The following is a 72089-nucleotide window of genomic DNA, read 5'->3' as shown; positions in this document are numbered from 1 at the left end:
TTCTGCAAACTCAATGCAGAAGGAGTAGTTCCGAGTTTTCATCCAGTGCTACATGCTGGGATCAATCGAGTCATTCAAAGTTGGATGTCCGAAGCCTGTATACTCGTAGCCCAATGGCAGGGCGTTGAGACGGTAACCCAAAGGTTGCAGGTTCGTTTCCGGCCCGGGCAGAAAACTGGATAACAACGGGGTTGTCGCCTGGTACACCGAAGGGATCAATTGCGACAGTGTAATTTCACTTCCTCGGTACCACTCTGCCCTCAGGACGATGCTTCACTCCTTGGCTTAAGGAAGAAGCGGAAACTTGATTGGTCAGCATTTGGCTCGACGTGAAGTAGCTCTTTATTCAACATATATCGTTATCGTCGTAATCAAAATAAGATAGTTGAGCTACATTTTGACCCAAAAAGCAGGTATTTAATGGTATCTCTCGCGTTGATTGAATCGTTTGTAAATTGGTCAATAATATAAATTACAGTAATTTTAAACAATATATTTTACATGGGACGTTATCGGGGGGTCGGAATAATGTAGAAGGGAATTTGGTGAATATAGCTGAAAGCCTTCACACCATGTGCGCCAAATTTTACGTGTTATACAAAAGATAAAGTTCCGAAATATACAAGAAATGTCAATAAGAAAAAAAAACCGTACAACAGAAAATTCAATCGACATAGGTTCTCACACAGGGTTAGAGTTATGGACGAATGGCCTTTCGCAGAATGTCACAAGTGGCCTCAATCACACCGTGGGACCCGGCGTGGATCCCCGTTAGTACGCCAACCAATGTTTCGGGAAGACCCTTCTGACGTAAGGTAAACCTGACTAGGCTCCGAGCACCTGCATTGGAAGGGCAGTCAAAAAGGATATGGGAGGCATCCTCACGCGCGCCACACCGAATACAGGAGTCGGTGGGGCTCAGCCGAAAACGATGTAAGGAAGCCCTGGTAGGAAGTCTGCCGCAGCTGAGCCTCGCTAGCAAGGTGTCATCCGGTCGCGAGATTTGGGACTGAGCTTCGCATCGCGAAGAGGCCAGGGATCCGCCAGAGACAGCCAGTGCAGTGTCTATGCCGAGGTAATAGCCCGTCCACATGCACTCTTTAACTCCGTGAGAGTAGAGGGAAGGAGGAAGTCAATCCGCCCAGGGCGTGGGGTTTTAGTAATCGCTGCAAGACTGTCCGCCAATTCGTTTCGCGGTATTCTGACATGTGCCGGACACCACAACATAGTTACGCGACTAGAGTACTCGTCACAAAGGGCATGAATTATTTGAACCACTGGATCAGGAGAGCGCGTAAAAAGTTGATTAAGGGCGCTTTTTGAATCCGGGCAGATTACTAGCGGCTCGTGGAGATGAGACGACGCGTAGGAAAGAGCCATTTGGATAGCGAACAACTCAATCCTATTGATGGGGTGCCCGGAATCCAAGAACGATTTCGCACCGATTTTCAGAGCAGGAATCGCGAAAGCCGCACCTTCCACTCCCGAGTCTGGCGCGTGTGAGCCGTCAGTGTATATCTGGGCATAAGGTTCGAGAGTCGCGAAGAAAAGCTGGCGGAGTGCGTTCGAACTTGGATCCTCTTTGGGAGCTGTGAGCCACCGTGGCACAATCGTCGCTGTTGGAGGTTCCCATGGCGGGGTTGACTTGAGGGTAATGTGCCGTCTGGTGGAGTGGAATAGCCAGGTTAGATTGTCAACCTGAGCCAATCGCCACGACCGGAGAAGAAAGGGGAGCCTGCCCAGAGGAAAGGGGTGCTCCAAGATCTCCAGGAAAGCTAGTGTCTTCCTCATGAGAGCTGGATAAAAATCCGGAGTATCAACAGCTCCGCTCGGAGCCAAAGTAAGTAAGTCCAATAGGTCTCTCCTAGAACTCAGCGGTTGAATAGCTGCCTCGGCTTCTATCAACCTGGTAGGCGTAGATGGCGGAACTCCTAAAATAACTCGAAGAGCCGCATTTTGGACCTTATCCAACGTGGCGAGCAGGGTTGCCGACGCTGACGCATAGAGAGTGCTGGAATAGTCTAATCGAGAGCGGGTTAGGTGGGTGTATAGAAGCCGTAGAACGACACGGCCCGACCCCCAAGTAGTCGCTGAGACTGCCCGCAAGAGGTGTAAACGCTTCACCGAAGATGAAATGAGGAACTCGATATGTGGTTTCCAGGAAAGGCCCTCATCAATTACTACTCTTAAGTACCTGTAGGAAGGCACGCGTGTCAGGAGGGTGATTCCTAGGTTGAGAGTGAGACCTAGTGGGATCTGTTTCACTTTGGAGATGGCCATGTACTGGCATTTGAGTGGCTGGAAGTTGAGGCCCCATGTGACTCCGTTAGCTGAAATATTATCCAGTCTCGTACAGAATGCGAAGACTCCGACCACTAATCCATGCTGCGATATCATCCGCGTGTTCCCCTTGGCAAATTGCTCGAGGACAAAGCCGGGGGATCCCGTCCAGCATGACACTAAAGAGAATTCGACTGTTAAGAGCTTCCCTGGGGAACGCCTCTCGTAACAGTAAAAGGCACCGGTAGCTCTCCATTAACTCTAACTTGGGACGTCCGGTTCTCCAGGAAACTTGCCCCCAACGGAGGAGATTGCCCTCGAGGCCGTAGCTTTGGAGTTTATATAAAAGCGCTTTGTGATGGACGCTACCGAAAGCGTCCTTAAGGTCTAGGAAAACTGCAAGAAAATGCTGACCTGTGGCCTTGGCGCATTGGGCCGCCGTAACAAGCCTGATTGCGTTGTCTGTTGCTCGACTGCCACTCCGGAAGCCGGATTGTTCTTGTGGAAGAACGTGGTTAGTCTCCAAGAACCAAACCAGCCGGGCAAGAACCAGTTTTCCCAAGGTTCGGAAGCAGAGAGGTTGCATCGGTTGGAGACTTTCCCGGTTTCAATATTGGGTGCAAGATGGCTTGTTTCCACCTCGAGGGCATGATTCCCGCTTCCCAAAAATCGTTGTAAAGAGCCAAGAGTGCCCTACGGAAAGCAGGAGTGGTGTTTTTGATTATTAAATTCGACACGTTGTCCACTCCCGGAGAAGTGTTATGTAATCCTGAGATGACGCCATAGAGTTCAAATCAAATCAAAGGACCGGTTGGGGATGGATATCGGCGCCGGCTGAAATAGCCAGACACTCCGCAACCTGCTGCTGATCCGAAGGCCTGTGAGTTTCGGAAACAGGGAGGGGCGGGGGGTTTCGGGTCGTTCCGATTTAAAAGTCCCGTGGCGCTCTCGGCGTACGTTAGTTCCGTGGCCTTTATGCATTAGCCATTGGATACAGGCGGGATACAGGGGGTTTAAAGGGGTACAGGGGGGTTTGGTACGACTGCGAGTTTGAGTTATTTTTGCGGGGAAAGGGGTACCACGGTAATTATCACATGGGAAAAGCGGAGAGGGGGTACCACGGTAATTATCACATGGGCAAAAGGGGGAGGGTTACCCCGGTAATTATCACATGGAGAATAGAGGGAGGAAGGGCCTTACTGGGGTGGTTCTACTATGGGGAAAAGGGTACCACGGTAATTATCACATGGGAAAAAGGGGGAGGTGGGTACCACGGTAATTATAACATGAGAAAAAAGGGGAGGACCGGTACCACGGTAAATATAACATGAGAAAAAAGGGGAGGACCGGTAATTATCAAATGGGAAAAATGGGGAGTACCCCGGTAATTATCACATGGGCAAAAAGGGGAGGAAGGGCCTTACTGGGGTGGTTCTACTTTGGGGAAAAGGGTACCATGGAAATTATCGCATGGGAAAAGGGGGAGGGGGCCTTAGGGGGGAGGTTGACTATGGGGTTAAGGGTACCATGGAAATTATCGCATGGAAAAAAAGAGAGGGGCCTAACTGCGGTGGTTCGACTATGGGGAAAAGAGTGCCACGGAAATTCTCGCATGGTTAAAAGTGGTTGGGGGGCGTACTGGGGTGGAGTGCCTCGAAACACACAACTAGCTGAGGGCCCGCCTGTAAGGCTAGTCCCTAATAACAGGGGCCTTTTCATAATAGACTGCTTTCGTCTGATACCTTTTTGAATACTTGAACGTCACAGCTATAGTGTTACTAGTGGCCGCCATGACAGTTACCGTTTCTTATCAATAGGCGAATTATATTGGTGACGTCATGAGTTTCGAATTGAAAGCACTCTAAACAGGTGACAATGATAGATAATTTATAAATTTTTTAAATGAAGGGCTTGCCACCACCCTCCTACGCATTGTAACCCGGCCACCTGTAATTTTACGAAAGTTTCGTCTTTTTTAATCTGAAAATTCAACCAAAACACCGAAGTATATCTTTCCATCGTAAACGCAGGAAACAAATTTCCCTGGAGTTAATTCTGTGAGTGCGGATGGTTCCATTTCTTTTTTACTTCCCACGGACACTTTGAAATTTTCTATATCCCCGGAAAGCCTTGAAATATTCATATGAAGAGTATCTATCGGCACTAATTAATGGTGACTTCTGGTGGCCTGCACTGTTCTGGCGCCCTGAAGCCGTGTTTCCAAGAGTTTAGAATAAGCGTCTATTTCTTTCGTTTCAACGAAGTGAAATGACATTCCTTTAATGTTGTCAAATGCATAATTGAAAAGGTCCTTTGGAGTTCAAATATGGTTGGCCAATGGATTTTGTAGACTTTTCCTTGCTGCGAGCCTCTTAACGGTGCCTCCAGCGCCATCACACGCGCTTTTACCATGGCCAGGCCAGGCTAGTTGTAAAAATGTTCCACCTAGCATCAACTCCGAAGTCAGACTTATGATAGCAAAGGTTAACAAATTTGTTGTAGTTCTTATATTGGGAAGCTGCCCCATCACTGAAATAATGAATAGTTTTCAAATCTGGCATGAGCGGTCTCACATGTTTTACCATAATAGATTGGAAAAAAATTACAGCAACAACATAATGCGAAATCGAGCAGAACAATAGCTTCTTCCCCGACAGTTAGGGTATCTTTGAGTTCTTTTAAATACCGTGATTGATGTTTAGCAATGTAATGATGAGTAAGAAGAATCTCAGTTTTATCAACCAAGTCTTCTAAGAATTCGTGAAACGTCGTTTGGTGAGTGGTTAAGGTCGTTCTATCTGTTGATACCCACTGTTTGTAAGAAATAGTATCTGCGACCTTTAGTTTATCTAAAATACTATTTACGAAGTTTGACCGGCCTGGGCAGTCACTACAGCTGTGAAGCATTCAGTCTTTTGAATCAGTTGAACAAACAAACCATGCCAGCGTTTCCATATAGTTATTTATACCGATAGTGGATAACATCAATTTCACAGACACAAATTGAGTGAGAACCTTTGCTAGAAACAGTTACGCAGTTCTTAGGTCAAAGTTCAGCAAATTTCGAAATGCCAACTTTCATTCCTGTTTCAGTTTTGAATATGTTATGAAGTTCTTTGATGTTAGCCAACAATAAACGCTTCTGTTCGCCCTCCTTCAACAGAGAAACGTAGTCTTTTTTCCCAGGACACATTCGACTAACATCATCGCTTTGATAAAATTCAATTACTGCCTTTGAAACATCAATGGACAACGATTTTCCCTTCTTCAATTGTCGTACAGCTAAAATTCCCATGGACGTTTTAAGTTATCTACCTTTTTTAACCATATACTGACTGACACCAAACTCGAAGGCTGTTTTAGCAAAAGACCAACTTTCTGGAGCTAATGTTAATATTTGAAGTTTCTCTCTTCGTGTGGATATTTTTAGTTTTTCTTTTAAATTATGTACCAATACATCTAAATCGGAGCATTTTTGACACCCTTCTTGTTGGAGAGCTTCCGGTTGATGGGCAATTGCAACAGCCAACTTGTTTGCTACTACACTCTGCAATGTTTCAAATGTACGTTTGCCATACGCGAGTTTTTGACTTAGTGGTAGTTTTGTGGCTTTGACTGGAGAAAATCCCAATAAATTTGCACTTGCATTTAATTTGTCTTCGTCGACGTATTGCTGAATGGACGGAGACGCAATTGACTTTTGAGAGCTTTGTTGAGAGGTAGACGCTGACGAGAAACATTCTCCCGAGAAATTGGTCAATGTTGGGCTTTCTGGAGAAGGTTCATATGTCATGCAAGTAGGGCATATCTTCCAACCTGGTAAGACGCGTTTTTTTTTATTCGATTGTAACGTGTGGGACAATTCAGTCCTCTCGTCCATCTGATTAATTAGGGCAAGATATGTGTAACGGCCACGCCAACGGGGGGATACGTGGGGACAGGGGTGGGGACACCCGTGGCGGAAGTATTCCGACCACCCGTTGGGGGATTGGTGGTCGTCCTCACACGGCCATCCACAAACTCTGCTTCCCGGACGCCTGGGATTACAGGAGGGAGCCACTACTCCCGGCGGTAAGACGCGTTTTCTCGATTTTTCTGACAATTTTTTAGCTTTTTCAATTGATAGATTTCTTAAATCATATTTGATCGGCTGTTTATGAAAATTATAAGGGTCACAACAAGTTTGATGAAAAAGTGAAAATTTTGAAAACAAATGTTCATGTTAACTTCATCTAACAAAAGGTTAGTTCTCATTGTCAATAATTCTTTATATTCGGATGAAAGAGTAGATACTGGGATTAATCCAATCTGAGAGTTATGTGTTGTCACGTTAGACGGAACTTTGTCATATAGCGCCCCTGTACCATCTGTAATGTATTGGATTTAATAATAAACCACTCACTCTTCCTTTGGCACTCGTTGTTGTTACATGGTGTCAGACGTGGCCGCGAGTTTACGCGCCCGCCGGATAAAACTTATGCGAGGTTATCGATTAGTCACGTCGAGTTGATAATAAGCTGAATAAAAAAATATATAGGATTATGCCTAACAACGCGAAGCTTGCGAGTGAAGATATGTCGGGAATCTCGGATCTACGTCCCCCGAAACCCCTCGATATTTCATCGAGTAATAATATGTCTACTACGTGGAAGGTTTGGAAACAGCGGTTTTCATGGTACGCTACAGCACAGAATCTGTCCAGGAAAACGCCGGAAATACATGTCGCAACGTTGATGACAACTTTTGGGGAAGACGCCGTTACCATTTATAACTCGTTTGGATTGACCGAAGCTCAAAGCAAAGATCTTGAGTATATTTTGACTAAATTTGAAGATAGTTTTACGCCCAAGGCGAACCTAGCGTTTGAACAGTTTAAATTTAACGGAATATTTCAAAAACCTGGGGAAACGTTTACGGAATTTCTTACCGAGGCCCGTATTCAATGTATGAAATGCGAATATCAAGGCTTAGAAGACGAATTATTCAGAGATAAATTAATAATAGGCATAAATAATGACAAGATAAGGGAAACCTTTTTAAGTAACCCGGAATTACGCTGCAAAAAGTCGTAGATGCTTGTAAAGCCAGCGAGCAAGCCGTATACGCAATTAAAAACGGTCGGAGGCGAGGCGAAGGCTGTAGATCAGATAACCAAACCTAATAGGGCAAAAGGGGCGGTGGGAGACAATACGCCACAGGACAGAAAAAATAGCCGTAGAAATCTGCAGCCCGGAAATAAGTTGAATAGGCCCGAAGAAGATAATAAAGAATGTGGTAAATGCGGATATAAGCATGATTGGGGAAAATGTCCAGCATACAATAAAAAATGTTCAAATTGTCGGAAAATAGGTCATTTTGTGAAGAAATGTAGATTTCATAAAAATCAAAATCAAGGCCGACACAGTAATGTAAATGAAACTCGTAGGTCTATTGATACAAACGAAACTGCCGAATAGTTTCGTATACAAGAGACACGGCAACAGTAGTAGGGGAGCTACGCGTAACTTGCCAAATTGAGAATAATCGGCAAGATACAACATTTCTAGTAATACGCGGGAACGTTACGCCTATTTTGGGAAGGTCATCGTGTACCGGTATAGGCTTAGTTCAAAGAGTCTTTTCGGCCGATACGCAAAACGCAACCGAAAATAACAAGATATTTGAAGGGCTGGGATGTTTAAGAAACTATGAATACGAGATCGACCTAAAACCAAGCCCTACGTATTCAATTAAAGCTCCGAGAAGAATTCCGTACGGGTTACGCGACGAAGTAAAGAAGGAACTCGATAAAATGGAAAGTATGGACGTTATAGTTAGTCAACGAGCCTACACCTTGCGTAAGTAACTAGTAGTAGTTAGGCAGAAAGGAAAACTTGGAGTTTGTATGGACCCAGTAGAGTTGAATAAAAATATTCTAAGAAGACACCACCCACTTAAAACCTTAAATGAAATAGCAGCTAAGCTAACACGAGATGGCCGCAAAGTCGACCCAGAGAAAGTTACGTCCATTGAGAAGCTCAAAGAATCGTCTAATAAAGACGAGCTAAGGCGCTGGATAGGCATTACTACCTACTTGGGAAAATGTGTTCCTAATTTTTTTAAGAAGGTTGAACCATTACGAGAACTACTTAAATTGCAGGTGGAATGGTCATGGGGTGAACATCAGCGAGAAGCAATACAAGGAATCAAATCAGCCTTGACCACGGCACCGGTATTACAGTACTACGATGTAAATTTGCCAGTCAAGTTGTCGATGGACGCCAGCTCAAGGTCACTTGGGGCTGCTCTCATGCAGAATGAGCGGCCGGTGGCGTTTGCGTCGGCCGCACTAACAGCGTGTCAACCAAATTATCCGCAAATCGCCAAAGAAGCACTAGCGGCTCGATTTGTATGTGATAGGTTTCACCCGTATATATATATATATATGGCAAAGAGCTAGTGATCGAAACTGACCACAAGCCATTAGAAACGCTTAGTCTCAAACCACTTTTGGCAGCGCCACCTTGACCACAACGAATCCTCTTTGACATACAACAATACGCGCCTAAAGTTGTATACCGCAAGGGGGCAGAACTTTACCTCGCAGATGCACTTAGCAGAGACGTTCGGACGTCGGAAAGGTCCCAGGAAGACATGACCGTGTGTCTGGTTTTGCCGATGTCCAACTCAAGGTTTCAAGAACTCCGAGAGACGACCACCAATGATTCTGTACTCACTTAAGTCATTGAGTATCATTCCAACGGTTGGCCAAAGGAGGGTTCAAAGATTGGCGAACAAGTTTAAGCCATATTGGTCCTTCAGAGATGAAATATCAGTTCACGATGACGTGGTCCTTAAAGGTGAACACATCCATGAAGGGCATCTTGGCATTCAAAGTTGCACGAGGCGTGCAAGAGACGTACTCTACTGGCCTGGAATGACCAACGACATCAAGTGTATGGTCGAGAGTTGTGCAACTTGCGAGACCAACCAAAGAGCACCAGCTAATGAACCGCTATTACTGAAACCTGTTCCAGAGTATCCCGGGCAAATCATAGCAGCTGACATAATGTACCACAAGAGAGATTTACTATTACTGATGGACAGCTATTCGGGATACCTTGATATTTGGGAACTACCACGAAGCAATACGGCGACCGTTATTCGATGCCTGAAGCGCTGGTTGGCTTACTTTGGGATACCCGAGGTATTAGAGTCCAACAATTTAACCCAATTTGATTCATTCGAAATGAAGCGATTCGCTAGTTCTTGGAATTTTGACATTCGTACTTCCTACCTATCCGAGGTCAAATGGTCTTGCTGAGAGGGCCGTACAAATCGCTAAGAACTTGGTCTAATTGCCTATAGAAATACGCCAAGAAGCGCGGACTTAGGATCTCCGGCACAGCGATTCTTGTCTAGAAGGCTACGGTCTACACTTCCAAGCACTCAGGCAAAACTAATGCCTAAGGTCGAACAGGACGTAACGCAACAGCTTAGTCAAGCTAGACGTCAACAGAAATTGTATGCGGACAGAGGGGCACGAAACGCTCCTACAATGCAACCTGGGGATAAAGTTCAACTACGAATTGGACACAGGCATTGGATACCTGGCCACATTACTTCCGCTTCCGGAGCTCTTCGCTCTTGGAACGTACAGACGTCACGAGGCAAATATCGTCGGAACCAAAGCGTCATTCGTCCGACCCGAGCCTAAGACTGGAGAGAAAGAGTCACACCTTTGGCGCCGTTGCCAGTATCCCGTTCCCTAGAGGCGTCGCCAGCGTCCTGCTCCACTACCAAGTCTCCCTGCCAGAGTAATCTGGAAGATAGTCAACCAGTTCCTGAATCACTTAGAGCCCGGAGTCCAATGCTAGAGCTACCATCGGCACCGCTATCGCCGGGTTCCAACAAACCGTTGTCAGCAGGTTGCTCACTTGAGGTTCCAGTAACGCCGTCAAAGTCTGCAGTCACGCGGTTTGGTAGAGTGGTGAAGCCACCGGTTTGTTTTGGTTAAAACTAGTAATTTCAATGTTAATAGTTCGTTTAACGTTATTGTTGTTTTTAAAATTGTTCATTAGAATAGTTCGTTTAAATTATGTTAAGGAAAAAAACTAAACAATAAAAGAGATGTCACGTTAGACGGCGCTTTGTCAAATAGCGCCCCCTGTACCATCTGTAATGTATTGGATTTAATAATAAACCACTCACTCTTCCTTTGGCACTCGTTGTTGTTACAATGTGTGTACGCTGTTTTATGACAATCGTTTTCAACCCTCGTTAGACAACCAATAGTACAAGTATCAAGAATTGAAGACGTCGAAGCCATCTCAAGTGGATCTTCCGACATAGTAATATCAATAGAGCCTCCTGATATATGATATTACTATAAATATTTGCAAAGACTAGTTTTTTAATATACTAGGACAACAAATTGCACGCTTTCTAAACGCGTCGCTAAATAAGATCCAAAAATGGCTCTTGATCAAGAGTCGTCTGCTAGACAGTAGCCCCGCCAGGATTTTTTCGCGAGTAGGCACTGCGTGATTAAGAGGCCCCCATAAAAAACTCCTTTGTAATTTTTGTTGTTCTTTAACTAGCCAAATCGTATATAATTATTTAAAAAATTTATTATTATTAAATCAATAAAATTTTTATTATTATTAAATTAATAAAAATTTTATTATTATTAAATTAATAAAAATGTTATTATTATTAAATTAATAAAAGTTTTATTATTATTAAATTAATAAATTTTTTATTATTAAGTATATTATTTACAAATAAATATTACCAACTTTACTTTTAATCGAAGAATTCCACCCTACGATTACCTCTTTACCCAAATTCATCAACTACTTATTTAGGCTTGTCTCCCCCATTGTTAAGGGGGAAGACTACAGTGGCCATTGTCTAGTTTCGCGCTATTTCAAGCTGAACTGTTTTATTGTTGTGTTTTAACTTATTAAATTAATATTGATGTGTAAAACAGCCTCTTGTTTAGTGCTTAAAATAATTTTGACAATTTTAAATTTCAAAGTAATCTAATTATTACGTTTTAATTTGGACCCCCGGAGCTAAACACGTTGGGCAAGCGCCCAAACTACCCTATAGTAGTTGACCTCTTGAACAATAATTTTTCTCACTAAACTTGCTTTTAAATCATGACATTTTTTTTAAATATCTAATATTGCAAGAAAGTTTCCCCTATTCCCAATATTGTCGGCGGATGTGTAAGTGTTCCTCTGAAGTGCTAAATCTTGTTGGGCACATAAAATAATCACTTCCACGTGTGTAGATAGGACCTCTCTGTTTCTAATAACGTCTAGTCTATGGTGGTCGTTAACCGGGCAAACTATTGATCCACGGGATTTGGATTCCATGTAGTCTAAGTACATTTTGTAGGCTAGTTGGTGAGAAGATTTGTTGGAAGTGAAGTGTTCTTCGAATTGTGTCCCCATGTTTTTCCAATCCGAAAATCCCTTTAGAAATGCAGTTCTTCTACTGCCTAAAAATGACGGCAACAAAAACAATACACTGCATCCTTTGCAACTGAATATTCAATCATTTGATATTTGTCATACCAAAAAGAATTGAAACCTCGATTTTTACCGCCAATTAATCTTTAAGGAAAAGGATTTAGTTTTGGTTTAACTGGAAGGCAATCTTTATCTAGACTAATATCCAAGTTATTCAACGCGTGTAAGCCCATTTATTTTGAATTGGACACGTTGTTTGATGTATTTTGTGCATGGTTAGAGTTGGGGTTTGCAATTACTTCTGCAATTTCTCCTTCATGAGTCAGTTCCATTTCCATATCAGTACTGACGTTTGGAAGAACTTCAGCAGTATTACTAAAACAGTGACTGTTATCAGTCTCCAAGGATTTTAAACCCTTTCCCAATTCTTTGACTAGGTTTTTCTCAGAACTATAGGTATGGCTTTGCGCCGACGATTTCAAAAAACGTGCCATTGCACCTTTCTGATTACTAACGAAACTATCTTCCCTTTTCCATTTTTCTCATTTTTGTGACCCAGAAAATATTTTCTGGTACTCATATTTGAAAATGCTACTATTATATAGTAATAGCGAAATAACCTTAAAGAGGTTTAAGAAAATAAAGCTTAGTTAAAGCTATGTAGTCTTCAAACAGACTTTTTAATAATACCAGCTATATCAAAGCCCTTAAAAAGCGGTTTGAATATTTTTTCTAGAATAGCTAATTAGCCTTGAAAAAGGCTTTTTGAATAATTTAGCTAGAATAGCTAATTAGCCTTGAAAAGGGCTTTTTGAATAATTTAGCTAGAATAGCTAATTAGCCTTGAAAAAGGCTGTTTAAAAATTAGCTTAAAACAGCTAAATAGCCTTTAAAAAGGCTGTATTGGCAAAGTTAGTCTCGGAAGAGACTTAGAAAAAATTTGACTGGGAGAGAATCGAAATTGAGAACTACCTGTTTGTTCAGGAGCAGAAAACGAAATGAAACGCGCGTTATCTGGGACAAGTCCGACCACCGAAGGTCTATGTCCTTTCTCTACGATCAGTGGTCACGGATATCACGTGATTTCACAAAAGGGACAAGGAGTAAAAAAGAAAAAACCCTAATCCCCAGGACGCTCTCTATTCCAAGTAGTGACTGGTACGATGCTTTACGCTTCGACTTCAGCTCCGCTGGGATTTCCCTTCGTTTAAGCGTTGCAACGGTTTAAGTCGTATTAAAGAAATAAAGTTTCTCACTTTATGCCCCCTTTTGTAGAATTCCTAGAAACTAAGCTTATGTTTATTGTGTTGGTTGGAGCTAAGTTATCACTGAGGCGAACAGGTGGTTTTTTTTGCTGCTTTCCTTGCACGACAGACTTCCCCATCCCGGTCCAGTCTTTTGTCATATACTCTATATCAATGTTAACAGAGTACACTACCAAAAGCAGAAACCACAGAGTTCGCTGCCTTTGTTTGTGTACTCAAGTAATATTGATTTCGAGTATAGGTGGTTCAAAAGGGAACGTTTTGTTAGGGCCATTTAGGACTCTTGGAAATTGGAATTGAATGGGAGTTCTTTTTTTAGGGGGCTAGATGACCAATTTTTAAAAATAAATAAAATTTAAAAATCACATTTGGAGGCCCCAGAGGCAATTTTTTTAAACTTTTAGAGGCCCCTAAAATAGGCCTAAAATTTTTGAACATAGGCACGTGCCTACTTGTGCCTACTGCTGGCGGGGGCACTGGCTATTAGCCGGGACTTGTTAACGCTAAGGTGTTTTTGGTTTTTTCTATTACAATTTTCATTACCGTGGGTATGTGGCTTCATGGATAGTAGATTTTAGAGGATCGGTAAAAAGCCCCCATAAACCAATCACACTAAGGGAGTCGGCTAAGGTTAAGAGTGGACGATACTGTTCGAAAAATGAAAAAAGATAAACACGAAGTACATTTTTACGCCAAAAGGTATTTTTTCACGTTTTCATAGATTAAATATGATATAGTACATTTCCTTTATAGTTTTGGTTTTCGCTTTAACTTTTGTTTTCCATATAAATTTGATTTTTTAAGACCTATAATGCAATGGGTTGGTTTTTGTCTATAAAATAGTTTCTCGCATGTATATTTTACGTTTCGTGAGCGTTCTAACAATTTTAAATTTTGTATTTTATATTTCTCATTTTGTTGCTTCGTTAATTTAATAACGTTGGTTTTTGGTTCTATTGATATTGGAAATTTGATTAAGGCAATAATATTTGTAATATTTATTATAATGATAATAAAAATATTCTACTGGTTGGGATAGAATGGTGATTGGGTTTTAATGGAGGACGCGTTGAATATGGCGCAATATCGTTGAGTGCCGTGTCCAGTAATTAATTTCCCCAAGGGCAAATTCTTCCGAGGAGAGGTATATTTTGGCAAGCTTGCCAACTTGTTAAGTCTATAAAAATAAACAGAAATTAAATTATTTTAGCTTTAAAATAATTCCTCATTGATGAAATTTATAATTTGAAGCCTGATGGACCAAAAATATAAAACTTTCAGAAAATTTCAAGGTGGAGTACAAGTCTTTTGAACCCCCAAATAGCAAAATTATTTCGTTACGTGTATTTTTTTACCATTATAATAATTATTTTTTCTGCTTTAAAATAATTTATCATTGATGCCATTTATAATTTAAAGTAACTAGCCTGTTGGGCCAAAAATTTTGAAGGTGGAGTACAAGTCGAAATCTGGGAGTCTATTGGACCCCTCAAGTAGTCAATTATTTCGTTTCGTAATATTTTAGCGAAATTTTACTCCGATATTCGGATTCAGCACTAAATTTATACTTAATTTGCATATTATCTTTGGTATATGTCTATTAGATAACAAAATATTCGTGAAAAACTCATTTTAAAGATTTAAAATCGAAAATAACCCAAAATTTAAAAAAAATTATAACTTTGCAAATAATTTAATTACAACTTTGGGAAACTAGTTTTATTAAGCTACTATACTCGTAGAAAAAATATTATTAAAATGATAAATTAGGCAAATTTTCCGCTAGTCGAATTGACATGGAATGACCCACTGTACACATTTTGGTGAACAACCGAACAAACTGCCCACAACGTTCTCCGGTTAGCAAAGGGCCGGCACGAGCTTGGAAATGGAGGCCGCTAGAGAAACTACCGTTGTAATATTCCTCCACACTCGGTTTTACTGGATGTTTATATACATGTGGTGATTGGTGACCCGCTACTTTTTTTTTATTGAGATACACAAACATCGGTGTCGACCCGAGGCCTTAGACACAGCACACACACAATAACTGATTAATCAGGGTGAGATATGTGTACCGGCCACGCCAACGGGGGGATACGTGGGGACAGGGGTGGGGACACCCGTGGCGGAAGTATCCCGACCACCCGTTGGGGGATTGGTAGTCGTCCTCACACGGCCTTCCACAAACTCTGCCTCCCGGACGCCTGGGATTACAGGAGTGAGCCACTACTCCCGGCTGACCCGCTACTTTCTTCTGCCAATTCAATTCCGCATGTTGGTCAACGTAAACACTCCATTGCGCCTCGGACTGCGCTTTAATTCGTTGAGTATCAAGACCATACGCTCGTACAAGGACAGCAGTGCGTCGTTTAAAACGATAATTAAAATGGCTCAAATTGCCCTTGACCACGGGCACCTTCTTCGCTATCCTCTGAGGATCCAAGAACTTCAAACGTCCCAGGTACTTGAATGAATGAATGAATGAATTTATTCGGTTCGTGTTATACAACGCGCCCTTTTAAAACAGGGCGGCTCCGCTTTGGGGAGCACAACCAGCAATTATTTTGAGGAGCAAAATTTAAAAAATACAATACGTAACAATTGATAAAAAGAAAAAAATATATTTAGAGGCTTCATCCGCTACTCTCAACGAGATCTCTTGCCGACTTCTTTTGCCAGAACCATTTAGTGAGGAGATGTTTTAATAATGGCGGATTCCACTCGCTATCCGTAAACCCCATGATGTTTTCCAAGGGCAGATAAAAGGACCCCTCTCTCCAGTCTTCGATCTCCGGAAAAATTGCCAGAGCCGGGCATTCCAGAAAATGGTTCAACGTTCGTTTAATAACATGATTGTTCGTGTCCAAGCTTGCATCGCAACCAATTTTATAAATTTTGTTTTGTATTTAGTTAAGTTTTGTACGTATTTGGTTAAATAAAATGTTTTCAAGTCGGGACAGTTATAACAATTTAAGGTCGGCGTTTGGACTATAAATAGTAGTCAAGATAGGACTAATTGAGTCGGCTTCTATAGTCGTTGAACGAAAATCGAACTTTTGAACCGAAGAGTCGGTATCTCGACACTAAATATTTCTTACAACGTGCATTCTTTTTTTTTGCCTCTAAAATTTTAGGCCTTTTTGAAGTCGTTTTTCGGTCTTGGACCTGAAAATGACTATTCGATCACTATCCCACCATAAAACGACACCCTTGTGCTACAGGGGTGAGCTTGTCTGAGGAAAGGGTACGATTCTAGCGCGCACCCCAAAACCTAGCTGCTTAATGTTGGTCTGAAATTTTTAACTAATCAACAGATTTAGTATTGTGGCTTGGTGCATTGTTTTATCTCGAACAAAATCTAGAAAAAAAGAGTGTATGTTCACATTGTCATAAATAAAAAGAAAAAAGTTGACAAGCCAAAATATACCTCTCCTCGGAAGAATTGTCCCTAGTGGTATTAATTTCTCGAGATGACCCTTGAGTTTTCATTAACGAACTTAACTAAAATGTTTTTAGTAAAAACTGAAACAGCAACCAATATTTAAGGCGAACCGAAGTGGCGTGGGGAAACTAAGTGGCAGAATCTGCTCAAACGGCATTGTTCACCGGCGGAAGGGGGGAAATGTGACACGATCTAATTCAAAGAATCAAAGTAAGTCCACCTGTAGTGCTGCCCTAAGTACTATATTGAGTATCACTGTGCAGTCTGGGCAGGTTCTCCAGCCAGTGGCGCCGATCGCTTTTTTTCCCAATGGGGGCCGAAGCTATAAACTTGGAATGAGGCTGCTGGCAACACTTTCTTGCTACGGATGCTTAAAAGGAAACGGCCTTTAACATCGGCGGTTTTCCCAATGGGGGCTTCAGCCCCGCCGACCCCATGGGATCGGTGCCACTGTCTCCAACGAAGTTCTAACCACGCTACTTTTGTTACCCTTATCTTTGGAAGAGTATCACAAATAAGCCTTTATTTTATTGGTTATTTTAACATTGCGATCTTCGGTGGTTTTCTAAAGTATGTATACAAAACATTTAAATCCCCACGGCAAGTCTTATTAAAAATTACGAAGCCCGAAAGAAACTCGCATAAATCCTTTAAATAGGCGCTTAAATAAATCGCCGATAAGTAATATTTCCTAGAGCCAGGACCTGCAAGCTAGGAGGAACAAACACAGCACCCCACCCGTTAAAATTCGTGCATTTTCTTGTGTACAGTTTTCATTGGTTAGACTATTACGCACCTGCTGTCGTCGGAAGGGCAAAATTCGGAAATTGTCTTCCCTGATTCCCTCTTTCCGTAAAACGTTCAGCGTAAAGGCTTGTCCAATGAAATTTGTACACAACACAGCGTTAGGGTGCTTAAAGGGTAGCTGCGTTCTCCTTGTGTTTGGGGCTCCTAGCTGCAAGTGACTTCTTTATTTGGTGCTTGGTATAAATTTTTACTTTTCACTTGTACGGTAAGCAGCAAACGTTTCCTTTTAACCATGTAGTTTTTTTTTGGGCATATTAAAGCTTAGCAATAACACGACGTTCTGTTTATAGTTGAAAAGTTTCCATTATTTCAACAAGCACTATATTAACATTAACTTGCGGGTCCTGGCTCTCGGATATATTATTTCTATGCGTTTTAATTGAAGGATGTTTTATTTAAGCGCCTATTTTAGAATAAAATAGATTTTATGGAATACTTAAAAACGAGGGTGCTCTTTATGCAATGGTTAAATATCGTACCAAGGCATACATAATACACGAGCCGTTCAACATGCTCTAGCCTACGCTCTCTTTACGTCTAAGGATAGTAGGTAGCTTAGCTTCGTACGTGTTGCAAACAGTGGGTGGAATAAATATGGTACGTGTTTTTGGCGAGAGACATTGTGGTTTGAATTAAAAAAAATATTATAATGGTGTACCTCTTCACTTTTCCGCGGTGTTATTTGCACCATGTATTAAAAAATGTAAATTGTTATTCAATTAGATGGTTCTTAATTTTTCAATTAACTAATTTTCATAGTATATTTATTTTAATTATTTTATAGTATATTTATTTTAATTATTATATAGTACATTTATTTTGATTATTTTATAGTATATTTATTTTAATTATTTTATAGTATATTTATTTTAATTATTTCATAGAACATTTATTTTAATTATTTTATAGTAATTTGTTTTATAGTAATTTATTTTATAGAAATTTATTTTATAATAATTTAATTTTGTAATTTATTTTAATTATTTCATAGAACATTTATTTTAATTATTTTATAGTAATTTGTTTTATAGTAATTTATTTTATAGAAATTTATTTTATAATAATTTGTTTTTGTAATTTATTTTATAATTTGTTTTTGTAATTTATTTTATAATAATTTGTTTTTGTAATTTATTTTATAACAATTTGTTTTGTAATTTATTTTATAATAATTTGTTTTTGTAATTTATTTTAAAATAATTTATTTTAAAATAATTTATTTAATATTTATTTACTATAAATTATAGAGGTGTGCACATACCATTTTTGTTGATCGAATGAAATATCAAATGTTTTTTTTAGCCATATCAAATATCAAATAGAATACTTAAAACGTCAAATAGTTTGATCGAATATTTCAAAAGGAAAAATTGGGCCAGTTAACCGATCAAATACCAAATAGTATTTCGAACACCAAATAATTTGACGTATTTGCTTTTCTAATATCGGTTAGGCCTATATATAGTTTGATTCAAGTATATAAGGACGTCAAAAAAACATAAGATAAATACAAATTCAAAATTACTTTAAAAAATTTATATAAAATAATTAAAATAAATTACAATAAAGTAATTAAAATAAATATACAATAAAACAATTAAAATAAATATACAATATACAATAAAATAATAAAAATAAATTTACTAAAAAATAATAAAAAAATATATACTATAAAATAAAATAAAATAAATAAATATACTATAAATTTTAAATAGTTAAAAAATTACAATAAAATAATTAAAATAATTATACAATAAAATAATTATACAATAAAATAATTAAAATAAATATAATATAATATAAAGTAATTAAAATAAATATACAATAAAATAATAAAAATAAATATACTATTAATTAATAAAAATAAAAATTAAAATAAATATACTATAAAATAATAAAAATAAATATACTATAAAATAATAAAAATAAAAATACTATAAAATAATAAAAATAAATATGCTATAAAATAATAAAATAAATATGCTATAAAATAATAAAAATAAAAATAAATATACTATTAAATAATAAAAATAAATAAATATGCTATAAAATAATGAAAATAAATATACTATAAAATAATAAAAATAAATATGCTATAAAATAATTAAAATAAATATACTATAAAATTATTAAAATAAATATACTAGGTACTTTTAACAAAATTAACATTTTTTAATATACGGCGTAAATAACACAGCGGAAAAGAGGTACACCATTTTAATCCAAACAACAATGTTTCCTCGCCAAAAATACCTACAATAACTATTCCACCCGCTGTTTTCAACACGTGCGAATCTAAGCTTCCAATATCAGTATGACTTAGACGTAAGGAGAGCGTAGGTTTGAGCATGCTGAAACTAGGGTGAAAAAGAACATAAAGGCACGCCTCCCGCTAATACGTGCTTTGCCATATAGTCCAAGAGCCCATGACAAAATAAGCATGTGATAAGGTACACGATGGGTCAAGATATTTTTTTAATTAGGTTAGTGATTTGTAATAAAGAACTGTTTGTCTTACGGGTCAAAGTGGGGGATTTCCGGAAATACGAACCACGTGACGTCACTTCCGGTGACCTTGAAAATTGATATGACCCGATATTGGTATCGTTCGATTGGTCTCAACGTGCTCTTACCAAATATTGCTAAATTAACCTTCAAATCTGAACCAAACGGCGTATAAGACTAAAAAACTAATTTTGTCTTATACAAAATTAATTAATTAATTTAGCAATATTTAGTAAGAGCACGTTGAGACCAATCGAATGATACCAATATCGGGTCATATCAATTTTCAAGGTCACCGGAAGTGACGTCACGTGGTTCGTATTTCCGGAAAGCCCCCACTTTGACCCGTAAGACAAACAGTTCTTTGTTACAAATCACTAACCTAATTAAAAAATATCTTGACCCATCGTGTACCTTATCACATGCTTATTTTGTCATGGGCTCTTTGACTAATAGAACGAGACGAATCCGGAGTCGTCAAGGAATTATCATAATACAATAAATAAATTATATACGTATATCTTTAAATCTCTATGGAACCACGTGTTAGAATTAGAGGAAATAAAATAACATTATATTTGGCATTATCCATGACGAAAGCTTTGGAAAAATATTTGTCTAGGTGGCGTAAAGGCGCTAGCTTCTCCGAGGTAGCGGCTATGATCTAGCGTTTGCTACAGACAAATTAAAAGATCATAAACTTATCATAATATAAGCAAACGATGCAAAGTTATATTAAAATGCAAATATAATTACACAGGATGTTATAGAGTAGTCGGGCACAAATTTACAGGTTTGTTCTGTGGTAAAAAAGGAGTGAAAAAGGTCCTAAGAAACGTTTTCCTAAATCGAACCGTATCCGAGTAATTGGCCGTAAAGAATCGGCCTCCAAAACGTCGAAAAACGCGAAAATGTGCAGTTTCAGTTATTCCTTGGACCCAATTGTTTCTTTTTACTAAACATTGATTTAATGATTTCATCTCTTTTTCGATAAAAAACAAAACTAGTATCAAAAGTGCGTTATTAAAATGAAAGAAGTCATCTACGCCTATTAAAAAAGGGAATTATTGTATGTATTTTTTTCAAAGAGAAACAAGAAGAAAACAGTGTAACTTTACGGAGAAGGCGTCGCCATCTAGTTATCATAACTAAAATTTGTTATAAATAGTTCTATAGATAGTTCATAATAGTTAATAACCACCTTAGGCCTAAGTCATCAATCGACTTTTAAAGCCATTAATTCAGGTGGCCGGGTTACAATGCGTAGGAGAGTGGTGGCAAACCCTGCATGCCACGCGAGCCAACAGCTCCCTACACTAACTATTACCGTTAACCTCAACTATTAAAATTTCGAAATTCTACAGATCGTTCGCTTTTCACGCTGTTATTCCTCCTAGCGTAGTGGATTAGTGCGCCAGTGGAAGGAAGATGAATCGTCCCAAGAAGCGTCAGCTAAACTTGGGAAAAACTCTTGTAAAGAGTACAGATTTGGTGGAATGTGAAATGAGTTTTTGAAATGAAAATGCAATTTGATTATTTTGAACAGTGAACCACGCTTATTTATTGATCTGTTGAACGTTTTGGATCAATTTCAGTGCCATGATAAGTCGATAATATTGTTCCATAAGTTTGTCACTTTATTGAGGAATATTTTACTGAGAGCTAGTAACGGAGTGACGTCATCACATGAAGAAAATCTGCCCCTAGCGAGGCCAGGCCCTGACAGCTGGTTGGCTTATAATAAACATTTCCTAAAGGTCCTTTAGACGCGTTTGACGTATAAGCTAATACACTTTCGATCTCGTTGGGAATTTAATCAATACATATATTAATTTATCGGTAGAACAGAACCAACGACATGATAATTAAGGGAGAAAGTTCCAGACTCCGGTATATTTGAAGCACTTGTTTGATGCGAAACTAGTCACAATTATCAATTTAAAATGTAGTGTAGTTGAAAGAGATTTTTAGTTATTTAATTGACTTTCGCAGAAATAGTCTCTTACTCTTATAAAGTATTTTATTAAGAATTCAGTAGAAGATAATTTCAGGTACTATTAGGTGACAGTTGCTGTTACTTTATATTTTATAGAGTTCGTAACTATCAACACTAAACCCAAATTGGAGAAACCGATAGAAAAGTAAGTTTAAATTTGTGATTTTGTAACATGATTACCGTTTGTTATATTTTAATACCAGTTGGCAATCCAAAATATGCCTCTCCTCGGAGGAATTGTCCCTAGTGGTATTCATTTCTCGAGATGACCCTTAAAGATATCTCCGCAATTCAGAGTTATTTACTAAAAACGTAATCCCGGTTCAATCCCGCCCGGTATAAAATTTTAATTTTAATTAAAATAATTGAGACGAAACAACCGAGTTTAATTTATTCAGAATAATATAAATTAAGTAGTTACAACAGCGAGTTAGACGTACTAAAACAATGCACAATTGAATTTAACCCTATTTACAGAACAAGTTTATCATTTAAATATACTACGAAGCAAATTTTAATGGAAGAAATATCTACAGAGGGTATTTGTATTTTTCTCGCTTACGAAATACTTGCCGCATCTTTTACGCTCATTTTATTTCAACACTCGCCCTTGATGTAGATACCGTAGAATAGCTATATTCGACATCTGGTAGAGGACGACTCGTAGACTTCCTGTTGACGTTGTGACACATGTCGCATGAAAAATACCAATACCGACCAATTTCCAATATCATATAATGACTCGCACACCCAGGAAATCAATGACTGCATTAGGAATCGTAGATGTCCAAATATCCACACCAGGGTCATTCCATGTGAAATCGACCAACGTCCCCACGGCACCATCTCCGATTTTATTGAAACTCCATACACAATTAAAATGAACATATTTAGGAAGAAATCCAAAGTTTTAGGTCCAAACTCTTATAACCTTTGGAGAAATGGTCTTTTGAAATTTGTTAGTGCACGTAACTTTTTTTTGCGCCGTTTTAAAGTGCGATGTTTGAGCCTTTATAATTAATTAATATAAAGGAGTACATTTTTGAAAAAAATTGTAACATTTAAAGACTTGTTGGAAATTCGCTTAAAAATATTAGTTTTGTAGTGTGGGATATATAATTTTTAAAAAAATGTCAAAGTCGGCGTAATTTTCACCGAAACTGCAAAATGAGATAAGCTAAAAGGTCAAGATTTTCAAATTTTTTCTTTACGGTTACTATAAAACTTTGAATATTTTTGCTAAAGGATGCCTTTCACCGGAAAATACATTAATATTCAGGATCTCAGTAAAACTTTTCCAATTTAACCTCCTTCAATATAGACGTTTTTACCAAAAACGTGAAAACATGGTAATACGTTTAGTGTTGGGAAACTAAAAATCACATAAAATCTTATACCAATAAAAAGGCAAGATTTCTATCTACAACATGTAAAAATAAAAATGTTGACCATTAAGGTTTTTCTGGTCCAAATTTAAACGTCAACTTTGACCGTTTCTCAGATATTTATTTGTTGCTTTTGTACAAAGATACTATTTTGTCATAGTCTAATTTTTTTAAAACGTATTTTTTACAGTCTGAAGTCGTTTGCGGAGCAAGAATTGCTAATATGTTCTGTGACGGTATCCAACATACATCCATTCTGCGTGGAAAGCCCTTTCTGTTTCATGCAGTTTACCGAGACATCTTTCTGCTCTTCTGATCGTTCGATAACGTTTCCTACGTAACGTACCACTCTTCATCATAGGTACAAGCAATGAAAACCCCTGGTATGCAATCTTCCCATGATGTTAGTTGAAAGACGACTGGACGAAATAATACAAATTTTGTACAAAAATTATCGGCAGATACTCTTTTGATATTAATCTCGTTCTCAGACTGTGTTATAAAAGCGTTATGTGATCGCGTTAAATAATAATAATAATAATAATAATAAATAATCAGCTAGGCTAATACCCAAGGCACCACCTTAGGCCTAAGTCATCGAGCGACTTTTAAAGCCTTTTTTAATTTAGGTGGCCGGGTTACAATGCGTAGGAGGGTGGTGGCAAGCCCTGCAAGCCACGCGGAATAGACTTAATACCAATGTGGAAAGGTACCCAAAATCAATGATTTTTATGTTCAAACAACACCAAAGGAACATATCTTCACGTGTTTGAATTTGAGACTTGTTTAACACCGCTCGTAAACTGGCTTTAGCTATTAATCGTTTTACTGTACCACCGATACCGTCACAAGGGCTTTTACCGTGTGAGGTGGCGAAGAACTCTGATACGAGGCTTTTGAATCATTTCAATTTGTGTATAATATCTAACTGCTTGACACACGATGCTAATACCGTTCACGTATTTTTGGGGGAAATGTTAGAAAAGGTTCAAATTAAGTTTCCGAATATCACGAAAATATTTTACTTCAGTGATGGCGCCGCGATCCAGTATAGGAATTATAAGAACTTAGCTAATTTAAGCGCTCACGAAAATGACTTCAATATAAAGGCAGAGTGTCATTTCTTCGCCACCTCACACGGTAAAAGCCCTTGTGACGGTATCGATGGTACAGTAAAACGATTAGTAGTTAAAGCCAGTTTACGACCGGTGTTAAACAAGTCTCAATTTCAAACACGTAAAGAAATGTTCCTTTGGTGTTGTTTGAACATAAAAATCATTGATTTTGGGTACCTTTCCAAGGTAGACGTTGCCAACCATGTGACAGAGGTCTGCCTCAACGAGAGGCACATTGGTATTAAGTCTATTTCGGGAACGCGATCACATCACGCTTTTATACCAGAGTCTGAGAACGAGGTTAATATCAAAAGAATATCTGCCGTTAATTTTAGTACAAAATTTGTATTATTTCGTCCAGTTGTCTTTCAACTAACATCATGGGAAGATTGCATACCAGTAGTTTTCATTGCTTGTACCTATGATGAAGAGTGGTACGTACAGTGATGGGCATTCACCTCTCACCGTGAGATCAGGGAGAGCAATTGGGAGGAGCTGAGATGCTCTAAGCAATTCTTGCTCCGCAAACGACTTCAGACTGTAAAAAATACGTTTTAAAAAAATTAGACTATGACAAAATAGTATCTTTGTACAAAAGCAACAAATAAATATCTGAGAAACGGTCAAAGTTGACGTTTAAATTTGGACCAGAAAAACCTTAATGGTCAACATTTTTATTTTTACATGTTGTAGATAGAAATCTTGCCTTTTTATTGGTATAAGATTTTATGTGATTTTTAGTTTCCCAACACTAAACGTATTACCATGTTTTCACGTTTTTGGTAAAAACGTCTATATTGAAGGAGGTTAAATTGGAAAAGTTTTACTGAGATCCTGAATATTAATGTATTTTCCGGTGAAAGGCATCCTTTAGCAAAAATATTCAAAGTTTTATAGTAACCGTAAAGAAAAAATTTGAAAATCTTGACCTTTTAGCTTATCTCATTTTGCAGTTTCGGTGAAAATTACGCCGACTTTGACATTTTTTTAAAAATTATATATCCCACACTACAAAACTAATATTTTTAAGCGAATTTCCAACAAGTCTTTAAATGTTACAATTTTTTTCAAAAATGTACTCCTTTATATTAATTAATTATAAAGGCTCAAACATCGCACTTTAAAACGGCGCAAAAAAAGTTACGTGCACTAACAAATTTCAAAAGACCATTTCTCCAAAAGTTATAAGAGTTTGGACCTAAAACTTTGGATTTCTTCCTAAATATGTTCATTTTAATTGTGTATGGAGTTTCAATAAAATCGGAGATGGTGCCGTGGGGACGTTGGTCGATTTCACATGGAATGACCCACCAATAAAAATGAATTAACAAAAAGTGAAAAACTTACCATTCACAAAGCACAGAAAGCCCCTTGACTAAACGACAGCTCGTATATCAATAAATGACCGTAGACGGAATAGTTAGGGCTCTTTATAAATAAAACAAACGAACCCAATTGATGAACTGCATTAAACATCTTAATCACCCGAGAAAACGTTTAAAATAAATTACGAAGTAATGACGACCCAGTTAAAAACCCAGACCACTATGTAAACAACTCGATATTTTCTTCATAAATGAACTTTTACCCTTGAAAACTAATACGCTAAACACACACGCAATAGATAAAAAAGGACTGAAAAAACGAAATAAATTACAAAAAACCAACGGGTTCTACCCTTTAACCATTTTATCTGCTGACTGCGCTAAAACAAGATTTGACCTTTAAATTTTCATACGTAAAATATGTAGACTTTAACAAGTTCACAAAAATTAAAAAACAAAGATATTGTATTCATCCGTTTAGTAAAAAACCCGCCTTATCATAATGGTTCCTTTACTTTAATATTTTCCCTAAGGAAGTCAATGGCTCGGCGGTGAACTATCACATTGTAACAATGCGACCCGAGTTCAATTCTTGATCACGATCAAATTTTACATTAAAATACTTAAATATTTAATTAAATATAAGAATTATATAATTTAAAAATATTTAATTAAATATAAGATTAATATAATTTAAAAATATTTAATTAAATATAAGATTAATATAATTTAAAAATATTTAATTAAATATAAGATTAATATAATTTAAAAATATTTAATTAAATATAAGATTAATATAATTTAAAAATATTTAATTAAATATAAGATTAATATAATTTAAAAAATATTTAATTAAATATAAGATTAATATAATTTAAAAATATTTAATTAAATATAAGATTAATATAATTTAAAAATATTTAATTAAATATAAGATTAATATAATTTATAAATATTTAATTAAATATAAGATTAATATAATTTATAAATATTTAATTAAATATAAGATTAATATAATTTATAAATATTTAATTAAATATAAGATTAATATAATTTATAAATATTTAATTAAATATAAGATTAATATAATTTATAAATATTTAATTAAATATAAGATTAATATAATTTATAAATATTTAAAATGATGTAGAATAAATTATAGTACCTAACGTTATAACTTCATAAAGGACATTCGCCAAAGCTGTTTTTTAGAAAAACACCGTATCTTAACAAGCGTTGGTGGCTGAGTGGTAAATCAGCCTTTAAAACCCCCACATAAATTAATTCTTCCCGAAAATGCAGAATTAGATAACCAACAAAAAGAGGAGTTAATAGAATTACTTGAATCTTTCCCCGAGGTAGTAATGGCCAATAAACCAGGTAGAAAAACCCATCTTTTGAAACATGTCATGAGGCCAAATTAAACGAATTGCATAAGGATCCCGATTTAACCGTTAACCACCCTCCCTTTGTTAAATTAAATGGTTTAATTTATTTAAAACCCACTCAGGAAGACTTCCTACCTCGATTTGTTGTCCCGCCTTTAGCCCGCGAAAATGTGTTAGCCACCTATCACGATGCCAGGTTTAGTGGCCATATGGGAATGGAGGAAACATCAAAAAATTAAAGCAAAATTCTTTTGGGATGGAATGAAACCACAAATAGAGGCTTATGTGAGAACGTGCGTTGTCTGTCAGCGTACAAGAATTGATCGCCGGAAAAAAGGGGGATTAATGATGAGAACGATTAACCAGGGCCCATGGCACCTAGTTGGATTAGATTTGATGGGACCCTTCCCCAATCCCCCCATGGAAATACGACCCTCTTGGTAATGGTCGATTGTTTTACAAAAACAGTAGAATTAGTAGCCCTCAAACAAGCCACAGCGGTAAATACCGCCCTCGCCTTCATAGATAACATTATATGTCGCTACGGCGCGGCGCCCCAGTTCGGATTATCTCCGATAATGGCCCTAAATTAATTTCCGATATTTTTGCGGAAGTAAATAACCTATTAGGTATTCATCACAACTTCACGAGCGTTTATCAATGCCGGAACAAAACCAAGAGACAGAGCCCCAAAGAGACAGAACTCGACAGAAGTCTGCTTTTGACAGAACTGGACAGAACTCTGGAGAACTCGAGAGAACTCAACTTGTACCAGGAAGAAAGGAAGTCCACCTTCATTACCCGGAGAACTCTGCTTCTCGGGCAAGAGAAGAACCATGTCGAAATAAATATAAAATAATGTGCGATGAAGTCGCGCTTCGATATTAATTACCCTCAATTCAACCCTCATGATCGGAACAATCCTCACTGATTACCTAGATGACCCACAGCCAGGACATTCCGACCGTAAGAGCATAATCCAAGCAGTAATAAGTCTGGGAAGCGTAATGCCCTCAACACCCTCGAATCACCCGTTGATCACCCAATATCTAGCCGTACCGAGAGAAGAAAGAAAGATGACCGAGACCGATTCCCTAGCCTAGCCGGACATTTCAGACCGAAACCCGAAGTACCTACGCCTCCGTCAGCTTGTGAAGTAAAAGAATATAGGAAGAAACCCGCAATCCGGCCGCCAAACCGTAGACGAGTAAATAAAGAGAATTAGAGAAAAGTGTGAATAAAGAAACGCGTAGTTGAATTTGCAAGTCTTCTAATGGTGACCCTTTTAATGGCTATCAAATCAGTTAGCAGAAAATGTAATAAAGTCTTAATTTCAAAACTTTACAAATTAAACTTTCTCAACCGATATTCCGTAGCGTTAGTTCAATTGTACAGCACCAAAGATATTTCATAATAAATTAATTACAAATCGAGAGTTACATGTATATGTCACGTGATATATAGATCGCTCAAGATATTGTGTTATTATTAACTCATCTAAAACTCAACATTATATATTAAATTTTAATCAGTCAAACGACAGGTTAATGACACAAATACTCAAAATGCGCTAGAAGCAAATTCATGAATCGAACGAACTTTCGATTTGAGATGACCAGATAATACTTAAGCGACATAGTTCATGTACAAAGTCTTGGTCGGTTGCTAATTTGGAAAAACGTTTCAATAAATCCATGAAACTGTTAGAGTAATGAAATTTCTCTTCAAGTGTCTTAAGGATATCTTCCCAATCTTGGTTCCTCGGATACTTGTCAGAGATAAAATAATCAAACGGTATTTCGTGGTTGACGTATTTCGACGTTTCGGCATCTTCCTCTCGGATGATCGATACAAAGCTATCCTTCGCTCCTAATACCGTATAAATCGCTGCAAATGGACCACCCAGCCCACCGTAAACCAAGGCATGATACGGGTATAACTGAAAAAGGTAATTGTATTTCAAAATGGCTAAAGGTCGTTAATTTTCTGAAAAAATTCACATATTACATTTGAACTCATTCATTCGCATATCATTGGCGTGATTGAAACATGTACCTGAATATTCTAGATAAGGTCACGGGGGAAGTACGTGAAGTGTTTCAAGGCATTCTTTAAGAGAGGTTAAGCCCGTAATAGAAAACACGTAGAAGCAAAACCAATTCGCACCAAAGTTAAGTCTACTCTCCTATATGTATGTAAATGTTTCAAGTTTTCAACACGGGCTTGACTTTTCTAATGTCTTGGTAATGGGCATCTTAACACCTACTGAGGTCCATACGTCCTTGGTTCCATAAATAAATGGCATATCAGATTTTTTTCAAAGTGAGTTTTAGTTTGCAACCCTAATCTCCCTTATTGGGCGGTCTAAAGGGCAACGAAACTGGCATTGAGAAAAATAAGTCGCAGAATCTGCTCAAACTGCACCGTGATAAAAAACTTATACTTTTACAGTAACACGCCAGTGCCAGTAGATCCAACCCTCCAGAGGTTAGCAATAGGGCGACCACTTTCCACATCGCACACAGCCGTAGGAGTAAGGATGGCTTATGTACCATCACCGACAAACACCAAGCCCGCAAGAGGGGTGGGGTAGGGCCAAGTGACCAGAACGCCACCCTTAAAAATATTAGTTCTTGTTTTAAAAGGCCCTTTAAAAATATTAGTTCCTGTTCTCAAAGATCCTTTAAAAATATTTGTTCCTTTTCTTAAAGACCCTTTAAAAATATTAGTTCCTGTTCTAAAAGACCCTTTAAAAATATTAGTTCCTGTTCTAAAAGACCCTTTAAAAATATTAGTTCCTGTTCTAAAAGACCCTTTAAAAATATTGGTTCCTGTTCTAAAAGACCCTTTAAAAATACTAGTTCCTTTTTTAAAAGACCCTTTAAAAATATTAGTTCCTGTTCTAAAAGACCGTTTAAAAATATTAGTTCCTTTTCTAAAAGACCCTTTAAAAATATTAGTTCCTGTTCTAAAAGATCCTTTAAAAATATTTGTTGCTTTTCTAAAAGACCCTTTAAAAATATTAGTTCCTGTTCTAAAAGACCCTTTAAAAATATTAGTTCCTGTTCTAAAAGACCCTTTAAAAATATTAGTTCCTGTTCTAAAAGATCCTTTAAAAATATTAGTTTCTGTTCTAAAAGACCCTTTAAAAATATTAGTTCCTGTTCTAAAAGACCCTTTAAAAATATTAGTTCCTGTTCTAAAAGACCCTTTAAAAATATTAGTTCCTGTTCTAAAAGATCCTTTAAAAATATTAGTTCCTGTTCTAAAAGACCCTTTAAAAATATTAGTTCCTGTTCTAAAAGATCCTTTAAAAATATTAGTTCCTGTTCTAAAAGACCCTTTAAAAATATTAGTTCCTGTTCTAAAAGATCCTTTAAAAATATTAGTTCCTGTTCTAAAAGATCCTTTAAAAATATTAGTTCCTGTTCTAAAAGATCCTTTAAAAATATTAGTTCCTGTTCTAAAAGATCCTTTAAAAATATTAGTTCCTGTTCTAAAAGACCCTTTAAAAATATTAGTTCCTGTTCTAAAAGACCCTTTAAAAATATTAGTTCCTGTTCTAAAAGACCCTTTAAAAATATTAGTTCCTGTTCTAAAAGATCCTTTAAAAATATTAGTTCCTGTTCTAAAAGATCCTTTAAAAATATTAGTTCCTGTTCTAAAAGATCCTTTAAAAATATTAGTTCCTGTTCTAAAAGATCCTTTAAAAATATTAGTTCCTGTTCTAAAAGATCCTTTAAAAATATTAGTTCCTGTTCTAAAAGATCCTTAAAAATATTAGTTCCTGTTCTAAAAGATCCTTTAAAAATATTAGTTCCTGTTCTAAAAGATCCTTTAAAAATATTAGTTCCTGTTCTAAAAGATCCTTTAAAAATATTAGTTCCTGTTCTAAAAGACCCTTTAAAAATATTAGTTCCTGTTCTAAAAGACCCTTTAAAAATATTAGTTCCTGTTCTAAAAGACCCTTTAAAAATATTAGTTCCTGTTCTAAAAGATCCTTTAAAAATATTAGTTCCTGTTCTAAAAGATCCTTTAAAAATATTAGTTCCTGTTCTAAAAGATCCTTTAAAAATATTAGTTCCTGTTCTAAAAGATCCTTTAAAAATATTAGTTCCTGTTCTAAAAGATCCTTTAAAAATATTAGTTCCTGTTCTAAAAGATCCTTTAAAAATATTAGTTCCTGTTCTAAAAGATCCTTTAAAAATATTAGTTCCTTTTCTAAAAGATCCTTTAAAAATATTAGTTCCTGTTCTAAAAGATCCTTTAAAAATATTAGTTCCTGTTCTAAAAGACCCTTTAAAAATATTTGAGTCGAGGAGAGAAAAAACCCCAAAAAACCGGGTCGGGTCGGGGTTTTTTGGAATATTTATTTTTAAGCATTTTCTAACTACAAAAGTGACAAAACTCATTCAAAAGTGTCACATCTATTTAAAAGTAAAACGAAAAACGAAATCAAAACAACGGCGAACGAGAGGAAAGCCTGGCACGACTTTTGTACCTTCGAACCTGAGAAATGGCTGAGATAATAGGTGTTTTCATAAAATCCCATCAAACAACTGCCTAGGAGGTGATATACTCTAGGAAGGGACTGTTTGTAGTCTTTGGTTTTTATTGATTTTTCGGGAAACATTTTGGCCAGCTTATTGACGTACATTCATGCGAGTCGCGCCGACGGTTTTAGAACCGGAACGTACTGAACTGAACTCCCATCAAAGACTGAGGGGGCCATTTTTGTCGGGGAGGGGGGAAACAACATAGCCGGATTTTATGAAAACACCTATAGGCTGGCTCCTTCCCCGTTTCGGTTGTAGCTAAGCGCTCGCTCGGGGATTTTTTCGGTTTTTTTTTTTGGATTTGGAAAATCCGACTAAAAAATAAAGCCCGACCAAAAATTTAACAACCCGACCCGAGTCGGGTCAGTGTTGAAAACCCGGAGATCCCCGACTTACCGGGTCGGGGTCGGGGTCCCCGTACGATCACTATCCTGTTTTAAAAGACCCTTTAAAATATTAGTTCCCGTTTTATGACGTGCTGTACGCGCAACAGCGCGTCATCAAAGTTGGCCGTGATAGGACTATGGCAGCGACCGATGGAGGCCGATTTTTCCGAGGTCACGTGCCGAAGTGGGTGGTGGAAAGACCTTAATGCCACGCGAGCCAACAGATCCCTACACTTACTATTACGTTAACCTGGGCCAGTTTTTACGGAAAGGGGTAACCGAAAAGCTCGGAGTGTAAACCCCTCTAACCAGCAGGAAAATAACTAACAAAATCAACGCAGAAAAAGAATCAGGCTCTTGGACACGCTACAGTTTATGCAGACTTTGCTAACTAGTTCTCTCCTGTTTTTGGTCGCCTTTAATGAACCTTTAAAATAAAAATTATTTACCTGGTTTCGTTTTTCTATTTGAAGAATATTCAGAAGTTTTTTCCCAACATAAAACCAATGATGTACTACTGGAGCTTTGCCACTCGTAGAACCGGACCAGTCGCTTTTTGACATCCAATAAACATAATTTTCATTGAAATATTTGAACTCGTAACTTTTAACTCCGCCTTTGCTTGAGAATTCAAATCTTCCAGTATGTGGTGCTTTCGCGTCTTCCATGACCACAACTGGAAAATCAATCATATATCCCGGTTCCATTATACAATATCCACGTCGTTTGCCACTCTCAAGGGTGAATTTCAAGACCAGGCTAGAATGATCCTTCAATCCACCAGTATCTGCTGCGGGAATATTATGGTACCTATTGGATAATATTTGATAGTAGATCAAAATTATCTTCTATGGCGTATTATATTTTTTATTTTTTTATAAGTATAGAATATTTGTCTTGGAGAGTAATATTTACTTCCTTATTCTGCTAATGTTGTTAGCTTGAAACATACTCCTTGGCAGGCTTAAAGCAAGTGACGGCTCGACGTGAAGTAGCTCTTTTTTCAATAAATGTCGCTAGTATTGAAATCAAAAAGGCGGCACTCATAGGTGCCCTCGCGTTGATTGGATCGTTTGTAAATTGGTCAAAAACATAAATTACAGCAATTATAAACAATATCTTTACATGAGATATATAATTTAGGTTAAATTCCACAAACTAGAGTATAAGTTGTCTAACTATAATACTCTACAATGGCTCTCTGAAGACGTTATAATTTGGCTATTTTGAAATTTAGCTTCCTTTGCCATAAATAGATGGCACCACGCTCTCCAGTTAAGTTGCGAGGTGGCAATGATAGAGCCGCCACTTGCTTTGAGTTAATTTGCCCATGAAAAAATAATGAGGGGGAAAAAACCGAGGGGCTAACCACTCTTAGAAAGTCTGTACACCGGATTACGCTTAGATTAGCACTGCCAAAGGTAGGGACTTCAAAGATTACGCGTAATCCCATTAGTACAGTCAAAGGTACGGCTCTGTACACCGATTACGCGGAGTGATCAGCCCCTCGGAAAAAACTTACATAATAAAATGATTTTCTCGCCTCTGCCTGTTTCATTTTGAAGGCCAAGATTTCTCGTAAGAGTTAAATAAACTTCTGTTACCTTTTTGGAATATCGGGGCTCTTGTAAATATTGGATGACACGCAGAATATGTAATTCCCCAGTTCGGGGTATTCGGTCTTCAGGTGCTTCAGAAGCTTTCTTCTCAAGTATAGTGCTCGCCCAGCGCAATTCTGGCTGTCCTTCTCAATCGACCCCTGATGCACCGTTTCGTAGAACTCCAGAAGAGGTAAGGTCTGCTTTTTGAATTGCTCGTAAAATCGAACCAGCGACGTGATGGAGTTGTAAGGATGAGTGCTGTGGTACTTAAGCATTATTCTCGTGACATCCGACAGGAATTTCTGAAAGTGCGAGCGAAATGGAAAGTGCAGAATCTCAATGGCGTCGTCACTCCAGATTTCGTCGCTCCCAAGCACTCTCTTGCCCATGATATCTTCTTGCATCATAAGTGGATTTCTTAAATGATTTCAAAGGAAAGCGTTTTAAAAAGGGACGATTTTGATTGAAATGGCATTAGAATTTGTAAAACAGTGTAGATCGAGGTAAGTTAATTGGTTAAAACTGAAATATTTTCCAAGGCACCAACTTAGGCAAAAGTCATCTAGCGACTTATAATGCCTTAAACAAGTGGCCGGGTTACAATGCGTAGGAGGATGGTGGCAAGCCCTATACGCCAAGTTAGCCAACAGCTCCCTACACTAACTAGTACCGTTAACCTCTACAAGTTTTTGTATATATTTTGTATCTTAAACTTCTTTAAAAAATTGGCTAACGATTCAATAAATATATTTTTCCTCTAAAACAATCTCAATAGGCGAATCTATAAAGTTATTTTGGGTCTTGTCAAACCTGTTATAATGGGAAAGAAAAGTGCGTGAGATCGCTACTACACTGCATAGAGAAGCTCGAGCATTTTCACACTCACTCCATGAAAGAAAAAATGTGTACGCGATGAAACTATATTCAGTTGCAGGTTAATGAAACTATATTCAGTTGCAGGTTAATGAAACTATATTCAGTTGCAGGTTAATGAAACTATATTCAGTTGCAGGTTAATGAAACTATATTCAGTTGCAGGTTAATGAAACTATATTCAGTTGCAGGTTAATGAAACTATATTCAGTTGCAGGTTAATGAAACTATATTCAGTTGCAGGTTAATGAAACTATATTCAGTTGCAGGTTAATGAAACTATATTCAGTTGCAGGTTAATGAAACTATATTCAGTTGCAGGTTAATGAAACTATATTCAGTTGCAGGTTAATGAAACTATATTCAGTTGCAGGTTAATGAAACTATATTCAGTTGCAGGTTAATGAAACTATATTCAGTTGCAGGTTAATGAAACTATATTAAGTTGCAGGTTAATGTAACTATATTCACAAGGAGGCATCCCGAAGTGTAACCCACCGATTTTGTTCATGAAAAATCCTAAAGGGAATTTATTCAATGGGCAACCGTTTTGCCATGGTAACGAAACCGTTAACCTCGACAAGTTTTTATGGAAGGGGAAACCGAAGGGCTCGGGGGAAAACCCCTTTAACAAGTGGGGAGAGACATAGCAAACTCACCGCAGAAGGAGTTCCGAGTTTTCACCCAGTGCCACAAGCAACGTGGTAATCTTGGCATTACCGGTTCTATAGGCTTCGAGCTTAGGAAATATAGCGCCCTCTGCCTTAATATCTGTGAACTAAATATGTGATGAAATAGCAGACGACTTTTGAATTTCAATGTTTATCGGTTGAAACTTTCAGCTGTATTGAGAGAATTTTGAACGAGCAGACAGCTTTCATATATTCCATTTAAAACTCGGTCGGTAGGCGGCGATACTTGTTACTAAAATTTAATCTACTCACGAAGCTTATACTTACCCTGGACTCGACAAACGAAATGGTTTTAGGTATGCCTCATTTTTAGTACTTAAAATAAATGATTACAACTGTTTTTAAATCTTCTCCATGTTAATTAATTAATCATCACTTTGAAATATAACGCAATAGACGCTATTTTCCAAAATTATATCCAACCGTAAACAGGCCAAATTCGAAATTCCCTCCGTCGATTTGCAGGAAATCAATTTCGAACTTTTTAATTATATTTTTACTTATATTTTATATTTTTAGCATTTTCCAAAATTTAAATTGGTCAGATTCCCATGTTATTTTCAATGGGAAAATTTCCATTTTGTGTTGTCAAAAACATTTTTGTTTGCCATGGAGACATTTCCCTTTAGGGTTTTTCAAGTAACATGAAGGTCTACCAAACCCCCGAGTTTGAACAAAATCGTTGTCTTACTTCTCGAGTCGTCTCCTTGTGAGTATATCATATTTACCGTATTTTATAAAAAGAGCAATTCACGAGTTAACGACGTCAATTAGTAACTTGAGTCACATTTTCCCGTTCCCCGTCGACTTTAAAGTTTCGCCTATTCGCGACCGAAAGTTTTTACCTCTCCGAGGGGACAAAGTCCCCTAGGAGGGGTTATACAACGACCGTGTCTGTCTGTGGGTGGGTCTGTGGGTGTGTCTGTCTGTCAGGACTGCGAACGCGTTCGCATTTTCGGTGCAAAGTGTAATCACTGCGTACGCAGTTTCTCAAAGGGTTGGCAAAACCACCGTGTGACGGTGAGCGTTAACGGATGCATTTGCGGTTTGGTTTGGATGGTGTTTTTCACTCACCGTCGTGACGGTTTGGTGTATAACGTTTTTGTAATGTTTATGCGTAGGTTGTGAGTGTTGAGTTTGTTGTGTTTGTGTTCTGATGGATGTGCATGTTGAGTCTGTTGTGTTTATATGGGCGTTTTCTCTCCAACTTCTTCTTAATGACTTTGGAACGGACCGAGTGCTGAGTATAATGCTACCTCTCAACGTCCAATGGCAGGGTTTCCACCAGTTGTACACGGTATTCGTCTTAGTATCAATTTGCGATCGCATCGGGCGGGATTTGAACCCGAGACCTCCTGATTGACAGGCGGACGTTCTACCACAGAACCACCGACACTTGTTACGCCTTATTGAAAATTAGACCTTCAGCTTTATCGGAAGCGTATTTAATAGAGTACGAAATTTTGGTTTAATTGAAATAGAATTGAAATTGAAATTATTGCATCGAAGAAATTCTAATTTAGCGTTTCTCTATTGATTAAAAACAAATGCGCCACCCAAGTTTCGAACCCAGACCATTCGGCTTGGCAGTCGAGCGCTCTACCACAGAACCACCGATAGCTGCTTAGATTCACTGAAATTAAGACAGGCATCGTAAGCATAATAGGTAATAAAGTCTTTTTTATTAATGAATTTATGAAGGCCTAATCTGGTATTTTTTAAAGGTTAAATCTTGTTTTAGCGCAGTCAGCCGAGATTAGAGGGTTAAAGGGTAGACCCTGTGGGTGGTCCACTTTCTTAACGACCTATATATAGTTCTGTTAATTCAAAGGAGATAATTTAACGTTAATTGCTTTAAGAGGTGGCAGTTAGTCAAGTGGCTCTCTGTGCTTTGTTGATGGTAAGGTTTTTGCTTCTTGTAAATACATTTGGTGTGGATATTTGGATATCTACGATTTCTAACGCAGTCAATGATTTCTTGGGTGTGCGAGTCATTATATGATATTGGAAATTGGACGGCATTGGTCTTTTTCATGTGGTATGCGTCACAACGTCAACAGGAAGTGAACGAGTCGTCCACTACCAGATATCTACGGTATCTTCATCAAGGGCGAGTGTTGAAATAAAATGAGCGTTAAAGATGCGGCAAGTATTTCGTAAGCGAGTAATTCCAAAAAGCCTCTGTAGATATTTCTTTCATTAAAATTTGCTTCGTATTATATTTAACTGATAAACTTGTTCTGTAAAAGGGTTTAATTCAATTGTGCATTGTTATAGTACGTCTAACTTACTGTTGTAACTACTTAACTTATGATATTCTGAATAAATTAAAATTGGTCGTTTCGTCTCAATTATTTTAATTATAATTAAAATTTTATACCGGGCGGGATAGAAATGGGTTAATATTTTTAACAAATAACTCTAAATTGCGGAGATATATCTTTAAGGGTTATCTCGAGAAATTAATACCACTAGGGACAATTCTACCGAGGAGAGGTATATTTTGGCTTGCCAACTTGTTTGGGTTGACATCGATGATCGATATCTAGATGAGTAGCGTATTAACAGCCAGTAGCGTAAATACATTTAACGGTACACAATTACGCGTATTAGAGGAGCATGATGGATGAAATAGACGGTTATATAAATGGATTGGAATTGTTATCCCTTTCAGCTACTTAAAAACTGGAAGCCAACTAGGTTGGCAGGAACGGTCACGTTCGATGGCCTGCGAGGTCTCCGGACCTAACTCCGATGGACATTTTCTTGTGGGGGTTCATCAATACACAAGTTTGAGAACATCGAAGATTTGCGTCACCGAATCATTGCAACCTTCGAACTTATCGTTTCAAAACAGGCTTCATCGTTTCAAAACAGGCTTCATCCTGCCCAAACATGTATCGCGGCAAACGGAGGTATCATAGAACTCACTTATAAAATTCTTATGTTTATTCGAATAAAATGTTCAATGAAATCTTTCAGACATTTCTTTCATTTACGTACAAAAATGCGAAGGCTATTGGCCCCTATGGACAGCTTGTTTTTTAACAGCTCATATCTTCGTGAAAAAGTGTTATTTTCCAATGAAACCAATTTCTTTGAACATTTTCTTCAGCACTCTACAACTTTCTCATTTAAAAGTGTTTTCTAGCACCTACCGGTGAAAAAATATTTTTTCCAAAAACCCGAAATTATTTCCGATTTTTCTGAAATTTAGGATTTAAAGCGATTCCACATTAGAAATAATACCCTGAAAATTTTGCAACTCTACCTCTTGCAGTTTCTGAAAAAAATGCCCAGTCAGAGCAATTAAAACACCCTGTATATAATGTGGAACTAAAAATGAAATGAATTTAAAAGGCAATCGGATCCAAAATTATAAGCTTGCGTAAATCAACGCCCAAAATCAGAAAAGGAGGGCTGTTGCGCCCCTGTTTACCTGACAGAGCTGAAACGTGCGCACAGTGTAGAGATATAGCAGTTATAAAGATTAAAAATGAAACGGAATTTAAAAGTCAATCGGATCCAAAATTATAAGCTTGCGTAAATCAACGCCCAAAATCAGAAAAGGAGGGCTGTTGCGCCCCTGTTTACCTGCCAGAGCTGAAACGTGCGCACAGTGTAGAGATATAGCAGTTATAAAGATTAAAAATGAAACGGAATTTAAAAGTCAATCGGATCCAAAATTATAAGCTTGCGTAAATCAACGCCCAAAATCAGAAAAGGAGGGCTGTTGCACCCCTGTTTACCTGACAGAGCTGAAACGTGCACACAGTGTAGAGATATAGCAGTTATAAAGATTAAAAATGAAACGGAATTTAAAAGGCAATCGGATCCAAAATTATAAGCTTGCGTAAATCAACGCCCAAAATCAGAAAAGGAGGGCTGTTGCGCCCCTGTTTACCTGACAGAGCTGAAACGTGCACACAGTGTAGAGATATAGCAGTTATAAAGATTAAAAATGAAACGGAATTTAAAAGTCAATCGGATCCAAAATTATAAGACTGCGTAATTGTTTTTAAAAAGTGTCTAAGGGGGGTCGGATGAAAGGGGCTGACAAATCGCCGCTAACTAATTTTAACCAGCGAAACTTAGTTTCATTTGGTAGAGGAAACCCTAGTAAATATATCTAAAAAAATGGTATTGATATATTTACTGGATAAAAAGATATGGAAAGTGTTGCAAATGGGGACGACAACAACCACAACCACAACAACACTCCACATCTATCTGACGAACAATAGTTCCATTATATATTTTGATAGGTTTATTTAAGAAAAAACGTTCTTATCATTATCACGATAGATCATAGGCGCAACCTCAGAGAAGCTAGCGCCGTTACGCTACCTACACTCTTTTCGGTCGCGAATTAAACCAGCTGATTATTATTATTATGATTATCATTACCATTTATTTTAATTTTGTATGTCACTATCAGTCATTTCCGGTCACGAGGGAATTAATTTCGAGCAATGGAAATATATGGAACCGAATGGAACAATAAAAAAATTGTAGCTCTTGACAGCTTAGAGAACGTGCTTTAAATATTATAGCGTTTTCCATGTGATTGCTCTCAATCCGTCTCTCACTCTGGGTGAGAGCAGGGATCACTAAACCCCTGGAGAGGTCCTGTGGGGTAGAAGCTACCGGCCAGCATAGTACTCTAATTCCCCCCAAATTCCTTTCCCCCTCCTAGTTTACGGGAACGGAGGTGGATACTGCGCATGCGCCGCAGAATTGTTAAATCGGTTCACGGAAATCTTTTTAAATGGTGGCAAGTTTAAAATGGTTTTTCATAGGAATGTGAAAGCAATGCTAGATACGAGAGTGAACGTTTCATGAGTAGTATTCAATTTGTGCCTTTTCCTAAACCGAAAAGAAATCTACAAAAGGGTCAGAAATGGATTTTTGCAAGTGGTCGAGATGATTTAGACCCCCAAATTATTAATAAAAGGCATTATGTATGTAGTGTCCATTTTTTGGACGAAAATTTGGAACCTGAGCTGTGGTCTCGAAAATATAATAAGAGAAATATATTGGTAAGAACATATATTTATGAAATCATTTTTTTCAATTATTTTTGCCTAATATTTATGTTTACCGCCTTCACTAAATAGGATCCGCTTGAAATCCCTTTGGATTTATCCAAATGCAAAGAAAAGCTAATCAATGAAAAGGAAATAAATAGCAATAAAATTAAGTACCAAATTTATGGAGCTAAAAATTATAATGGCAATGGCAAGTATAGATTTTTAGAAGAATTTACTTATGTAATTATTGTAAATAGGGTTTTTTGTTGTTAGACTTCAACAATGAATTCTTTCGAAAGTTTGAGGCTGAACTGATCCAAAGAACATCGATGGAAATGAAAACTTGTCTATTAGATGATGATGACGAATTATCGGTTGTTATAAATAATATTGCTGAGAATCCTTTCGAGGTCATCCTGACTAACGAAGTTATTAATCACCTAAGTACCTTATGTGGGAAGAATATAAAAGAAAAAGCTTCGTACATCATTCACACCCGGCATTTAAGAACAGACTGCGATTTTAAAGATTCAATCAAGAATATTTTAATGAAAATAAACGGTTATTCGCAACTGCAAAATGAAAAAAATATACTATCGTTAATATGTGGATTAGACGGTTTTTTGAAATTCTGCTTTGTATTTGGGCAGAAACAAAGGCAAAAGAAAATGTAACCCCTGGTAATTGTAAAAAGGTGCAAGGGCCTCAGACTCAAAGAATTATATCAGAAACTGTTCAAAAAGAGAAAGAAGATTCGGTTTTACACCACATTGGTGGATATATTCTTAGAAAGGTTTTGAAAAAATATGATGAGCCAACACTTTTCCAAAACTGCATTTTAAAAAACACTGACCAGACAGAAACATTCGCAAAATGGACTGAAAAACTAAGTAGAGGTGGGCTAGTCATGTTAACTAAAGCCTGTTTTGATTTTTTTAAAACATTGGATACTTTATCAAGACCTATATTTGAAGAACCACTAAATCCCCTAAAGTGCAATAAACCAAAAAAACCTAGGCTATTTGAAATTTTTAACAGTAATGAAGTAATCACTAAATGGAATTTGCTGTGGGGGCAAGAGAACATTGAAGAAATGAAGAGTACCCAAAAAATTGTTTTTGATACATTTTGTAATTGCCGAGGGAAAGCACTACAAAATTTCTATAGAAACAAGATGCAAATTAATCAAAGAGACACGCTAACTTTGAGAAAAAGCCTTTTGCAAGTAAAGTGCCAAAACTTATGAGTTGAAAGTAATAAAATCTTTATTACCACCATCTTTAAATAGTTTTTCATTTTTAGTTTTTCATATGATTAGAATTAGTTGTATTTCCGTTTGTAGGTTCTTGAATAATGGGTTTCATGATTTTGAACTTTCTTTCATTATAGCCAAAAGCTAATAGGTCAGGATTTTCATTACAGCCTCCAGATCGCCTATGTTTCCCAAAATGCTGCTCCAAAGGATCTTGGTTAAATTTGTCCGTAAAGACAAATTTTGCTCCTTTGTGCAGAAGAAATTTAGTAGCTCCAATAATGGAATGTACTATGGTAAAAAATTGTATTACTAAAAATTCTTAAATTTTTATAGTTTTCTTAGTTACCTGTAACATAAATTCCTTCGAGAGTTTCACGGCTGAGTTGCATTAAATGTTTCCCGTCTTCAGGTACATTTGAATTGTTGGCTTCATCTTCCCATTCTTTTAAGTAGCCTAAAAAGTCTACTTCAAGCCACTAAAAATAAACAATTATAAGATTTAAAATACTTGAAAGTTTTATATTATACCTTAAAGCGTCAATCCTCTACCGCCGTATAGGGGTCCAAATCTGGGTTTTTTTCTTCTTCCTTGATCAAAATTTCTAGTGTTTAGCATGTCAAAGAAACGGTTGAATAGCCTAATGAATTTCACTGTCTCTGACGCTTCTTCTCCAATCAGTTTCTCAATGGCACACGCAACAGTCTCACTAATAACTTGAGTAGCCAACTTAACTCGCATCGCATAAAATGGTCCCAATTCGATATGCTTAGCTGTGAGTTTGGGGCATAACTTCAAATGTGATGTTGAGTCCATCTTGTACATGTCTTTTACATGTGACCATAGAATGTGCTTTCCATTTTTTCCTTAATAATCTAGATTTCTTATTAGATCCACTGTTGGCAAAACAATTTCTTGCAGTCTTGATCAAATGCGGAGTATCCGAGATATAAAATACATCTCGATCCTCATTTGACATGGCATAGGGGTTTTTTGTTTTATATGAAATACCATTATTTTGGTTAGGGTCAGTGCTTAATTTAATTAATTTTTGGTTTATGGATGATTTGTCACAAATACAACTAAAACCCGAAAACCATTAATTTCAAGAACTTCAATCGCTTCCTGTATTATACAGTACAATTCCTCAGCTTTCATGTCATGACATGGAAAATATGCGAGAGAATGTTTGAAGTTGGTAGTTAGTCCTCTTACCATTAATGACATAACGTGGCTCGCTATTTGTAAATCTGAAGTTCTGGTTTCAAATTTATCTTCTTCAATTTCTTTCAGCTTATTTATAAAATTTGTCGAATTACAAAAACCAATCACCTCGCCTGTATTTGTTTTGTAAGCCAAGTCCTCTTTTATTTTCATCTCGTCTACTATTAAAGAAAAATACTTCTGGTGTTCTTCTACATTATCTAGGTCAATTTTGCATTAATTTCTTTAATAGCAACAGATGTAAACCCACTCTTACTGGAATAAACTACGGAATATTTGGAAAGTGTTCTTGGAGATGGCAATAATAAAACTTCCCGCAAAGTGTTATAAGCTCCTGTAGACTTGGTCTTGAGGTAAAGACACCACTTTATAATCGCTGATGGCCATATTTTTGGTCTTTTAGAATTTTTCTTAAGTAATACCGCTTGTTGTTTGAGTAGGAAGCCTAAAAACTTTTCTTTGCTGTCAAAAGCATTTTCATCCGCAATATTTCCAAATATATTATCTAATAAATCTTTGTTCTTTAATGTTTTGTGTGCGGTTGATAACTTCTTCGCTGTTTTGAGGCATTTGCTTAATTTAGCTTCAAGCCGCTGAACTTGTCCTTTTTGTGCCTTGATAATTTTTTGTTTACTTCTTAGAGCATTTTCTAAATCCTTCCTGTCCATAGTTGAAAATTTCCTAAAGCTTGGGTTTTTTCCAGTGCTTAATCGTTTCTCCTTTTTCTGTTCTTTGGATCTTAAGCCACGACAACTGTAACAGCGCACTGAGTTCATTTGAATTAACATGTCACATTTTTGAGAATGAAGCCGCTGAGTATAGAAGTTAAAAAATACACTATCACTTTCCTGCAAGTTACGCTTGTCACCCGTTAGAGAACCATCACATACAGCGTAAGAGTCTATTAACTTTAAAAGTTGTAAAAGGTCATCTATTTTGGTAATGGCTTCTGGGAATTGTACAGCTGACATAGCAGAGTGATTTTTTGAGAGTTGTTTTTGATGAACCAATATTTCTAGCTGCATATTTCCTAAAATTCGCACTTCAATAGATCCCAAATAAGATGTATTAGATTTATAGACACTCAAAGTTTCTAATTGGCTTTTACAAATAGACCAGGGAATATTCAGGGTATTATAAAAAGACTGATAAGCGGTAAATTTGATATAAAGATCTTCCAAATTATTCGTAACTTCCAAACTAGTTTCACAGTCTGGCCTGTTATTACAAGGTGACCTTAAAACCAACTCAGGTTCATTGTTTTCTCCTTTGGAATTAGATTGAATTTCCAATTCCAAGGAAGAATTTTCATTTGCAGATTCAGTTTTGTTGGCTGCGGCTATCTCGTTACTTTTGTCATCAGCAAGGCATATAATGAGTTTGCACATTATTTCAACATTAATATTTTCAGTAGCAGTTTCACATTCTAACTTCTCCATATGTGTAAATTTCTTTTCATGAAAAGGTACACGCGAAAAAATGGCTTCGAGCCATCTCGATTCATTATTGATCTGTCGAGACCTCTGAACGCCCAACAGCTATAAGTGAAACACGCGAAAATTGTACGGAGCAAATCCGTACATGCAAATGGAACATGAAATGTTTATCGTGCGTATGAGAACAGTCAAATGGTAAACTTTATTATGTTATGCATGGAGGAATAGTAACAGGAGAATTTTTGTCGAGGGAAGCTCTGATTTGACCCGTGATTTGAGTACCCCACAAGTGGGAGAGTGGGGTGGGTTGAAAACGTGGGGAGCGCATCCTGGGAAAATCTTCTTACCAAGCAGTCCCCTTTAGCTGGCGCCATCTAGATTAAAAGAAATACCTGGAAAGAAAAAACTTAAATTACTAATAAATTTAAATTATGCATTACTAATTAAATAGTCTTACCTCTTTCAATTCTTCTTTGCTGCACCTTGGTAGGTCTTTTTGAAATTTTAATTTTGTGATAATTATGATCGCTCAGCTTCATAACTACTATAACTAAATTTCTTGAAATATAAAAAAATTTAAAACTTCTGAGAAACAGTTACACGTTTTCAAACAACGCGTTATTTATTTTCGTGGATCACTTCTTTTAGTTGTGGAGAGATGGCGCGAAGTCGCGTTACGAACAACCCGCGTCCCAATGGGGGCTTCGGCCCCGCCGCCCCCATGGGATCGGCGCCACTGCAGGATAACCCCTTTTTTTACACCCCTCTTATTCTCCCGTTTGTGGGAGTTACTTGTTACGGATGGGGGCCCAGAATCATCGGACAAAAGTCCTCCTGTTACTAACTTACTATTCCTCCATGTGTTATGTGACAAAACCTTTTAGTAGAGTGGTCTGCTAGTTGGTCTGCTCTCACTCTGAAAGTTATCTCTCGAGTCTGCAATATTTTAGCGTATCTCCAGCAATATTCCTCGAGTGTACATATTTTATTGGATTTAATAATGATATCAATTACTAATATTGCTTAATGATTAATAAATGAATTTCTGAACAAAACGGCATTTTATTTATTTAACATTTTATACCTTTGGGTAACTCTTAATGTAAAAATACTTTTATCAAAGCAGTATGAAGGCAGATTTAAGGGGGGTGAGTTGACACCTACCAAGGAACAGATATTGATGATAATTTAGATTTAGATATTCCAAAAAGGTAACAGAAGGTTATTTAACTTTTACGAGAAATCTTGGCCTTTAAAATGAAACAGGCAGAGTCGAGAAAAATATTTTATTATGTAGGATATTTCCCACTCATTATTTTTTCATAGAAAAATTAACTCAAAGCAAGTGGCGGCTCTATCAATACCACCTGTATTATAAAAAGACCCCTGTTATTGGAGATGGCCATGAATCTATCCGATTCTTCGAAAAACGATACTTTAGTGGAGAGCGTGGTGCCATCTATTTATGACAAAGGAAGCTAAAATTAAAAATATCCAAAATATAAAATCGTCAGAGAATCATCGTACATAGCCTAGCTGATTATCATTATTATACAGTGTTATAGTTAGACAACCTATAAACTATTTAGTGGACTTTAACCTATATTATACATACCATGTAAAAAAATCGTTTTAATTTATGTTATTGACCAATATACAAACGAACCAATCAACGCAAGCGCCGCATTTTTTATTTCGACGCTAGCGACATCTATTCAAAAAAAGCCGCCACTTCCTTAAAAATGTTTTTTTTCTTTTTAATGCATGTAGTTTAGTTTTAGTTGTTATTCGCAACAAACATCACAGTTAGCATATGGAAGTTAAATGCCGTTATTTAAAACAATCCACTACAATTTAATCTTTTCTCAGTTTCCTATTACGGGTTCAAGACTCAAGTTTAAACAGTGTTTTAAAATCTACACATTTCCAGCAAATAAATATGTATATCAATTTATAAAAAGGTGAGGAAATAAACTACAATTATTTTCGAACATTTATGAAATATACTAAAATTTATTTTATGTTTTAAAGTTAAAATCTGTGTTTCAACTGTTTTGTTTTTTTAAAGCGAAAATAATTCCGGATTTGATTTTTTTTAATCTAGGGTTCCGCGGTACACAGTTTGGGAAACACTGCCATAACAGATCGGAAAACGTGGTAATAAACAATTCGCGATTAAATTACAGTGATTCGCAAACCTTGACGATATGATAATTTGGGTACTATAGGAAATATCTAATTGCTATGAAGGTAAAATAATGCCTAACAAGTTGAGAAGAGACCTACCTTACTAATTTGTGTTTTAAAAAATGGGACTGTTTACATCTAAAATAAAAAGTTACGTTTTCTCGTATTTGAGCTACTATGATTTGTCACTTATATTTTTGTTCATTTCGGTGTAGATTCTGGTCGGGCAACTCATGTAATTTTCTGCGTACTTGCGGTAATTGACATTATATTTCATTTTATAATTATATTTTATGGGCAACTTAATGTATTTTTCAAGACGTTTTTAACATTTTCGCTCACATCTAGTAATTTTTCGGTTAATTTTGGGTCACTTTTACACGCCAGTTAATCTCTTCTGGTCATTAAGTTAATTATAGTTTGTTTTAAAAGTTATTACGAATGTTAAGCCAGTTAAATCATTGAAATTGTGTGGACTAAAACTATCATTACTATTAGTACTATCATTGTACTCACTGCTGCATTAATAAAGCTTTGGGCCCATTCGACCGAAATCCCATTCGTTCGAAACGATTTAACATTGAGTCCCAATCGATCGAAAATACCCCGATTGTGCGGTTTACAGCCCAATTTTGCACGTTTATATTATTTCTTATAGTACATGAAATTATTCGCATTATTGTATTCTTGATATAAATAAAGTTCAAAGCATAATGTAACCTTTTTAAGGAATTCGTCATACAATTGATGGACGGAAATATTCCTAGCCCTTGCTCAAAGATATTAATTCACCAAGGCGGGGGAAGATGGCGACAAAATGCGAGTCGTGGCCTTTCGTGGCGTGAATTAAATCTGAGAGAGGGGGTTACTTACGGGGGAAAGAAAAAGGGAGGAGATTCGAATTCAGAATGGAAACCCGTTGTCTTTAGTCAATCACAAAATCTTTATTTAACACTTATAGATAAACACTACACAAAATAATAAAATTTGGGGGAAAACAGATATTATGGTTCTTTTGATTAGTAGGATAGTTAGGCCATCACTATTACTATTTATTATTTTTAAGCGGGGATAACATGCACAATAGATATAAAAATTAAAACACTCTGACTAATTGGTTAATTAAAAGTTTTTCTTACGGTTCTCAATAGGATCAGTCCCAACTTCTCTTCATTCTGACATTCTGATCCGCGGGGGGAAATAAAATGAGGGATCGGATCTCATATCGTCGGATGCTGACTCTCGGAATCATATGTAGAGTAATATATCTAATTTGAAAAACGTCGATTCTCTCAATATTTAAAATTTCATAACTTTTATAATGGATGAGCTCACCGGCTACAAATTCGCTAGTAGATAGGTCTATTAGAGTAGAGTAATATATCTAAAAACCAAGATGGTGGCGTGCGCGGATTTCGAAATATAACCCGCTAAAGTATAGACCCCGGCTTTAATTTGAAAAACCTCGATTCTCTCAATATTTAAAATTTCATAACTTTTATAATGGATGAGCTCACCGGCTACAAATTCGCTAGTAGATAGGTCTATTAGAGTAGAGTAATATATGTAAAAACCAAGATGGTGGCGTGCGCGGATTTCGAAATATAACCCGCTAAAGTATAGACCCCGGCCTTAATTTGAAAAACGTCGATTCTCTCAATATTTAAAATTTCATAACTTTTATAATGTATGAGCTCATCGGCTACAAATTCGCTAGTAGATAGGTCTATTAGAGTAGAGTAATTTATCTAAAAATCAAGATGGTATCGTGCGCGGATTTCGAAATATAACCCGCTAAAGTATAGACCCCGGCTTTAATTTGAAAAACGTGGATTTTCTCAATATTTAAAATTTCATAACTTTGTATTTACGTTCTCCTTCCTTCCGAGTTTGTTTTTTTTAAGCATTAAAGTTTGTAAAATTATCTTTAAAAGAATGATCGGCAAATGTGTCTTCGTGTTACTTATTTTTAGCCATTTTAGTTCTATAGTTAGATAATTTTTCGTGATTTGTAAGCTTACTTTCGTTTATTAGGTGGGGTGGCGGAGTGGTTAGCACTTTCGCCTAGCAGCAAGAGGAGCCGGGCTCGATCCCAGCTTGTGGCACTGGGTGAAAACTCGGAACAACTCTTTCTGCGTTGAGTTTGCAAGTTCTCTCCCCACTGGTTTAAGGGGTTTTCCCTCGAGTTCTTCGGTTTCCCTTTCCATAAAAACTTGTCGAGGTTAACGGTAATAGTTAGTGTAGGGAGCTGTTGGCTCGATCTCGTGGCTTGCAGGGCTTGCCACCATCCTCCTACGCATTGTAACCCGGCCACCTGAATTAATGGCTTCAAAAGTCGCATGATGACTTAGGCCTTGGGTGGTGCCTTGGGTATTAGCCTAGCTGATTATTATTATTATTATTATTTAAAAATTTGCATAGCTACCGCCATCTATGGTAGTTTTTCGTTGTTTAGTATAGTTCAACATTTTTTTGTTAATTTCGCGAGTACCACGATATCTCAAATGTTCCTCTGATAAAATCTATTTCGGCGAAATGACGGCGATTCGGAAGATCGGTGATCATCGGCGAATTAACTCGTTCGAGGGGCCTCATGAAACGGCTCTGGTTGACTGTCCGAAGATTTAGTTTCATCATTGGTGGATTTTGGAGTATTGTGGGGTCTGACGGGCGAGACCGCGCATGGATGGCGGACGGTCATTCCGGACTTGGGCTCCGGAAGTTCATCTAATCTGTCGAGAGAATCCAAAATTCTTCTGTATTTTTGGGGCTCTGTCTCCTGGTTTTGTTCCGGGGATTTGTGGGGCGGATCGGAAATAAAAAGTAATTGGTGACCTCCCATATTATTGGGGTCATTGGTGCACATAGGACTCGTGTCCTGTCATGGGACGTATGACGTGGTCTGACTTACGAAAGGTTCCTTGGGGTTGGTTCCGCGTGATTGCGGGGGTCTCAGAGTTCGTGGGGGAGAAGTCACGAGGTTATCCTTATTTTGTTGTCAAGCGAAAATGTCCCGGCACGCCGTGAGTAGTGGCTCACTCCTGTAATCCCAGGCATCCGGGAGGCAGAGTTTGTGGATTGCCGTGTGAGGACGACCACCAATCCCCTACCGGGTGGTCGGAATACTTCCGCCAAGGGTGTCCCCACCCCTGTCCCCACGTATCCCCCCGTTGGCGTGGCCGTTACACATATCTCGCCCTGATTAATCAGTTATTGTGTGTGTGCTGGTGTCTAAGGCCTCTGGTCGACACCGATGTGTGTGTGTCTCAAAAAAAAATGTCCCGGCACACTTTCGACCTATGACCTGGCCTTGGAAAATGTCCGCTTTTTGTTGGATTCGGGTTACCTGATAGTGGGCTAAAGGCCCGCTAACATGACAATAGTTCCATGGGAACGCTGTGAGTTGAGGGGACCTTATCAGTTTGGTTTGGAAAGTTTTCTAGGAAAACCTGGGTCGGGGGCCGGCTCGGAATTTACTGCACCGTGGGCCGAGGACAGAAGGAAAATACGCCAATTAGCTCTATAATGCGAGGGTTCTAATCTTAGTATTGCTGAAGGCAGGAATTTCGTTTATAATAGACCCATAACAAAAGAGGGGCCGCAGACGAGGCTTAAGTGAGACCTTTGGACGGAACATCCTGTTTGTGACGTTTTGAACCACGTGACCGCCATTGAAATATACAGGCGGAAGTAAGGAAACGGATGTTCCGTCCAAATGCTGAGTTGCCAGGTAAATATGTTAATTTTCGGCCCCCCAACTTTCAACATGGGTCTATTTATTTTAAGAGAACGTTTAATTGATTAACTTAATTTTTATATTTAAGGGTAGGTTAGACCAGATCCTATGAGCTACGTAAATTATACGGGATTCCTATGTACCAGTCATAAATATTTAAGTCTTTAAGTTTTAAGTTAATTTTAATTATTTCTAACTCGCGGGGGTTTATTTTATGTATTAGATCTTAAAATTATAAGACGTTTGGTATATGGTACGTTACGAGGGGTTAAGAATATCCATTGAAATTGATTAAATTAATACAAAACAATATGTTCAAGACCAGATTGCGGGGGAAAATTAACCTGAAGGGTTACAATAAATATCTTTAAAAAAGCGCGCCACCCTAGGGAAGTGAGAGACTAACCTAACCTAACCTAACCTAGCCTATACTACGTCCAAGTGACATCGTGGAACCCCATGGCAGAAGTAAAAAACAAAATAAAAAGTCCCAATGAACCGAATCCGCCTTTTGGGCTTTATTTCGGAAACATATTGAATTCGGTCGAATGGGATTTCGATCGAATGGGAATATACCTTAATAAACGATTTAGATAATAATATTCAGTTATTATTAAAATTTTATATTTATAACTTATAAAATTGTGGAAAATATGTCTTTTACGTTGTAACTAGTGACATGTATTGATATTAGTTAGTTACTTCCTACAGACCACACTTATTTCTTTTCTTTTGTTCTTCGGGAGCGCTACTGCATTACACAAATCTCATTTTATAAACAATTTCAGCGATTTGACGGTTGTTAGGCTCCAACGGGATCTCGATCGAGAAACGGTTTCAAAGAATTTTTGGATTGCCTCCAAAATTCGTCTGTTGCTGACGTCACCCAGATGAGATCCCATTGATTTTCAATAGGATCTCATCTCAGTGACGTCACGATGTTCGTTAGCAACGAAGTTACCAACCTTAGCCCTTAGCAACCACAGCGTATCGAGGCAACCTTTTATAGCCTAAAATTTACTAACCTTGGTTAGGCTCAACTTTTTAAAGTTCAATTACAATTTATTTAAATTAGCTACTGGTTGTTTTTACCCAGTAAATAATTAATTACACGTACTTCATACAAAACGTATCACAGGAAAAGTTTCTACTTTCTAGAAGCTGCAAAGTCCTAAAATCAGGGTTAAACTCGATATATTTCCTTTACCGGACAGATACTATTTAGGCATTTTACGGAGCCTGATGGAGACGCCTACGAACTGCGTAATTAAGAATCTTAAAAGTAATATAATTGAAGATTAAAGATGCTTAGGTACATCTTTGGAACGAAATAGGTAAAATATAGAAATATTCATCACAATGCCTTCGTGTTGCGTACCATATTATACATCAAACCATGTAAATAGAAAAAATCTAACTTTTCACAAGTTTACTAGCGAAGAAAGCCTTAGAAGTTTATCGTTAAAAATTATTAGTCGGGATGATTTTGTACCAAAAGATACACAAAGATGGTCTGCAGTCTGCATTTCAAGGAGGATGATTTCTGTTCAGGTTTGTACCTTTATTGACGGCTTTTAAAATTCATTTTGCACTTGAAAATACCTCTACATGTTATGGTCAAAAAAGCACGCAAAGAAGGTGTCCATTGAATTGGGAATAATACTGCTAGAATTACAATTACGATTTTGGTTGCCATGGTTACGCGGGACCTGTTTTGATACGACTGTACGAAATTCATCTTTATAATTAGGCGGTAGCGCCATCTATATTTTGTAAAGTTATATGGCTAAAAATAAATAATTATTAGCTAACTCCCCGTAACTTGAGTTAAAAAGGATCATGTTGACAGAATAAAATTATTTTTAAACAACTTCAAAGGTTTGTTCGTTACGAGTAATCATACATTTCAATTTCGCATCAGATTCGCGAAAAAATTCCAAATGCCATATAGTTGCCACCACTAGAGACAGATGCCGCCACGGTAGAACGATAAAGTTGATAAAGTCTCCTTATTGAAAGAAATTGGTCCCGCGCTAGCCAGATTTAGTTGTACCTCTATTTATTCCCAAAATGTTAAAATAATATATTTACCCCGAAGTTACATTGAATCTTCTTTTCACTTTTTGTTTTATTTATTTTCAAGTGTTTCAAGTATTACGCAATAATACTATGTTGCTGGCAGCATCTAGAGGAAGTTCTTGGTTTATAATATATAAACACCGTTAAAAAATTATAATATTTAAAAAAATATTATACTATTATTTAAATATTAACCTACTTTTGGTTCAATTAAATGTTTTTAAAATAATTTTAAAAAAGTTGTTTTTAGTTGATTTTTCCTATCTGACTAACGTTACATTTTGGTCGTAGCGGAGCCCTGGCGGGAAAATATATACACGGTAAATTCAGGCGATTGGCGGGAGCGCTAAAGCGTGGTACACGCGATCGAAGTTGGCCGTGATCACGCTCATAGCGGCCCTGGCATAGATTTCCCTCCGGTTCGCCGAATTAAGTGGAATGGAATAACGTGGAATATATCAGGCCACTTGAATTACGTGAAGTCGGAATGACGTGCCACCTGGTGAAAAATTCAAAAACTGGAATAACGTGGAAAATGTTCAAACCGGAATAATGTTAAAACTGGAATAACGTGGAAAATGTCAAAACTGAAATAACGTGGAAAATGTTCAAACCGGAATAATGTGAAATCGAAATAACGTGGAAAATGTCAAAACTGGAATAACGTGGAAAATGTTCAAACCGGAATAATGTGAAATCAAAATAACGTGGAAAATGTCAAAACTTGAATAACGTGGAAAATGTCAAAACTGGAATAACGTGGAAAATGTTAAAACTGGAATAACGTGGAATCGGAATAAAAAGATAATGGCGGGATCGACTTCGACAATTTACATTGATTTATGCTTATTCGAAATCTTTACCGAATACCATTCGTCGAGATCTCGAAGTTCGAAATGTAGTTTTCGATCGGAAATTGGATTTCGTATATTTACAGAATATGCCCCCAAGTCTCGCGGTTTAATTTTATTCTCGTAGACCTATGTTTTCTAGTATTTCATAAGATTTATCATAACTATAATTTTGTTAGTGTTTAGCCCTCCTGCATGACAGGTGAGTGTTCTACCCCAGAACCACCGATACATGTTACGCTTCACTGAAAATTATAAACTCAGCTTAAGCGGAAGAGTATATTAATAGTTTTTAAAGTCTTAAATTTTTTACGTATGAAATTATAAAGGTCAAATCTTGTTTTAGCGCAATCAGCAGAGATAAGATGGTTAAAGGGTAGAACCCGTGGGTGGTCCACTTAGTTAGTTTTTTGTAATTTGTTACGGGTTTTCTTATCGACTTTGATATAGTTGTATTAATGTGGTGGCGTTGGTTTAGCGTTTATTGATATACGAGCTGCGTTTAGTCAAGTGACTTTCTGTGCTTTGTTAATGGTAAGGTTTTTGCTTCTTGTTAATACACTTGGTGTGGATATTTGGATATCTACGATTCCTAATGCAGTCATTGATTTCCTGGGTGTGAGAGTCATTATATGAAATAGGAAATTGGACGGCATTGGTCTTTTTTACGCGGTATGTGTCACAACATCAACAGGAAGTCTACGAGTCGTCCACTACCAGATGTCGAATATAGCTATTCTACGGTATCAAGGGCGAGTGTTGAAATAACATGAGCGTTAAAGATGCGGCAAGTATTTCGTAAGCGAGAAAAATACAAATACCATCTGTAGATATTTATTTCATTAAAATTTGCTTCGTATTATATTTAACTGATAATCGTGTACTGTAAATTCAATTGTGCATTTTTTTAGTACGTCTAAATCACCGTTGTAACTACTTAATTTATAATATTCTGAATAATTTAAACTTGGTTGTTTCGTCTCAATTATTTTAATTATAATTAAAATTTTATACCGGGCGGGATTGAACCGGGATGACGTTTTTAGTAAAAAACTCTGAATTGCGGAGATATATCTTTAAGGATCATCTCGAGAAATTAATACCACTAGGGACGATTCTTCCGAGGGGAGGTATATTTTGGCTTGCCAACTTGTTATTAACTACGTAAATGTAGTTGAAGTGGTCTGAATTGGGAAAACGTTATAATCGCATATGACCCACATGAATAGACAACAAAATGAAATTGGCACATAATTGTCCATATTTTTACATCTCACAGATCTTTGTCATAGCCTCCTTTATTTAATTTGGGATGCGGGAAAGTAGGCTTGTGTCAAGTGACTGAAAGGGATGAGCCTCCTAAAATTCAGCCCGAACCTTGCCAACGATTCTGTGGACTTTTAACAATTTTTTTTTATGAAACGGTAAAATTATTTAATGCCTAAAAAGCCTTAATGAGCAAAGTTATCTTTGAACATTCATATAATACGTTTACCAATAGCCTTATACTTAATCTTCATTCTATGCTTATTGGTTTCATCAAGAACGTATATATGTATAAGAACGTTGAACAAAAGGCATCACTTGGGCCGTGATTTAATCGGTTTCAGAATAACTCCGCCCTAAAATCCACGTGCAGCGCGCGCTTGAGCTAGAAACGGTTTAACCTTTAGCGCGTGCCGCACGCGGTTTTTTGGGCGGAGTTATTCTTTAACCGATTGCATCATGGCACCAGGCGCCAACGTTCTTATACATATATACGTTCTTGGTTTCATATATATATATATATATATATATATATGCCATAACATATAGCTTTTAAGGATAAAAAGTCAATTTTCGACTTTCAAGAATTATTCCGTATTTTTGTAAATATATAATTATAATTCAAATAAATTATTGTTATTATTAGATTTGGCACACAATTACTACAACCAGAAGTGAATAATATGTCACTGACAGAGAGAGGTATCCTTCTGCCTATCCTGCTAAATGTTATTGGCCTAAGACCAAAAATATTACGGGTTCTCATTCTGACTTTATTATGCTTTCCGTGAAAAACACGATAGGCATTTTCATAAAATTAGTGGCCTTCTTGTTTACTGTTTTTTTCACACTTCTACAATGCTTCTACAACTCTCCCACTAAAGAAGGCTAATGAATTCGTCCATAGGCTTGACTGCACTATCTCGAGAACAAGCTCGGGCAGTCGTAGCGCATTAATTGAAAGACCCTTTTTTGATTTACATTGATAGTCGGAATTCCCTAGATAAAAGGGGAAATGTGATACGGTGTGGAGGAAAATTGGCGCCCATTGAAAACTGCCAAAGATTCATGTTTTATTTTAACGGTCTGAATGAATACTTCTCTTGTAAAAACATTTTATATACTTCTGCTACAACCAATTTCTTCAATATTTTATACTCCCATTAATTTTTTTGTGGTTTCCAAAGACACAATATAGCGCCACATAACGGTGCCGCCCGTTTTCAACTCGATAATATCAGAGGTTAAGCGACCAAAGCCTCGGTAGTTCATAAACTCTCTCACGATAAAAATAAAATATTTAATGGTGCACGTACCTGAAAAACGTTATTCAACGATAAAATTAAAGTTTTTAACACATTATTCTGGTCGTTTTGTCTTCAACGGCGACTATTTTAAGAAAAAAAATAGAGTTATCATTCAATTTTGTCACGGCCAAAATGCCGTTACCTCATTCTTCTCTCGATTAGATTAGATTCCTTTAAATTTGTGTCAAGGATTGCCTTAAGTACTACTTTCGTTATAATTGAACTATCTAACGTTAAATAAATATAAAACAATTTATTGACGTTAATTTAAGATTAAACAATTTATAGACGTTAATTTAAGATTAAACAATTTATTGACGTTAATTTAAGATTAAACAATTTATTAAAGTTAATTTAAGATTAAACAATTTATTATAGTTAATTAAAAATTAAACGATTTATTAACGTTAAGAAAAAGATTAAACAATTTATTAACTTTAATTAAAGATTAAACAATTTATTAACGTTAATTAAAGATTAAACGATTTATTAACGTTAATTAAAGATTAAACGATTTATTAACGTTAATTAAAGATTAAACGATTTATTAACGTTAATTAAAGATTAAACGATTTATTAACGTTAATTATTGAATAAACAAATTATTAATGTTAAAGATTAAATAAATTTAGCAACGTTAATAGTAGAAATACGAGACGAGTCGATAATTCTCCGACGATTCCAGACTCGTCTCGGCCAATGAGGAGACGGAGGCCGTTTTTTCGAGTAACAAAGGGTTTTTTGATTGCTTCTGGGGTTTTCGAGAGCGCTGAAGTTTATATTTTAAGTCACGTATATTTACCTCATTTAAAATCATTTCGCGATCTCTTCATATTTAACATACCAGAAAAGTAATCAATTACCATTATTGGCCACTAGGGAGCGTTGTTTTAAGTTAAAATTCAAAATCGCTTATATTAACTATCAGCGTAGTCTTGTAATACATCAATTAAAAACATTTCGCGATCTCTTGGTCTAACAACAACAAAAAACAATTTTCAATTGTCAAAATCGGCCACCAGGAGACGTTGTGAGAAAATTTACCCATTTTGATGCAATTGGAATATTTTACAAAACGGAATTACCTCCTTGGAAATACGGGAAAACGTTTCGCTACTCCAACTATATTTACACTTGTTCTTCATCCACTCGTGTGAATGAAGAAATAGAGCAGTTTCTCTCTGTGTGTGTGTCTTCGCCCTCTCCCCCCCCCCCCCAAACGACCTTCACAGACTCAAGAGCCATAAATCTTATGGAAAAGGCTTAGTCATAAGGCCTAGTTATAATTATTGATCCTAAGTTTATCGTTTAAAGTTATTAAGTTATAATAAGCCACTGTCCCTAAATGGCCGAATGTAATGTTAAAAAGTGCTTTTTTAATTATAATAAGACGGGAAAACTAATCACCGCTGGCAAAGCTGGAATCAGGAAAATTATTCAGTCAAGTATTAATAGGCAGGATAATTTGCATGAAGATTTGAATAACCAATTAAGAGCTAATGGTAATTTTAAAATATTGTATCACAAAACTTGTATTTCAAATTACAACTCCAAAGAACATATCAAACGCCACTTAAAGAAATTGGCCAGCGACTTCAATTTCAGAACCACCACGTAGACGTTCAAGTTCAATAGCGTTTAACTTTAAAGACAATTGTTTAATTTGCGGGGAGATTTGTGAGCCTCCGAATCCGAAAAATCCTAATAGATGGAGAGCCACTAGCCAATGTCGAACATTAGAAATGAGAGACAGCGTTTTGAAGGTTTGTGAAATGAGAACTGACGATCTCTCAAACATTGTTCGTAATCGCGTGTTAGGTGCTATGTCAGATCTTCATGCAGCAGACGCCCAATAGACGAGTAAAGAAATTGTTTGCCAGTTTTTCATTAATTTTCACGGGGAAGGTATTTTGAAACAGAGGGAAGAAAATGGGGGTTATCCAGCCTAGACACGTAATATTTGTGATGGTAGCGGCATCTTACGGCTGATTCTTGCAACTATAAACCTATTTTCATTGGTCTATGAACGTCGGCTGCTTATGTTGTCATTTTTTGATTACGATATACATGAAAGATCTCTTATCGTTTTACTATTATTATTAGTTTAAATTAGCTTTGTTAAATGAGTTTCCAGGGTGGTTCCCAGTTGTTGCCTTAAAGGTTGTAAAAGCTTTCCTTTTGGTAAACTGAAATCTTCATTTAAAATCACTTTCAAAGCAAACCTACATTGAAAGATGCATTAAATTTAGATTTTAATATTATCATACCATGTTTTTTTAGTTGTTAAGTTAATCTCCAGAAACTACGTTTTTCTTTTTTCGAAACCGTTTTAATCATTAACACTCAATATTTAAATAAATTAGTTTAAGATGTGGAACACTGAACCGCCACTTCGCCGGAACATTTTGTAAAAGTGTACAAGTAGGATAATTTACGTTCTGCGCAGACTCCCGTAATAGCCAATCAGGTTCTCCTTTCCTACCCACAATTCCCTCGGAAGTTCGTTAAAAATATTTCAAATGGAAAGCAGTTTTATTTACTCGTCTATACCACAGATTGTTACAGCAAATTCTTTGATTAACGTAAGATATTGGATTTAAGCAAGCCAACAGATAGCTCTTTGGATATCGAAAAAAAGCCTTTACTATATTGGTGTCCATTATCGAAGATAACCAAAAAAAATGTGGAATTCCGTCGAGGTTCACTTTGTTTTCCGAAGAACTTGGCCAAGACTGGATATGAATGATCAAGTAAAAAAATCAAAAAGGTCTCGCCTACTTCTTCAGCTACAAGAACATTTCGGAGAGCGGCTGCTAATTTTTAGGGTGAGTTGTTGCGCCAGTATCTTATGCCTTAGAAGCAATCTTCCCGAAGCTATGAAGTTAATTCAAACCGATGCCACTGACCAGTTGTCACGCTTGATAGACGAAATCAAAGCACAATCAAAAAGCCTTTCACCCAAAATTGATCAGTACAGCATTAATAATAATAATAATAATAATCAGCTAGGCTAATACCCAAGGCACCACCTTAGGCCTAAGTCATCAAGCGACTTTTAAAGCTAGTGACTGGACTATTGATAAAGCTATCGAATGTACCAGCGAGACTCTACTGAGGCTGATAAATGGAATACTTTCAACACCTACAGTTACAAGACAATCACTTAGTTTGGCTCAATCTATTCAGTCTTTGATTGATAAGTCTTTTAACCAAACTACGCTAGGTTTAGCAGTGAAACTACATAATCAGTTTGGGTCTCGAGATCTAATAAACACACTTCAAGCAAATGGATACATAACGTCATATGATGAAGTTAAGCGCTTTCATAAGTCGGCGGCTAAGTACGCGAGTGAAGATGAGATTGTCTCTGACGTTTTCCATGGTGAGGGACTTATTAGTGCTTAGTTCGACAACTTTGACTTACAAGTTGTCACACCAAATGGTGCGAGGGAAACCCACTGCGTGGCTGTAGAAATTGTTCAAAACAGTTCCGAAGCTTCTTTTATGACAACGGCTTCTAAGGTTTTGGACCTGAATATCCCTAGACTAAACCAACACCAAACGTCTAATCTAAATATCAAAGATTTATCGCCTACGTATCTTCATCGCTTAGCTCCATAACTACTATAACTAAATTTCTTGAAATATAAAAAAATTTAAAAGATCTGAGAAACCGTTACACGTTTTCAAACAACGCGTTATTTATTTTCGTGGATCACTTCTTTTAGTTGTGGAGAGATGGCGCGAAGTCGCGTTACGAACAACCCGCGTGACAATCCGGTACCAGGATAACCCCTTTTTTTACACCCCTCTTATTCTCCCGTTTGTGGGAGTTACTTGTTACGGATGGGGGCCCAGAATCATCGGACAAAAGTCCTCCTGTTACTAACTTACTATTCCTCCATGTGTTATGTGACAAAACCTTTTAGTAGAGTGGTCTGCTAGTTGGTCTGCTCTCACTCTGAAAGTTATCTCTCGAGTCTGCAATATTTTAGCGTATCTCCAGCAATATTCCTCGAGTGTACATATTTTATTGGATTTAATAATGATATCAATTACTAATATTGCTTAATGATTAATAAATGAATTTCTGAACAAAACGGCATTTTATTTATTTAACATTTTATACCTTTGGGTAACTCTTAATGTAAAAATACTTTTATCAAAGCAGTATGAAGGCAGATTTAAGGGGGGTGAGTTGACACCTACCAAGGAACAGATATTGATGATAATTTAGATTTAGATATTCCAAAAAGGTAACAGAAGGTTATTTAACTTTTACGAGAAATCTTGGCTTTTAAAATGAAACAGGCAGAGTCGAGAAAATCATTTTATTATGTAGGATATTTCCCACTCATTATTTTTTCATAGAAAAATTAACTCAAAGCAAGTGGCGGCTCTATCAATACCACCTGTATTATAAAAAGACCCCTGTTATTGGAGATGGCCATGAATCTATCCGATTCTTCGAAAAACGATACTTTAGTGGAGAGCGTGGTGCCATCTATTTATGACAAAGGAAGCTAAAATTAAAAATATCCAAAATATAAAATCGTCAGAGAATCATCGTACATAGCCTAGCTGATTATTATTATTATACAGTGTTATAGTTAATTAATAAAGCTTTGGGCCCATTCGACCGAAATCCCATTCGTTCGAAACGATTTAACATTGAGTCCCAATCGATCGAAAATACCCCAATTGTGCGGTTTACAGCCCAATTTTGCACGTTTATATTATTTCTTATAGTACATGAAATTATTCGCATTATTGTATTCTTGATATAAATAAAGTTCAAAGCATAATGTAACCTTTTTAAGGAATTCGTCATACACTTGATGGACGGAAATATTCCTAGCCCTTGCTCAAAGATATTAATTCACCAAGGCGGGGGAAGATGGCGACAAAATGCGAGTCGTGGCCTTTCGTGGCGTGAATTAAATCTGAGAGAGGGGGTTACTTACGGGGGAAAGAAAAAGGGAGGAGATTCGAATTCAGAATGGAAACCCTTTGTCTTTAGTCAATCACAAAATCTTTATTTAACACTTATAGATAAACACTACACAAAATAATAAAATTTGGGGGAAAACAGATATTATGGTTCTTTTGATTAGTAGGATAGTTAGGCCATCACTATTACTATTTATTATTTTTAAGCGGGGATAACATGCACAATAGATATAAAAATTAAAACAAGGAACAGATATTGATGATAATTTAGATTTAGATATTCCAAAAAGGTAACAGAAGGTTATTTAACTTTTACGAGAAATCTTGGCCTTTAAAATGAAACAGGCAGAGTCGAGAAAATCATTTTATTATGTAGGATATTTCCCACTCATTATTTTTTCATAGAAAAATTAACTCAAAGCAAGTGGCGGCTCTATCAATACCACCTGTATTATAAAAAGACCCCTGTTATTGGAGATGGCCATGAATCTATCCGATTCTTCGAAAAACGATACTTTAGTGGAGAGCGTGGTGCCATCTATTTATGACAAAGGAAGCTAAAATTAAAAATATCCAAAATATAAAATCGTCAGAGAATCATCGTACATAGCCTAGCTGATTATTATTATTATACAGTGTTATAGTTAATTAATAAAGCTTTGGGCCCATTCGACCGAAATCCCATTCGTTCGAAACGATTTAACATTGAGTCCCAATCGATCGAAAATACCCCAATTGTGCGGTTTACAGCCCAATTTTGCACGTTTATATTATTTCTTATAGTACATGAAATTATTCGCATTATTGTATTCTTGATATAAATAAAGTTCAAAGCATAATGTAACCTTTTTAAGGAATTCGTCATACACTTGATGGACGGAAATATTCCTAGCCCTTGCTCAAAGATATTAATTCACCAAGGCGGGGGAAGATGGCGACAAAATGCGAGTCGTGGCCTTTCGTGGCGTGAATTAAATCTGAGAGAGGGGGTTACTTACGGGGGAAAGAAAAAGGGAGGAGATTCGAATTCAGAATGGAAACCCTTTGTCTTTAGTCAATCACAAAATCTTTATTTAACACTTATAGATAAACACTACACAAAATAATAAAATTTGGGGGAAAACAGATATTATGGTTCTTTTGATTAGTAGGATAGTTAGGCCATCACTATTACTATTTATTATTTTTAAGCGGGGATAACATGCACAATAGATATAAAAATTAAAACAAGGAACAGATATTGATGATAATTTAGATTTAGATATTCCAAAAAGGTAACAGAAGGTTATTTAACTTTTACGAGAAATCTTGGCCTTTAAAATGAAACAGGCAGAGTCGAGAAAATCATTTTATTATGTAGGATATTTCCCACTCATTATTTTTTCATAGAAAAATTAACTCAAAGCAAGTGGCGGCTCTATCAATACCACCTGTATTATAAAAAGACCCCTGTTATTGGAGATGGCCACGAATCTATCCGATTCTTCGAAAAACGATACTTTAGTGGAGAGCGTGGTGCCATCTATTTATGACAAAGGAAGCTAAAATTAAAAATATCCAAAATATAAAATCGTCAGAGAATCATCGTACATAGCCTAGCTGATTATTATTATTATACAGTGTTATAGTTAGACAACCTATAAACTATTTAGTGGACTTTAACCTATATTATACATCCCATGTAAAAAATCGTTTTAATTTATGTTATTGACCAATATACAAACGATCCAATCAACGCAAGCGCCGCATTTTTTATTTCGACGCTAGCGACATCTATTAAAAAAAAGCCGCCACTTCCTTAAAAATGTTTTTTTTTTCTTTTTAATGCATGTAGTTTAGTTTTAGTTGTTATTCGCAACAAACATCACAGTTAGCATATGGAAGTTAAATGCCGTTATTTAAAACAATCCACTACAATTTAATCTTTTCTCAGTTTCCTATTACGGGTTCAAGACTCAAGTTTAAACAGTGTTTTAAAATCTACGCATTTCCAGCAAATAAATATGTATATCAATTTATAAAAAGGTGAGGAAATAAACTACAATTATTTTCGAACATTTATGAAATATACTAAAATTTATTTTATGTTTTAAAGTTAAAATCTGTGTTTCAACTGTTTTGTTTTTTTAAAGCGAAAATAATTCCGGATTTGATTTTTTTTAATCTAGGGTTCCGCGGTACACAGTTTGGGAAACACTGCCATAACAGATCGGAAAACGTGGTAATAAACAATTCGCGATTAAATTACAGTGATTCGCAAACCTTGACGATATGATAATTTGGGTACTATAGGAAATATCTAATTGCTATGAAGGTAAAATAATGCCTAACAAGTTGAGAAGAGACCTACCTTACTAATTTGTGTTTTAAAAAATGGGACTGTTTACATCTACAATAAAAAGTTACGTTTTCTCGTATTTGAGCTACTATGATTTGTCACTTATATTTTTGTTCATTTCGGTGTAGATTCTGGTCGGGCAACTCATGTAATTTTCTGCGTACTTGCGGTAATTGACATTATATTTCATTTTATAATTATATTTTATGGGCAACTTAATGTATTTTTCAAGACGTTTTTAACATTTTCGCTCACATCTAGTAATTTTTCGGTTAATTTTGGGTCACTTTTACACGCCAGTTAATCTCTTCTGGTCATTAAGTTAATTATAGTGTGTTTTAAAAGTTATTACGAATGTTAAGCCAGTTAAATCATTGAAATTGTGTGGACTAAAACTATCATTACTATTAGTACTATCATTGTACTCACTGCTGCATTAATAAAGCTTTGGGCCCATTCGACCGAAATCCCATTCGTTCGAAACGATTTAACATTGAGTCCCAATCGATCGAAAATACCCCAATTGTGCGGTTTACAGCCCAATTTTGCACGTTTATATTATTTCTTATAGTACATGAAATTATTCGCATTATTGTATTCTTGATATAAATAAAGTTCAAAGCATAATGTAACCTTTTTAAGGAATTCGTCATACAATTGATGGACGGAAATATTCCTAGCCCTTGCTCAAAGATATTAATTCACCAAGGCGGGGGAAGATGGCGACAAAATGCGAGTCGTGGCCTTTCGTGGCGTGAATTAAATCTGAGAGAGGGGGTTACTTACGGGGGAAAGAAAAAGGGAGGAGATTCGAATTCAGAATGGAAACCCTTTGTCTTTAGTCAATCACAAAATCTTTATTTAACACTTATAGATAAACACTACACAAAATAATAAAATTTGGGGGAAAACAGATATTATGGTTCTTTTGATTAGTAGGATAGTTAGGCCATCACTATTACTATTTATTATTTTTAAGCGGGGATAACATGCACAATAGATATAAAAATTAAAACACTCTGACTAACTGGTTAATTAAAAGTTTCTCTTACGGTTCTCAATAGGATCAGTCCCAACTTCTCTTCATTCTGACATTCTGATCCGCGGGGGGAAATAAAATGAGGGATCGGATCTCATATCGTCGGATGCTGACTCTCGGAATCATATGTTGAGTAATATATCTAAAAATCAAGATGGTGGCGTGCGCGGATTTCGAAATATAACCCGCTAAAGTATAGACCCCGGCCTTAATTTGAAAAACGTCGATTCTCTCAATATTTAAAATTTCATAACTTTTATAATGGATGAGCTCACCGGCTACAAATTCGCTAGTAGATAGGTCTATTAGAGTAGAGTAATATATGTAAAAACCAAGATGGTGGCGTGCGCGGATTTCGAAATATAACCCGCTAAAGTATAGACCCCGGCTTTAATTTGAAAAACCTCGATTCTTTCAATATTTAAAATTTCATAACTTTTATAATGTATGAGCTCATCGGCTACAAATTCGCTAGTAGATAGGTCTATTAGAGTAGAGTAATATATGTAAAAACCAAGATGGTGGCGTGCGCGGATTTCGAAATATAACCCGCTAAAGTATAGACCCCGGCCTTAATTTGAAAAACGTCGATTCTCTCAATATTTAAAATTTCATAACTTTTATAATGTATGAGCTCATCGGCTACAAATTCGCTAGTAGATAGGTCTATTAGAGTAGAGTAATATATGTAAAAACCAAGATGGAATCGTGCGCAGATTTCGAAATATAACCCGCTAAAGTATAGACCCCGGCTTTAATTTGAAAAACGTGGATTTTCTCAATATTTAAAATTTCATAACTTTGTATTTACGTTCTCCTTCCTTCCGAGTTTGTTTTTTTTAAGCATTAAAGTTTGTAAAATTATCTTTAAAAGAATGATCGGCAAATGTGTCTTCGTGTTACTTATTTTTAGCCATTTTAGTTCTATAGTTAGATAATTTTTCGTGATTTGTAAGCTTACTTTCGTTTATTAGGTGGGGTGGCGGAGTGGTTAGCACTTTCGCCTCGCAGCAAGAGGAGCCGGGCTCGATCCCAGCTTGTGGCACTGGGTGAAAACTCGGAACAACTCTTTCTGCGTTGAGTTTGCAAGTTCTCTCCCCACTGGTTTAAGGGGTTTTCCCTCGAGTTCTTCGGTTTCCCCTTCCATAAAAACTTGTCGAGGTTAACGGTAATAGTTAGTGTAGGGAGCTGTTGGCTCGATCTCGTGGCATGCAGGGCTTGCCACCACCCTCCTACGCATTGTAACCCGGCCACCTGAATTAATGGCTTCAAAAGTCGCATGATGACTTAGGCCTTGGGTGGTGCCTTGGGTATTAGCCTAGCTGATTATTATTATTATTATTATTTAAAAATTTGCATAGCTACCGCCATCTATGGTAGTTTTTCGTTGTTTAGTATAGTTCAACATTTTTTTGTTAATTTCGCGAGTACCACGATATCTCAAATGTTCCTCTGATAAAATCTATTTCGGCGAAATGACGGCGATTCGGAAGATCGGTGATCATCGGCGAATTAACTCGTTCGAGGGGCCTCATGAAACGGCTCTGGTTGACTGTCCGAAGATTTAGTTTCATCGGTGGTGGATTTTGGAGTATTGTGGGGTCTGACGGGCGAGACCGCGCATGGATGGCGGACGGTCATTCCGGACTTGGGCTCCGGAAGTTCATCTAATCTGTCGAGAGAATCCAAAATTCTTCTGTATTTTTGGGGCTCTGTCTCCTGGTTTTGTTCCGGGGATTTGTGGGGCGGATCGGAAATAAAAAGTAATTGGTGACCTCCCATATTATTGGGGTCATTGGTGCACATAGGACTCGTGTCCTGTCATGGGACGTATGACGTGGTCTGACTTACGAAAGGTTCCTTGGGGTTGGTTCCGCGTGATTGCGGGGGTCTCAGAGTTCGTGGGGGAGAAGTCACGAGGTTATCCTTATTTTGTTGTCAAGCGAAAATGTCCCGGCACGCCGTGAGTAGTGGCTCACTCCTGTAATCCCAGGCATCCGGGAGGCAGAGTTTGTGGATTGCCGTGTGAGGACGACCACCAATCCCCTACCGGGTGGTCGGAATACTTCCGCCAAGGGTGTCCCCACCCCTGTCCCCACGTATCCCCCCGTTGGCGTGGCCGTTACACATATCTCGCCCTGATTAATCAGTTATTGTGTGTGTGCTGGTGTCTAAGGCCTCTGGTCGACACCGATGTGTGTGTGTCTCAAAAAAAAATGTCCCGGCACACTTTCGACCTATGACCTGGCCTTGGAAAATGTCCGCTTTTTGTTGGATTCGGGTTACCTGATAGTGGGCTAAAGGCCCGCTAACATGACAATAGTTCCATGGGAACGCTGTGAGTTGAGGGGACCTTATCAGTTTGGTTTGGAAAGTTTTCTAGGAAAACCTGGGTCGGGGGCCGGCTCGGAATTTACGGCACCGTGGGCCGAGGACAGAAGGAAAATACGCCAATTAGCTCTATAATGCGAGGGTTCTAATCTTAGTATTGCTGAAGGCAGGAATTTCGTTTATAATAGACCCATAACAAAAGAGGGGCCGCAGACGAGGCTTAAGTGAGACCTTTGGACGGAACATCCTGTTTGTGACGTTTTGAACCACGTGACCGCCATTGAAATATACAGGCGGAAGTAAGGAAACGGATGTTCCGTCCAAATGCTGAGTTGCCAGGTAAATATGTTAATTTTCGGCCCCCCAACTTTCAACATGGGTCTATTTATTTTAAGAGAACGTTTAATTGATTAACTTAATTTTTATATTTAAGGGTAGGTTAGACCAGATCCTATGAGCTACGTAAATTATACGGGATTCCTATGTACCAGTCATAAATATTTAAGTCTTTAAGTTTTAAGTTAATTTTAATTATTTCTAACTCGCGGGGGTTTATTTTATGTATTAGATCTTAAAATTATAAGACGTTTGGTATATGGTACGTTACGAGGGGTTAAGAATATCCATTAAAATTGATTAAATTAATACAAAACAATATGTTCAAGACCAGATTGGTCTGACGCGGGGGCTTTGGGAATCGGTAGTCAGAGTGCGGGGGAAAATGTAATAACAAAAGTAAATAACACACAGAAAAAATTAAAATATGTAAGTATGCGGGGGAAAATTAACCTGAAGGGTTACAATAAATATCTTTAAAAAAGCGCGCCACCCTAGGGAAGTGAGAGACTAACCTAACCTAACCTAACCTAACCTAACCTAACCTAACCTAACCTAACCTAGCCTATACTACGTCCAAGTGACATCGTGGAACCCCATGGCAGAAGTAAAAAACAAAATAAAAAGTCCCAATGAACCGAATCCGCCTTTTGGGCTTTATTTCGGAAACATATTGAATTCGGTCGAATGGGATTTCGATCGAATGGGAATATACCTTAATAAACGTTTTAGATAATAATATTCAGTTATTATTAAAATTTTATATTTATAACTTATAAAATTGTGGAAAATATGTCTTTTACGTTGTAACTAGTGACATGTATTGATATTAGTTAGTTACTTCCTACAGACCACACTTATTTCTTTTCTTTTGTTCTTCGGGAGCGCTACTGCATTACACAAATCTACTTTTATAAACAATTTCAGCGATTTGACGGTTGTTAGGACGAGTGTCTCAATCCCGATCCTGTACGCATCTCTGATTCGCTGTTTTTCTCGTCTGCTTTCGTGGCGTCGTCTGTTTAACGAATTAGGAAAGTTTAAAATTCAGGGTTGTACATTTTGTAAAATAGATTAGTAAACTGTGACAGTTAGAGACTAAAAAAATTAAAATTTACAGATATTTTAACATCATTATCATAGTTTTAAATATTACATCTACACTAGCCTATTAGTGTCTTCATCAATTTCAAACCTAAATTTAGCTAATATTTTTTAGAGTTGTAAATTTTATTGACATGAACTTAGTAAAGTCAAAAATTATTACATTTGATACTATAATGAACAGAAAATAAAGTTGAATATGCATGAGAAAATTTCAATGGTGTTTAAGATATTAACACGTCAAGTTCTTATACATTCAAGATTAAAACGTGTTTTTAAAAAATCATTTATATAACCACAAAAAGCAGACGACGCCACGAAAGCAGACGAGAAAAACAGCGAATCAGAGATGCGTACAGGATCGGGATTGAGAAACTCGTGGCGCAACGTGGGTGCAAAGGTTGCATGACCGCGTCATTCAATTTAACAGCCAATAGAATTTGGTTCAGTCGATCATTTTTAGTGGTGGACTATTATTGATGATTTCGTCCTCTGAACAAATAGAATTTCGAGACGCGAAATAACCCAAGACCAGTCTCAAGCTCGTGGTTATTCACTTGGGCTCGTCTCGGGATCGTATCATTAAGAACTCTAACGATAGGTCTCTAATCGGGCTCATTAACTATTTTTCGGACTCCGACTCAGTCTCGTCTCAAAACCATTAAGGGTCTCGTCTCAGCTCATAAATTAGACAATATATTTATTGACTACGTTTTTTCGAATGGTCTCAGCCGAGGATCCTGATTTAATGAAATTTAGAAGGGACTCGTCTGAGTCGTCTCGGGCTCAAAAATTAACTTGAATATTTAAGGAATCTGTCTCAAACTCACAAATTGGCTCAACATTGAGACGAGCCCGTGCAGCTATGACGACGACGACGAAGTGGTTTTTATAATATCAGAGGGGACGGTAGTCCCCATAGCAAGGTCCGGGAAAGTGACTAGCTTTTCGAGACCGAGCTAGTATTATCCCGAAGCAACTAAGGGCCGATTTCAGCCCCTTGTATCTCCTCAGTTCTCCTGAGCCACTCAGAGTAGCGAGTCAAGCAATATACCATTGGAAAGACCAGGTGCATACGACAAACATACAATAAAACTATAATTATAGGGCTGTTATGCTAATAATGCGACGTAGTTCAAAGATAGCCAAAATGTCAAAAAAAAACTATCATCTTCTTCTTCTACTTTCTTCTTCTTGCAGAGCGCTCTAGAGCAAAAACTACTTATCCGATTTGCATACAAATTGGTGACCACCTTCCACTTGCTTTCCCAATGTGGCGTTCCAAAGGATACGTCTCAGTGCCGAACCGTCGTCGAGTTGATGAGGAAAATCTTTAGCCCCACCATGGCCACCACAAAATTTTATCAAATTGTTAATTGCGTCCAAACAGAACTAGTTTGTTTCCATGGTTTCGTGTCTCCGCTATATCTTCAAATGTCACGTTTCAATTTAAAATCGTATTTTGGATTTTTTATTTAATATACATTCTCATATAATAAGAAAAGCTTGTCATAACTCCCACTTTATTTATTTAGCTGAATAATTTGAAAATTCAATAGACGTGCCAGGTAAGAAATTGTAAAATGGTTAGCGTACTTTTAGAATCTAAAATCATACAATTTTCCCCTACACGTTTGTTTAGGAGGGGGGGGGGGGTTAGCTTAAACTCTATTGTCTCAAAATTATTTAATTTGGGATGTGGAAGTTTTGACATAGGTCAATTTCTTCGCAAGCGGATCTTTTACAGCTGAGCCATTTCTCCTATACTCTTTCGCGTCATCGATTTGAAAATAAATAATATCGATACTTTTACCGAAACAAAATTAAGAAACCATCACTCGTGGCGTTGCAATGGCGATACCTACATCCAGTTTGTTTTTCACGTTGCAACGACGGTAGACCAAAATAGACGATAATCGAAAATTTACCCTATTTTCGGGGTGACACAGGACTATAAAATGCATTGAATACTTTTGATATATCGTTTCTTGTTATATCTGGGTAAATATTTAGTAAAGAAAGTACAGATCGAAAACCGATAAGGTAATTTAAACAAATTTTACCCCCCTAGCGAGGAGCCTGTGAGGGGGGAGGGAAATGTTTAATAGGGAGTTTACAGTATGACGTGACACTACGTCACCCGTGCTTTTTCCTATTGATAAAAAATTTCCCCCCACAATGGCAGCCATGCTCAAAGCTACGGAGTGATATTTCCCTATACCGAAGCCTCTTTGGAGTTTGGACGGCTATTGCAATCCGTTGACGGAGGTAGTGTACCGAGCACGTCTCGCCACGCAGGTCACTTCGTGAATTCTCCGGCCGATGGTGCGTACCAAAGCTAGGCCTTCGTGGCCGAAGCATTCAAGGGTTTTTTGAATGACGTGGCTTTAAACAAGGATTCTATATTTTTAGAAGGATAGGAAGTGACTAGGTTCCGCTGTATAACGAAACGATCAACGATCTTGAACGCGTAATGCGTTATATCGTTCTGAATTTTGACGAACTCACGAGTGAGTCGTGAGTAGGTGGTACAAATATACGGGTGTATATTTGTTTGTGTACGTCTTTTAGGAAGTGATTCCTAATTCTGTATACAGGTCGACGGTTCGGCCGGGACAAATGATGAAAAACCCCTGTAATGCTTAGGCGGTGCACGGGGTATATAAATACAATAGTCTGATGTATAAACGGCCTGTCGGGAAGAGCGTGGAGTTTTACAAAAGAGTGATGACACTTTTACCGCTTTTACTACTTCACGGTAGCGATATTTGACCTTGGTTGGGTAATTTTTGGAAGGAGCTACTGCGCAGTCACGCGTTTTCTTCCCGGCGCGAAAGCGCCATCACTTCTTCACTTCTTATCCTTCTAAAAATATAGAATCCTTGCTTTAAACGTGTAACAGTTTTCTACGCCTTCGTACTTGGTTTTCTTCTTTTGTTCAGCCAGGAGGCGAGGTAGCGGCCCAAGCCACGGAGGAAAAGGGGGGCGGGAGAAGTTTAAATTTACGACAGTTAGGTGTCGCCAGACAGATCGCCTTTCAAAAGAAACGGTTATTACATTACACTAAAAGTTCTAAATCTCGACGCCCTTGTTATTTCTCCATAGACAGAGGAGGTATATATTTAGGCTTGCGTTTATAATGCTTAAATTTGAATTTAAATATATATATATATATATATATATATATATATATATATATGTGTGTGTGTGTGTGTGTGTGTGTGTGTGTGTGTGGGTGTGGGTGTGGGTGTGTGTGTGTGTGTGTGTGTGTGTGTGTGTGTGTGTGTGTGTGTGTGTGTGTGTGTGTGTGTGTGTGTGTGTGTGTGTGGGGGGGGGGGATGAGTGTATATGTGCATGTACTTTGTAAGCGTTAACTGAAACAGTATCACTGTAAGCGTACTTATACATTACGGTTCATCCAAGAGGCCGAGAAGGAGCAGAGACTCAATTCTGAAACTATCGTAACTTTGTACTCCGAGCATAAAACTAAGATTACCCTATACGAATTAAATAATGATTGAAATTTAAACGTTCAAATATAAAGTTATACTCGGGTGTCTTAAAATATTAAAATTAAAGGCTATACGTTTCCTTCTCGCGCCTTTAAAAAAAGATGAGGGTGTGTGGGGCGAGAAACCATGAGTGCGCGCGGTTTGATAGGGTGGGGGATAACTTAAAACGACTTTTTATTAAACTACCTTATTTACCAAACCACGTATCTCTTAAAAGATTTGTGTACGTGTTTTTTTAATCGTGTTAGTTAAAAAAAATAGATTGAAACCGCCCCTAGCCCCTGGCGAACAATAACGAGAAAAATAATATATAGATTTAAAAAAAGACAATTCAAACCGAGGTTCGGGAAATCTCCGTTGGGTGGCCCTCGATACTTTGAGCCGCTCTCCGGAAGAGCTCTCCCCCTCCCCCCGAAATCGTGGTTCGTGAATTCTCCGTTGGGTGGTTTTGGAAACTTTGAGCCGCTTTCCGAAAGAACCGCCGAAATTTCTTTGGAGCCGTTTCATGAAGACAAACATAATCAATTTTAATCATCTATGTGGTAGCCATTGTTCAACATTCGTCTGCTCCTCCGCTCTAGCCGAGGTCACGTGTGACGCATCAAGAAAAATATGACATCCGTTTTGACGATTTCGCCCGAGAGATAACGTTCGAAACAGGTATTTTTAATGTTTCTAGCTCTACTGAACATCCTTAATTTTTATTAATCCACGCTGGAACTCTCAGATTCACTATTTTAATGCGTGAATCGGTGGCGTGATCTAGAGTCGAATATAAATACTACATTTCTTTAGAGTTCATTTTATTGAAAGATATTATATTTTCGATATTTAAAAATTTTAAGGGTGAAGACGCCATTTTGAACGTTGAAATTTTCATTTACTAAAGGTCACTGATTTGGGTACCCCTGTCGCAAAACACACTTTAATGATGCTGTTCTTAATTGCAATTTCGACCTGAGAAGTAAATTATGGTAGATTACCGGACCTGAACTGAAAAATGTGTGTAGAAGAAAACGTAGCGTGCAACCTA

At 37.0% G+C, this 72089-nt stretch overlaps 2 protein-coding genes across 3 annotated transcripts; both read right to left on the bottom strand.

Moving 5' to 3' along the window:
• Positions 1 to 697: 697 nt before the first annotated feature.
• Positions 698 to 2397, bottom strand: LOC149959073 (uncharacterized). Its single transcript, XM_090167338.1, has 2 exons — positions 1176 to 2397; positions 698 to 1104 (listed from the first exon to the last, which is right to left on the bottom strand). Exons 1-2 carry the CDS (start codon positions 2395 to 2397, stop codon positions 698 to 700), a joined length of 1629 nt encoding a protein of 542 aa, XP_090023464.1.
• Positions 2398 to 28430: 26033 nt separating this feature from the next.
• On the bottom strand, positions 28431 to 57831 carry LOC149959072 (uncharacterized). Of its 2 annotated transcripts, XM_090166409.1 has the most exons (5): positions 57714 to 57831; positions 55456 to 55528; positions 33516 to 33929; positions 32361 to 32721; positions 28431 to 28908 (listed from the first exon to the last, which is right to left on the bottom strand). In XM_090166409.1, exons 3-5 carry the CDS (start codon positions 33917 to 33919, stop codon positions 28552 to 28554), a joined length of 1122 nt encoding a protein of 373 aa, XP_090022535.1. In that variant the 5' UTR covers positions 33920 to 33929; positions 55456 to 55528; positions 57714 to 57831; the 3' UTR covers positions 28431 to 28551. The 2 variants fall into 2 exon arrangements, with proteins under 2 accessions (XP_090022535.1, XP_090022536.1); XM_090166410.1 differs by lacking the exon at positions 55456 to 55528.
• Positions 57832 to 72089: the final 14258 nt, after the last annotated feature.

Source organism: Leiobunum rupestre, chromosome 2 (assembly GCF_980474605.1).
Source record: "Leiobunum rupestre chromosome 2, qqLeiRupe1.1.hap1, whole genome shotgun sequence".
In the NCBI taxonomy this organism is placed as follows: Eukaryota; Metazoa; Arthropoda; class Arachnida; order Opiliones; family Sclerosomatidae; genus Leiobunum; species Leiobunum rupestre.
This window is presented reverse-complemented; position numbering and strand designations above follow the sequence as displayed.

Coding starts and splice junctions, on each gene's coding strand:
- LOC149959073 (XM_090167338.1), bottom strand. CDS start 2,397: ATGATATCGCAGCATGGATTAGTGGTCGGAGTCTTCGCATTCTGTACG. Junction 1,105..1,175: donor GCGAAACGAATTGGCGGACA/GTCTTGCAGCGA, acceptor ACTCTCACGGAG/TTAAAGAGTGCATGTGGACG.
- LOC149959072 (XM_090166409.1), bottom strand. CDS start 33,919: ATGATGCAAGAAGATATCATGGGCAAGAGAGTGCTTGGGAGCGACGAA. Junction 32,722..33,515: donor AGCCCCGATATTCCAAAAAG/GTAACAGAAGTT, acceptor ATTATCCAATAG/GTACCATAATATTCCCGCAG. Junction 28,909..32,360: donor AAATAGAAAAACGAAACCAG/GTAAATAATTTT, acceptor TACCTTTTTCAG/TTATACCCGTATCATGCCTT.